This window comes from Microcebus murinus, chromosome 2 (assembly GCF_040939455.1).
Source record: "Microcebus murinus isolate Inina chromosome 2, M.murinus_Inina_mat1.0, whole genome shotgun sequence".
NCBI lineage: Eukaryota > Metazoa > Chordata > Mammalia > Primates > Cheirogaleidae > Microcebus > Microcebus murinus.
In genome coordinates, this window is record NC_134105.1 from 97,793,423 (window position 1) to 97,865,511 (window position 72,089).

A 72,089-nucleotide genomic window follows, 5' to 3' on the forward strand; every position below is an offset into this window, starting at 1 on the left:
AAATCTATCTTAAGGTTTTGAGAATATGCCAAAGTAGGAAAGCTGTTGTAAAAAAAAAAAAAAAATCACTGCAGTCCCATTCCTTGACTCTTTTACTTTTGTTTAAGCATCAATCCTACTTGATTTTTATTCGTTTATTGACTGTCTCCTCCTTTTAAAATATAAGGTCCACATAGTACCATAAAGAGTGTTTGGCACATAGTATGTGGCTCAATCAGTATTTATGGAATGACACAAGACACAAAATTTATTTCAGGGAAAGGTGAGGATGGGGGTGGGTGTGCAATTTTAACATGAGTTTACTGAAGAGGGAACCACCAAGGTTAACCTAAATGAGAGTAGTATTCTGAGGACATTACCCAGACAATAATATAGCTCCTGTTCCAGTTTTGCCAATTACCATTCCAAGATGGCCTGGCCCGGCAGGGGAGACAATTATAGTACCTACTTATAGGGTTGTGAGAGTTAAATGGGAAAATTTATGTCAAGCCCTTAGGGCAGCACCTAGAACTACATAAAAAATGCAGCATTTTGTTGTTATCATGATATTTAGACTAGTGGAATACATAAATCCACTCAAAGCAGATGTTGAGTCATGGCGAACCCTAACTTAACACATTGCTTCCATCTGCTCCCCATAATTCACTCGAGATATTCACTGCAGCAATGACGTCTTCGTGATTTTAATTTACTACCATTCAGAAGTACCTATCTTTGGCCTGCAGCTGATAGGGGACTACAGAGCCTAAACCAATTTATCGCTAGTGTAAACTAAGATAAGCAATCTTTACAATCTTGTTGTGAATCCCTGGAGGGCAGGGAAGAGAAGAAGTCTTAACTGAGTTCTACACCTCCCAGAGCCCCGCGGGGTATCTGATACTTGACAAAGTTGATAAGATAATGAAAGAGCCGCTTGCGGCCCCCTGAAAAACATCTCAGGCAACCAGTTGCCTCCCAGGCGCATAAGCACAGCCAAAGCACGCTGGCGAGGCCAGGGCTGCCCGCCCGGCGCCCTGCACTGCAGCAGGTCGGGAAAGAGCCACCACTAGGGCAACGCCGACCACCCGCGCCGGCCCGGGAACCTGCGCAGGAGCGCCCCCTGGCGGCCGCCGCGCCCGCAGGTCGGCCGGGTGCGTCGCGGGCCCGCCCTGAGCGTCGCTAAGGAAAAGCGCCGGGCCGCGCGGGCGGGGCCTCTCCGGGCCGGATGGAGCGCGATGGGGGAGCGGCCCCTCGGGGCGACATGCCCGGCTTCTTACTGGCCCTGCAGCGCGCGGGCAGCCCCGAGGCGGCGCGGGCGCGGGTGCAGGAGCAGGACCTGCGGCAGTGGGGGCTGACAGGTGCGTGGGCTGCGGGCGAACTTGCGCCCAGGCCGGCCAACTCGCCGGGACGGGCCTCGCCCGTGGGTTGCTTGCCTGCGGCGCGGGGGCCTTCCCTTCCCGCTGAGGGAGAGCGGGCGGAGAGGAGCCCCCGCGCAGGGCGGCGCGGGCCGGCGGACGCGGAACGAGTGGAGTTGCGGGCCTGGCCCGCGGGAGGGGAAACTGAGTTAAGGTCCGCGCAAGTGCGGGCCTGCGGAGGCGCGCTGGGCGTCCTGGCGCCCCGGCGGTGCAGATTAAAAGTTGCTCTTCCGGTGGGTTTGGGTCCTGGCCTGGGGGGGCGGGGGTCATTGGTTCCTTCGGTAAAACTATCAGAACTCATCTCCCAACTTCAGTTTTCTTCTCGGTTTGCTGTGCACGTGCAGGTGTCCGATAGTTCGCCACTGATGAACTCTCCGCCAACGCGGTATTTTGCAGCCAGGCAAAGTCTGTGGGAACTCCACCGCACGCACGGAACTGCCCGTTTTATCTCACCGGCCCTTCCCGAGGGCCTTCCGGGCGCTTCGGCACAACACCTCCCCAGCCTCGTTCTCCTCGTTTGCACTAACACACGGGGGGCGCGGCGCGGGCCTGGGCTGTGGGACGGAGTCGGGCGTCGGCAATGGTCCGTAATGCTGGCGTTTAGTCGTTATTTATTGAACCCTACTGAGAGCGTGCAATCCTAGGCGCAGGCCACTGAGAGGAGCAAGACAAGTATGGGCCCTGCCCACCAGGAGTCCTAGACTAGTCAGTGACAGTGCTTTTTAAAAGTATAAGCAAGTGTTTACTGAGCTGACACTGTGTGCTCCAGACCTCGGAAAGTGTGAGGTTCCTTACGCAACAAAAGAAGGTGAATGGGGAGGATCCCGACGTTAGGGAGAAAGACCGCCCTCTGCTTGAGTCCCTGAGTCTGTGTATCCAATTTAAGCATGAGTTTATGGACCGGCCTTTTTATGTTTGACATATCTTGGCTAAAGTGTGTGTGTTTGTGTGTTTGCATATTTCCTTGCAAGTGCTGTTGGGAACGGTTCTTTGAGAACTTGTGTGAGAGAGGGCTCGGAAATACGTGTACATTGATACTCAGCAGTGCTCCTGGTAGTACTCCAGGAGCAACAGGCGTATGCACAAGTGTTGTTTCACTGAAAATGAGTAAGCAGGAGGTTGCAAATTGGAGTGGGTGGGATGGAGGAAGTGCAGAAGTGTATCGGCAAACGTGGAAAATTGGATAAATTGCTATTGGAGGGAAAGAAGGAAAAATAGAAAATAGTCATAGTCAAAGGTATAGCTATTGAATATTATAACTTGTAATTCCTATTTCTACTTGCAAGAATAAATGAATATTGTAGAAACTATGGTTTTTGAATTGGTTAATAAAGTTCTTAACTGATTTTTTCTTTTGATTACAGAAGTAGTACATATTCTCCATGAAACATTTAGAGAAGAGCCTATACGTAGAGAGAAATTTTAATCTCCATATTCCTATTACTGTTAACATGTCATCTATCCTGCCAATCTTTGATCTGCATGTGTGTATAATTTCCTTTTTCTTCTGGTGAGGGGTGAGGAAGTACAAAACTGGGGTTTCATATGCATACTTTTGGAAATCATAATTTTCCCCATATCAGTTAGTATTCTTCAACATCATTCTTAATGGTTATAGGGCATTTCAGTATATGAATGTAGCATAGTTTAGCCAGTCCCTACAATTAGGTATTTATTTAGGTTTTTTCTTTTTTTGCTATTATAAGTAATGCTGATACTTATGATTATTACTTGTGACCAATTATTTATTATAGTTATGGCTTTTTAATTCCTTAACAATTAAAAGTATGCAAAATTTTTATTCATACTCAGAATAACACTGTCATTTTCTAATTTGAGAAGTTAAAATGCTTTATTGTTTTATGTTTATTTGATTACTAGTATTGATGGATTTTTAGATATTCATCTTTGAATCATGAAGATACTTTAGGACCTTTTCTTTCTAGAATATGCAGACCTAGTCTTGCTATTCTACCAGTCATCTGCCTCCCAGGTGGACAAGAGAATCCACATCCTGGAGGTTAGAAAACAAAAGACTACATTTCCCAGACTGCCCTGTGGTTCTGTTGTGCATGTGACTTGGCTTTGACTAAGCAGATGACTATGGGGGATTTGGAATGGGAAAGTGAGGGAAAGGGCACAGTTTGGGAGGGATTTCAGTTTTCTGCTTCCCTCGTGGCTACTGTCTCATGGATCTTGGGTAGGGTACAGAGCATTCATTTTGTTGGCATGGACTGTGGCTGAGATGTTAGGTTCCTGGAGCTGACAGTTGTTTTAGTGGTTTCCTAGTTGGTTCCTGTCTTCCTGGTCTTGGAGGTAGATGCCTCCTTGGTGGGCCAGTTCTGTGGTGCTGATCCACAGTTGTACCTGGAAGCTTAGCCCGGAGGCTACTACTGCAGCCCTTTCAACAATTTTATGGTGATCTAATTTTCTATATTAAACCCCTTTCTGACAAAACTACCTAGGGTTATTTCTGTTTTTTGCATTTGACTCCTAAGTGTTTAGTACTGTTATCTTTATGGATATAATATCATGTCATTTTTAAAAATTAAACTTTTTATTTTATGGTAATTATAGAATCACATACAGTTGTAAGAAATAATACACAGATCCCACATAACCTTTACCCAGTTTCCCCCAGTGCTAATATCTTGCAAAACTATGATATTATCACAACCGGGATGCTGACATTGATATAGTCAAGATATAGAACATTTCTGTCACCACAAAGATCCCTCAAGTCGCCCTTTGATAGCTACACTCAGTTCCCTCCCACTCATGCCTTAACCCCTAACAACAACTAATCTGTTCTCCATTTCTATAATTTTGTCATTTTTAAAAATTACATTTAAATAGAATTATATAGCACATGACCTTTGGGGATTGGTGTTTTTCATTGAGCATAATTCTCTGGAGATTAATGCAGATGGTTGTGTATATCAGTACTTCACTCCTTTTTATTGTTGAAGGTGTTCATTTTAACCACACACTGAAGGATATCTGAGTTGTTTCTGGTTTTTGGCTGTTGCAAAAAAAAGATGTTATAAACATATGTATACAGATTTTGTGTGAAAATAAATCTTCATTTCTCTGTAATAAATTCCTAAGAGTGCTGTGGCTGGGTCATGTGGTAATTGCATGTTTCATTTTTGAAGAAACTGCCATACCTTTTCCAGAGTGAATGTATGAATGATCCAGTTTCTTTACATCCTTGTCAGCATTTGGTATTGTCACTTTTTATTTTGGCTATTCTAATATAAGTGTAATGATATTTTGTCATTATAATATTAATTTCCTGTTGACTAATAATATCTATAACCCCTTTGATAAAGTCTCTCTTAATGTCTTTTGCCCATTTTTTAATTGGATTGTTTTTTTTTTTTTTTTTTTTTACCCGCCCCCCTAATTGGATTGTTTTGTATTTTCACTATTGTGTTTTGAGAGTTGTTTATTCTAGATACTAGTATTTTCTCAGATATGTGCTTTGCAGAAGTTTTAAATTTTGGCTAAAATTTACCGATTTACCAATTTTTCCTGTTACGGATAGTTTTTTTGATGTCAAGTGTAAGATCTTATTGCCTAGGCCTAGATCCTACAGAGTTTTTTATTGTTTCCTAAAAGTTTTATAGTTTTTACCTTTAAGCCTATGATCTATTTTGAGTTAATTTTTGCCCCCAAAATTCAATATGTTGTATTTTCATTTGTATTCATTTCAGGATATTTGTTTCCCTTGAGATTTAATCTTTGAAGGATTATTTAGAAGTATGTTGTTTAGATTCCAAGTGTTTGGAGATTTCCTCTTAACGTTTCTGTCAGTGATTCTAATTTGGTTGTGTTGTGGTGAGAAAACACACTCTGATTTCAGTTCTTTTAAATTTGTTAAAATTTGTTTTATGGCCCTGAATGTGTTGTGTATGTTCCATGGCATTTGAAAAGAATGTGTATTCTACTGCTGTTGAGTGTGAGCAAGACTGTGCTCCTTTTTGGAGACTCTAGAGGAAAATACATTTCCTAGTTCTTTCCAGCATCCAGAGGCTGCCCACATCCCTTGACTCTTGGCCCCTTTCCTTCATCTTCAAAGCCAGCAACATTGTATCCATTCTTCTATAGTCATCTTTCTCTCCAACTGCAGCTCATTCTAAAGACTCATGTGATCAGAATGGGGTCTGCCTGGGTTGTCCAGGGTAATTCAGGATAATCTCCTCATCTCAAGGCCCTTAACCTTAATTATATCTGCAGAGTCCTTTTTGCCATGTAAAGTAACATACCCACTGGTTCTGAGGTGGGGACTTGGACATTGTCGTGAGGGCCACTATTTTGTCTACGACTCCATCTTTTTGCTTTCACCAATCAATATACTTATATTTGAAATGAATTTCTTGTAGACAATTTATAATTTTGGGTCATGTTTTAAATCTACTTTGGCAATCTTTGCCTTTTAATTGGTGTACTTATACCATTTGTATTTCCATGTAACTTTTGATATGTTAAAGCTTAAGTCTGCTATTTTATTTTTATTCCTTTTATCGCTCTGTTTTCATTTCTGTTTTCTTTTTCTTGCTTTCCTGTGAAGTATTTCTAGAATTTTATTTTTCTTTTTAGTGTTTTTGAGTTTATCTCTTTGTCTAGCTTTTTAAATAGTTGTTATAGGTATTACATCTTATACACATATACATGTGCATATATATGTATATTCACAGACTACTGATATTGTCATTTTACCTATTTGAATAAAGTATAGAAACCTTACCTCCCTTTATATCCCTTTACCTTCCTCTGTTTATAACATAATTATCTTAAATATTTCCACTATATACTTTTAGAACCACATGAGACAATGTTATAATTTTTGCTGTCCAGGCTAGAGTGAGTGCCGTGGCATCAGCCTAGCTCACAGCAACCTCAAACTCCTGGGCTCAAGCAATCCTCCTGCCACAGCCTTCGGAGTAGCTGGGACTACAGGCATGCGCCACCATGCCCAGCTAATTTTTTCTATATATATATTAGTTGGCCAATTAATTTCTTTCTATTTATAGTAGAGATGGGTCTCGCTCTTGCTCAGGCTGGTTTCGAACTCCTGACCTCGAGCAATCCTCCCGCCTTGGCCTCCCAGAGTGCTAGGATTACAGGTGTGAGCCACCGTACCAGGCCTAACCATTTTTTTTAGGTTAAGTTTGTTGGTGACACATTCTCTTAGTTTTCTCCTTCATCTGAGAACATCTTGATTTCTGCTTTTATTCCTGAAGAAAATTTTAGTTGGTTGTAGGCGTCTGGGTTGACAGTTATTTTCTTTCAATATTTGAAAAATGTGCCATGTCTGTCTGGCTTCTAAGTTTCTGATGAGAAGTCTGTCATTCAAATAGTCTTCCCTTATAAGTAAGATATTGTTTTCCTCTGGCTACTTTCAAGCTATTCTTTGTCTTTAGTTTTCAGCAGTTTTAATAATTATGTGTCTTGGTATATGTTTCTTTGATTTTTTTTTCTGTTCGAGGTTCAGTCAGCTTCTTGAATATGTAGGTCTTTTGCCAAATTTGGGGAGTTTTTGGCCATTATTTCTTTTAAGTATTTTTTCAGCCCTGTCTTTCTTTCTCTTTTGTTGTATACCAATGAACAAACATTAGATCTTTTGTTATAGTCCTACAGTTCCCTGAGGAACTTTTTCATTTCTTTTCAGCCTAATTTATCTCTGTTGCTCTGATTATGTAATTTCTACTGTTCTTTCAGTTCATTGATTGTTTCCTCTCTTCCTTCCATTCTGCTACTGGTCTCATCAATTAACCTTTTATTTTGGTTATTGTATTTTTCAGTTTTAAAATTTCCATTCTGTCTTTTTACATCTTTTATTTTTTTGCTGAGGTTTTCTTATTCTTAACTGAGGCTTTCTATTTTTTCAATTGTTCAAGAGTGTTTGTAATTGCTTGTTGAAGCATTTTTCTCATTATTGCTTTAAAATCTTTGTTAATTCTAACATCATGTTATCTGGGTGCTGACATCTATTGATTATCTTTTTTTATTCAATATGAAATCTTCCCAGTTCTCGGTGTGATAAATGCTTTTTAATTGGAACCTGGACATTTTGGGGCTAGAAATCTAGGCTCACCCACTCAGCCTGTGTGGGGTGATTCGAAATCTGGGGTTTGGGAAGGGGCTTCTCTTTCCTGCTGGGTGAGGGTGGGAGTTTTGGCTCCTGGCATGGTCTCCTCTGATACTGCAGGGGAGGGCAAAAGTGGAGGGGGAGGGTCTCGTAACTGGTGGGTGGGGACAAAAATCCCAGCTCCCTACTTGACCTTCTCTTATAGCAACCTTGTTGGGGTGTTTGGGCAATTCCTTATACCTGTGCATAAAAATCTGTGCTCCCCACTTTGCTGGTGTGGGTGGGGCCACAGATTTTTTTTCTGTGGTGTTTGGCAGCTAGAATAGAGCAGTTATTGTCTGAAAGTTTTCTGTCTTGCTAGACTGCCATTTTCTAGCAGGAGCAGGCTTTTGTTGGGTGTTGTTTTTTTCGTTTGTTTGGTCTACACCAATTAGCATTTCTAGTTTGCTGATTTCTTAAAAAGAAATCCCAGGGAATTTACTACTCTGTCATTCCTCAGGTCCTGAGGTTCCTAGCCAGTCTGCTTCTTCACTATACCTTTCAGAGTCTCCTTATGTTTGTGTTATATATCACCTCCAGGGGCTATCAGGAGGAATAAAACATATACTCCATCTTTCTGGAAACAGAAGTCTCCAGATTTCACATGTCAATCTTCTTTGACTATCTGAAGTTTCTAATCTATGAAATAGAAATAGTACCTGCTGCATAGGATTGTTATAAGAATTAAGTGAGATATTATAATTTACATAAAGTGTTCACTACTTTCCCTGATATTTAGTAAGCACCTAAGAAAAATAGCTATTGTTCATTTTGTAATGTTCTACAATTATATATTATATAGATTTTTTAAAATCATGAATTAAATTACACTTATATTTTTGCTAATAGTTCTTACATAAAGTATAGTTAAGGTCTTCCATATTCCCAAGATACAGTTATTCTCTGAAATTGGATTTTTTCCCCAAGGGAAAGAGAAAAGAGAGGCAGCAGAAGCTCCATGTGGATTTCAGACATTTTCTGCCATCCTTGTACATTGTTAAACACCCTTTATAAAGCATCATTTCCATTCTTTTTTTTTTTTTTTTTTTTGTTTTGTTTTGAGACAGAGTCTCGCTTTGTTGCCCAGGCTAGAGTGAGTGCCGTGGCGTCAGCCTAGCTCACAGCAACCTCAAACTCCTGGGCTCGAGTGATCCTTCTGCCTCAGCCTCCCGGGTAGCTGGGACTACAGGCATGCGCCACCATGCCCGGCTAATTTTTTTATATATATATCAGTTGGCCAATTAATTTCTTTCTATTTATAGTAGAGACGGGGTCTCGATCTTGCTCAGGCTGGTTTTGAACTCCTGACCTTGAGCAATCCGCCCGCCTCGGCCTCCCAAGAGCTAGGATTACAGGCGTGAGCCACAGCGCCCGGCCATCATTTCCATTCTTAACACTCCTCTTCTGTTGAAGCATTATGTAGTCTGGTCCTGTCTCACTATTGGTGCTATTGGTGTTTTTCCTTTAGCACCAACAGCAAATTTAAACGGATGCAATTAAGCAGACAGACACACGTACAGTCCATGTGTTGTTTGTTGTTAAGTTCTGTCAGTAATGCCTCATTTCCCAGAATGGATGCTGAGACATGGGCAGTATAGAGGCCAAATCCCAGCATGGCTTTCTCATCTGTCAAGTGGATCAGGTAACAATGACAGGCTGTTTTAGGGCTTTGAATATAATGTTGACTAAGTCTGCTCAAAAAGTAGTTTGGAAGTCAGCAGGTATTTACATATCCATAACTTCCCAGTGAGAGATAAGACCAATAAGGTTTGTAGTTATGGGAATTTAGGCCATGTTCTTCATTCAAAGCCTTAGGACATTTGCCTGTGTATGTGCTGAAATGTCTACCCCTCAGATTTGCTATATGTTTTTATTTCTAGGGATTCATCTACGCTCTTATCAGCTGGAGGGAGTCAACTGGCTAGCCCAGCGCTTCCATTGTCAAAATGGCTGCATCCTGGGAGATGAGATGGGCCTGGGGAAGACCTGCCAGGTATGTTACTGGGGGACAGCCACGGTTCACCTGCACAAAAATGCCTCCTTACAATGCATTCCCGTCTTAGCTGCTAGCTACAGAATGTCATTTTATACTAGGAGGTGAAATGCTTGAAACTTTATTAAGAGATCACAACCTTGGAGTTTATTTTTCTAGTTGAGAGGATAGTTTTGAATTGTGTCACTACCCTTATCTCATCTGGCCTTTGACATATGTCTGTGAAAAGACATGCCTGAGTTACAATTGCAATTAATGGGCTTGGATACAGAGTTTTTCTCTACGTCAAGCAAGTATACCTGCCCAGGGATCAAATTGACTAACCTCGTTAGTGATACTTTATGTAGTTATTAACTGGATCACTACTTATATTAATTACCCTTCCTCAGTGGGGGTGCAGCTCCTTCCCACTTCTCTACTGTGCTAGAGAAGTACGGAGGAAGTACCCTTAGTTTTCAAAGATGACTCGGCCATCTAATTGCCTTAAAAGGAATGGGATAAAGTCGTGAGACCTGGAGAATCCGATGTGGCCTCCTTGGGCGTTTGCAAGCAGGTGGTGTAGATGGTGCTTCTGGCAGGATGATCACCAGCACTGTCCCAGGCTGACAGATGTCAGTGGTCAGTGGTGGGCTTGGAATGATGCGAAGTCCAGTCACAGACACCCCTTGGGTTAATCACACAAGGTTTACATATTTATAGGGAACCAAAGAAGGTCAGTGCAGTAAGGACACACAGCAGAGGCAGCTTGATCAGAAACCATGGAGATATGTTTCCCAATCCCAAAAAGGTTTTGTCAGTGAACACACAGAGTAAGCAAGGGTCTCATTAGTCCATTTGGAAGCTCAACTGCCACCACCAAAGCTAACCTTGTATCCAGAAACATTAAGCTGTAGCAATTCTGCCCGTAGGCCTATATATTGGAGACTATTTAAGCCAGGTGTGCCTTGCCAATCTTGGAATTATTCTGAATGCATTGTGACCTCAGAGTAGAGTGTCCTGGGGTAACTTCATTTATTACCACCCTCAGCTTTCTCAGGCAAACAAATCTGGTACTAGTATAATACATTCCTTATCTGAGACCTATGGTGCTAGAACAACGATGATATCTCTGGGATCCAGTCTAACTGGCTCTTGCACTAGGAAAGGGTGCCCTTTTGCCCTGGTCATTGGAATTGCCCTACTGACTTCATTCAGAGCCAGCAAATTCTGCTTATTTCCCTGGGTTGTTTGCATAGCTCTATGTTAAGCTCCCTAAAAATATACCACCTTTGCTAAACAAATATTAGCAAAATTTTTGTTTTGCTAAAATTTTGTTTGGAATTTTTGCATCTATGTTCATGAAAGAAACCAATCTAATTTCCTTTTCTTGTAATGTCTTTGTCTAGTTTTAGTATTAGGGTAAAGCTGGCCTTGTAGAATGAATTGAGAAGTGTTCCTTCCTCTTCAATTTTCTGTAAGACTTTATGTAGATTGGTGTCATTTCTTTTTTAAATGTTTGGTAGAATTCACTAGTGACTCCAAATCTATTTTGTAGACATATCTGGCTTATGGTAATAAAAGAAAAACTTTCTCTAAATTGTATCCTCAGGAAAAACTAAACAGAATGGTTTTAATCTAGTAAGTCATTTATTAAAGGATTGTTCTGGGCATGGTTTGGGCTGCAAAGCCATAGATAATTTAAAAAGAAGACTATTTTCATTATAAAAATTAACTACCGCCCTATAGTCACAGTGTTCTAACCACAAACATTAGTAGAAATGTTAATGTTTTGCATGTTTGAAATTATAGTGCACATATGGTTTGTATTTTGTTAATCTGGCACCATCATTGTTGTTTTCCATTTTATTATATTCTTCTCATTCTTATCAACTGGCCGCATAATATTCCATCAAGAGAATTTATCATAATTTACTTGTGGTAAATGATGATTTCCCCCCTTTTTTGTTCAATTTAAATTAATCTTGATGTGAACATCTTTGGGCTTATAGCTTTTTCAGGATTTTCAATTATATCCTTAGAATAGATTTATCTCAGAAATAACTCAGCATTTGGGGATGGAAGCTCCTAACACATTTTGTTTGAAATAAGAGTGTTTTTTTCTCTGTATATCACAGCAAGTTTCAAGTCAAAAGCGTGTGCCGGAATCTCCTGCAGTATGCCCATCTGCCTTTACAAAGATTTTTCATTTTATACCCTTACTTAAGCTTCGGAGGATTGTTTATTGTCTGTTTTCCCTGTTAGAATGTGTGCTCCAAGAGAGCTAGCAGTTTCATCTATTTTGTTCACTGTTGTGTAACTGGAGCTTAGAACAGTTCTAGCAAATAGAGGACGCTCTGTAGATATACATAGGATGAAGGAAAACAGTAGGGAAAGGAGGGAGAAAGTTAGGAGGGAAGAAAAATATCCTCAGGAGAGCCTGGCGGACAGCAGAGGGCCTCCATGCAATTGGTCATTTTTACAGTCTTGGCCCTTCTTGCTTTGTATTTTCAGAGTATTCCTGATCTTGTCCATCAGTTGCAGTATTTTCATTGATTTCTGTTTTCTTTCCTGACTTTTTTCTTTGCAGTAGAGGTTCAGTTACCTAAATATTGAGCTTCATTGCTTGTTAACTCAAAGTAATTGAGTACTGTAAATTTTTGTGGCAAGTATATTGAGGCTTACATGATTTCACTCTCGGAAGAGATTACTCTTCTAATGTGTGGAAGATTGGACATTATTTCTTTGTAAAGCAAGCCATACGTAAGAGTTTGTATTCCCTACAGGGTTGTGGGAACTTTGCGGTTGTTTCTTATGAGGAAATGTAATCAAAACTGCCTTCTTTTTCTATGTTCCAGGCTATTGCTCTCTTCATTTACTTGGCGGGAAGATTAAATGATGAAGGACCGTTTCTGATTCTTTGTCCCTTATCTGTTTTGAGCAACTGGAAAGAAGAGATGGCAAGGTACAAAGTGGATCTAACTGAAATTGTATTGCTTACATTGAAGTTTTTTTTTCTTGGATGATATGTAAAATATGACAAAAACAACACATTGTCATATTCAGTGAGTTTATTCCAGAAAACTCTAAACTGATGCACTGTAGGTAGACCTTCAGGATATGATAGGGGGAGGGTCGAATGGATGTTATGATTACTATTTGACAGTTTATATTAAGGTCAGCACTCATTTTTAGTAAATTTTGATGATCTAACGGAGAAACCACCTTTTCCCTAGTAACATAGGAAGTAAATAACATGGAAAAAAAAATTTTATTTTTAGAGTCAGCACAAGACTTTTTAGAGCTCTTCTACCTATTTACATAGGAACTTGCCCTGAGGTTTAACACATTTAACAGCCATGTGAGTTGCATTTAACTCACACTAGTTTTGAGCCTGGGGCTTCATGCAGCATATGTAACTCACATGTCTCTTTACCTTGGGAGTCATGACAACTGTTTTTCAAGTTGCATATAACTCACGCTCTGAAAACAATTAAAAATGACAGATTTTTTCATTAAATTAGAAAGGATCATTTTGTTTTTGAAATTTTTATTCTATGTTTGTAATGAAACACTGTGGCCCGAAGGAAAAAATTTTCTAGTGTGGCAGTCAATGTGTTAATTGTACTTTAGAAAAAATGCAAAGCCCCCAGGATTCCTTCTGGTTGCTGGAGCTCATGAGGTCTGCACATTGCAATCCTTCCCTGAAATGTAATTTTCCCTATGTGCATATAACCCTGTCCCGTGACTCTAGCATTTGTGTTTGTTCATCTGCCTCTTTTCTTGGATTCAGGTTTGCTCCAGGCCTTTCCTGTGTAACATATGCAGGCGACAAGGAGGAAAGAGCTCACATTCAGCAAGATCTGCAGCAACAGTCACATTTTCATGTGCTGCTGACTACCTATGAAGTATCCATTTGTTTCTCTGTGGCAAGAACTCCTGACCTGGGACCTCAGAAGTTGTAGAATCCAGTGAAATGATATTTGATTATTTTTTTTTTTTCTTGAGACAGAGTCTTGCTTTGTTGCCCAGGCTAGAGTGAGTACCATGGCGTCAGCCTAGCTCACAGCAACCTCAAACTCCTGGGCTCAAGCAATCCTCCTGCCTCAGCCTCCCGAGTAGCTGGGACTACAGGCATGCGCCACCATGCCCAGCTAATTTTTTCTACATATATTAGTTGGCCAATGAATTTCTTTCTATTTTTAGTAGAGACGGGGGTCTCGCTCTTGCTCAGGCTGGTTTCGAACTCCTGACCTCGAGCAATCCTCCCGCCTCGGCCTCCCAGAGTGCTAGGATTCTAGGATTATAGGCGTGAGCCACTGCGCCCAGCCTAAATTTTTTTTTTGAGAGCGCCTATTTTTCTGGTAAGAGAGTCTGCCTTCATCAGATTCTCAAAGAGAGGGTATGACTAAGAGAAATGAAGATCGTTATGCTTCACATTAGTTAGATCTCTCTCTCTCTTTCCTGGTGGATCAAGGGGGAAGGCTTCTCAGGGAGGTGGCATTTAAGCTACCTCTTGGTTGATAACAGTCCGGCAGGCAGGGGAAAGGGTTTTGTGGATCAAGGCAACATATTTCTTACTGGAGGATAGGAACGGAGGATACTTAGTTCCAGTCTCCTTGTAAATCCTTGTTCTTCGTGCTAAGACTATCTGGGTCACTATAGGTTATACCTTCTACTTAATCATACCTCCCTTGTTGTTCATAAGACTTAGAAATTATGCTTAGGACTTTTTTTTTTTTACTTAGAGAACAAATAAGAGTTAGATAAATTCTGTACTTACAGAAAAACTAGCTATTAATATCAGAGTTTATCAATACTGGCCTTTGTAACTTGTCTTCCTTGATTTTTCAGATATGCTTGAAAGATGCATCTTTTCTAAAATCGTGAGTAGGTTGTACTACTTCACAAAACTGTGTTGAATGCATTATGAAAGTCATGGTTTTCCTTCACATTTTAGTACTTTGTCTCTTTTCTGGTGTCTGGTGTGTCTTCTATGAGTCCCATTCATGGATTGGCAGCATGGCAGAAGTCCTATGTTCTTTCCGTGTGTCCTTTGGTTATTTAATCTCTATGAACTTCAGCTTCATCTGTAAAATTGTAATAGTTGTTTCTTACTTTGGATGGCTATTGTGAGAATTAAATGAGATTCAGTATAAACGGTGTGGTTAACAGATATTAGATTGTTTATGCTACAACTTGCATAGATACTTTTCAGGACTACTGTTTAGAGATTGTAATATAATGTAGGATGTGATTCATTTGAGCCTTTTCCTGGGAGTAACCTAAAGTAGCAATCAGTGCTCTAGAGTTAACTTAAGAAAGGGAGTTTTAAGTATACTTCTAATCAGTTAACTTTTAGGCCTCATATTGGTGCATGAAGTGTAGGAAACTTAGATTTAACTCTTAGTGCCACCTGATAATAGGAACGACATGTTGCAGTATATGGTCAGGTCAAGATAACGGTTATAATGTAAATTAAACAAAAGCTAGATTTTAGGTAAGTAAGAGAGAAAGCCATGTTGACAGCATTTCATTCTCTGTAACCTGTGTAGTTATGACATGGTTAGGTGGGGATTCTGCATCTTTAATATTCAGAAATTTTTGTTTTCAAAGCACTTAATCAATATTTTAAATGTTATTTTTCATGTGTGTTTTTGTGAGTTGGAGTTCTATTTTCATCTTATTTTGAAATACTAAAGGCTAGGTCATAGATTTTATGACTTCTATCTAGTATTTCATCTAAGTGAGCACATTTATCTTAGGAAGAGGATATGGTTTCCCTTTTTCTTTTTATTATAATATTAAAGTCCAACTTAATTTTTGTTGAAAGTCTTAATATTTGTTGAAAGTCTCACTAGAAAGGCACCGTTTGGAGAGTTATCATCAATACCAGAAAAGTAAATTGTAGAGCTACCCTAAGAGGACATAAACTCCAGCACAGGGATAAGAAGTGTACAAATATTCATAATACATGACAATATATAGGAAGTCTCAAAAGATAATACAATTGGGACATAAATGTTGTTGGGTACTTTACATACATTATCCCATTTAATGTTCATGAAAACCCTAGTAGGAAGGTATGATCATCCATTTTAAATATGAAGAAAGTGAGAGATTAGGTAACCCATCAAAGGTACATTGCTGATTAATGACAAAGCAGACCGTTAAACCCAGCACTCAGTGCTATAGATAGAGCCTCCTTTTAAGGAAGCTTCAGAAAGTAGCTCAGTGCACTGGAGTTTTCACATTATTCAGTACAAATGTAATCTATCTCAGGTAATCTATTTTGAATGCATTTCCAGGTGGATTTAAGGACCTATGTAAGAGAGGGACATTTATAATGTTGTCTTATAGTATGAATCCCAAAACATTGATGTATTCTTTCAGTATATTTGGTAAGGTTATATTGCATATTACAGTATTACACACTGAGAATAGCAGAGAAGTATAATATAATCTCTGCCCTAAAGACGTTAATTATGGATAGTTAGGACTATGCATGTTAATGTGAAAACATTGAAATTTTTTTGGACAATAGACAAAACTCTTTGGATCAGAAGATTAGATTAGAAAAGGATTAGAAGTTACTTCATCAGACTCTCCATTCAGTTTTCCTTCCACCTCCTCCTCTTCAGGGAGCATCCTTTAGAATGCACTTTGATGAGTGATTTAATCCACTTCCTGTTGCTGAGCCCAAATCCACCTCCCTGTGTCCTCTTTCACTGAACAAACATTTATTGGATGCCTATGTGTATAAAAACCTAAGTGTCTAGTTTTTCATGAGGGAATAGGACCTAATCAGTTTAAGGCTAATTCAAATAGAACTATGCACTGTACTGTCGACACTTTATCTCATGGCCGTTGTCTAACTCCATCTGGACCCTTGATCCTTGTAATCCTTAAATGTGTTCTCTGCTCATGCTACCCAGCCCTCTCCTTGGACTTTCTGCACTCTCTTTGGACCCTCTGTAACTTACTACACTACAAAACATGCTCTGGCAGCAGCCACCAGTGACCTCCATATTCACAAATCCTGGATGTATCTTCCTGGGCATTTCTGTAACATTGGATTCTGTTTGCCACTTCTGTATTTAAAAGTCATACTTCTTTAGCTACTGTGGTATCACTGTCTCTTGATTTTTCTTCTGTGTTTGAACATCAGCTCTACTTTTGTGACCTTGACCAAATCAACCACCTTTCTGAGCTTCAATCTCCTCATTGGTAAAATGAGCACAATTATGTTTACTTGCCATATTCTTTTGGACTAAATAGCACATAAAGTCCAAGGTCAGTGTCTGGCACATAGTAGGAGGTCGTAAATGTTTCCTTTTCCTTTCTGTCTCTGGCTCCTCCCTTTCTGCATGGATTTCCTCATCTAAGAAGGAAAATTCCCTTAACCTTACTACCTTATCCAGATGTTGTCTTATGTACGTGGTAGCTTCTCAGATAGGAAGGTAATTTGGTTGTGCTTCTAATATAGTGGGCTTACTATTAGGCTTTTTAACAACAGTCACGGTTTTGTAGTAAGACTTTTGATTGCGAGATTCATGTTTAAGTTACACAAAACTGAAAGCTTGACTTTTTTTTCACAGATTCCCTTGGAGTGTTCTTGTTGTGGATGAAGCTCACAGGTTGAAAAACCAAAGCTCCCTGCTGCATAAGACTCTGTCAGAGGTAAACTCACAGGCTAGTTTTTATATACCCCACCCTTTCTTTAATAGGCTTTATTTTTAGAGCAGTTTTAGGGTTGCAGCAAAATTGAGCAGAAAATGCAGAAATTTCTTGTATATTCCTGCCCTCACAAATACACAGCTTTCCCTACCATCAATGTCCTGCACCAGAGTGGTACATTTGTTACAACTGCTAAATCTACATTGACACATCATTATCACCGAAAGTCCATAGTTTACATTAGGGTTCACCTTGGTGTTGTGCCTTCTGTGGGATTGGACAAGTATATAATGACATGCATTCACTATTATAATATCATATAGAGCAGTTTCACTACCCTAAAAGTCCTCTGTGCTCCACCTATTATTCCCTCCTTCCCCTTCTTAACTCCCTTTTAAAAATATTATTAGTTTAGGCCTGTATAGAGTCAGTTAAATTGAAACCTTTTTTTTCTGTCAGATTTCTATAGGGTTACATGAACATTTTGTGGGTGACAGAGGTAGCACTTAATATGGCCTAACTTTTCCTTCTTCATCTTTTATATAGGAGATAATGTTTACTGAAATCTGGTTATCACATGAATAAGACCCTACCCCAATAAAATACATTGTATTTTTGGAAATGTTTCAGTTCTCTTTGGATCATATTCAAAGGGGCAATTTCTTTAAAAAAATAATCTTCCGGTCCTTTTTCTGCCATAGTAGATATAATATATTGGACATATTGTACCCCTCCCCCAATTTACCTGTTTAAAATATTTGACAATTCATATGGAGTCATGAAGAGAACAGTTTTGTGCTATTGGATATGACCTCCTGTCTCTCCTGTCTTTGTCTTTCATTCTCTTCTCTTGATCTCTTGCATCGTTCTGGCAAAACAGATGAGAAATACCACAGTAGCTTAAACTTGCCCTTTTTTCTGAGGAGCCAGTGGAATGTAGCTCTTTCTTTTTATTATTGACCCGATAAGGGCTTGTTCCTTCATGAGCCTACATATGTTAATTTTTGTGATGATAATTGAAGTTTGGTCCCTTCGTAGGTGGTAACACAGTTTGAATTCCCACATAGATTAACCATGTTGAGTGCTTGTATAGTACTTCAGAGTCCACAAAAGGTTATCACTTATATCCTAGTAATAGTATCTTCTTCACAGGATTATTGTCCCCTTCTTGTAGTTGACACTGAAGAGGTATTTATTTCCTATGTGAAACAGCTAGTATACAACTTGAACCTGAGCCTTCTGGTGCCATGTCCTTTTGGTGATTGGTCATTCCATTAAGTCATGCCTCTCTTTGTGTGAGTAAAGGTAATGATGGGTAACTCAGCCTTCCAATGTTATGGGTTTTTAATTTTATTTATTTATATATTTGAGTTCTCAGTAGTCTTCAATCTCCTGTTGACCGGAACTCCCATCCAGAATAGCCTCCAAGAACTGTACTCCCTCCTCAGTTTTGTGGAGCCTGAACATTTTCCCAAGGAGCAGGTGGAAGATTTTGTTCAACGTTACCAGGATATTGAGAAAGAGTCCGAGTCAGGCAAGTTCCTTCCCTACAAATCATCCCCAAGAGGTATTGGTACAGGAAGTATGATTACAGGTAGAAAAGAAAGAGAATTGATAACCAGAGGATACCTTCCAGGGAGATAAAGAGCCACACATATAAGGTAGATATTAGCTCCTTAATGCTGTTTCCAGTTGTCTGGCTATTCATGACTCTCTCTCATTTGTTATGTGATTCTGCAAGAGAGCTTATTTGGTTTATTTTTGGAAGAAGTAGAAAGTGCCTACTGATTTGCAGAGTTTTTTTTTTTTCCGACTTTTACTTTCTATAAAGGCTTTGTTGACTTTACATGCCACTTCTTGAGAAATAAAAGTATGTGGGTGCTGCAGTCCCAAAGTACTGTTCAGCATTGCAACACTCGTGTTTCTTTCAGCACTGCTCCAAAACCAAAAGTCTGGCATGGATGGGAGGTGGAAGGGAAGAAACCTTCCTCATTCATATAGCCAGCAGTTATAGTCATCTTCCTCTCATACCTTTGCCCTTCTTCTGCCTTGGAGAATTATCTGTCTATCCCTATAATATTAATCCTGGGATGATTTTTCAAAACATGCCAACTAGTCAGTATTTATGTACAGGGTAAGTGTGAGTTCAAGGGGCTTCTCATAGCAAAATTCTCATACCACAGGCTGAAGATTACTTGGGGAACCTGTTCTGATTACTCCCATATTTAGGGTTCCCAGATAAAATATAGGACACATATAGTTAAATATTACATGGGACATACTTGTATTCAAGTTATTCATTGTTTATAAGAATAAATTTTGAAATTTTGAAGACACCTGGGGAAGGGGCAAAGGATTCAAAGTCAAAAGAACCAAATATGAATGTTGGAGAAATTCACATTCCAGCTGTGTGAGTTTAAATAAGTTACTTAATTTTCCTGAGCCTCACTTAACTCTGCTATAAAAATGGAAACAGTATTGCCCTAGATTTCTAAACTGTTGTGCTGATCAATAAGATTAAATGTAAAAATACTGTGAAAACAAAAGTTTCATGCAAATGATATTAGTAAGAATCGAGTTCTTTGAGTGTTATGTTATTAGTTCTTGGGTTAAGAGCCAGTAATGATTCCAGAAGGGGTTGGAAAGAAGATCCCAGTGAAGGAAGAAACACTATGAAAAATTACCATACTGGCCTAGAAAGCAGGATTAACATGAAAATGAGAAACGAAAATAAATTGCTGTGTGCTCTGTAGTAGTTCAATGCCTTGTCCCACACTTCTTGTATTTTTTTCTTACACAGCCAGCGAGTTGCACAGACTCCTGCAGCCATTTCTGCTGAGGCGAGTGAAAGCTGAGGTAGCTGCAGAACTTCCCAAGAAGACAGAAGTAGTGATATACCACAGCATGTCAGCATTGCAGAAAAAGTACTACAAGGCCATTTTGATGAAAGACCTAGGTAATCAGAGGGGCACCTGTTAATTTAGAAACTAAATGAGGATGTGATTTTCATGCAGGGAAATATTTTGTAATCATACTCACTTTGTACACCCAAAATTCAGAATTTTGTATTTTGAATAATTCAGGTCAGCTACAGTGAGACTGTGACAGTACCTTAAATGTAACACAGACTTGTTACCGTTGTGAAAGTTCCTTTTTTTTTTTTTTTTTTGAGACAGAGTCTTAGTCTGTTGCCAGGGCTAGAGTGCTGTGGCGTCAGCCTAGCTCACAGCAACCTCAAACTCCTGGGCTCAGGCAATCATCCTGCCTCAGCCTCCTGAGTAGCTGGGACTACAGGCATGCGCCACCATGCCCGGCTAATTTTTTCTGTATATTTTTAGTTGGCCAATGAATTTCTTTCTATTTTTAGTAGAGACGGGGGTCTCGCTCTTGCTCAGGCTAGCTTCGAACTCCTGACCTTGAGCGATCCTCCTGCCTCGGCCTCCCAGAGTGCTAGGATTACAGGCGTGAGCCACCACGCCTGGCCTAAAAGTTCCTTTTTCCCCCCTCCCAGTTTTCCTTACTGCCTGTGATTGAGTAAACACTTCTAGGTGCCCCAGTCATGCCTTTTATCCTTCTACTCTATCAGATACAGGAACCCCCTTAGCCACAGTTTCACTTTCCACCATTTCAGTTACCCACAGTGAACTGTGGTCTGAAAATATAAATGAAAAATTCCAGAAATAAACAATTTGTAAGTTTTAAATTGCATGCACCATTCTGAGTAGCATAGTGAAATCTCATGCCGTCCCACCTGGACAGTGACTCCTCCCTTTGTCCGGCATCTCCAAGCTGTCAGCGTTGCCTGCCTTAGTCACTTAGTACCTGGCCCGTTATGAGACCTACTGTTGCGGTATCAGTATCTCAGTGCTTCTGTTCTAGTAACCCTTATTTTACTTAATAATGGCCCTAAAGCACAAGAATAATGATGCTGATGTTTTGAATAAAGCCAAAGAGAAGCTGTAAAGTGCTTCTTTTAAGTGAAAAAGTGAAAGATCTTCAATCGATAAGGAAAGAAAACAATTTGAATGCTGAAGTTGCTAAGAATGAATCTTCTGCTAAATTATATTGTTATAATTGTTCTATTTTATTAGTGTTGTTAATCTCTTACTGTGCCTAATTTACAAACTAAACTTTATCATACTTATGTATGTATAGGAAAGAAACAGTATATTTAGGGCTTGGTGCTATCTAATGTTTCAGGAACCCACGGGAGGTCTTAGAACGTATCCCCCACAGATTAAGCAGGGACTATTGTATTTAACAGATTAAAAACTTTTTTTATTGAATTAAATTTATTGGGAGGATACTGGGAATGACAAGGGAGAGATAGTAGTGGAATAATCTCTCAGTTTGCATGTTTTTGGCTCTTGACTGCACAGCAGCAGTTAAAGAAGGAAATTTAGAATTTTGCAAAACAATAACAAAGTATTTCTGAGTTCAATTTATAGTTTAGGTTTCTTTCTTGAAACAAAATGGTGGTTAAGAGAATTTCATATGGACATGCTGTTAATTCTCAATCCAATTCAGTGAAACTTGGGAGGTTGATATAGTTTTGAAGATGGAAACAAGTAATGTAATTTATGGAAACTTAAGAATTTTTTGTTGTTGTTGTTCAGTAGTGTCCATCTCTCTCTCTCTTTTTTTTTGGTAAATTTCAGATGTGTTTGAAAATGAGATGGCAAAGAAAGTTAAACTTCAGAACATCTTGTCCCAGCTCCGAAAGTGTGTAGATCACCCATATTTGTTTGATGGTAAGGCAGTGCCCTTTTTTCCCTACATTATTTTTTGTTAACATTTCTGAGGCCAAAATTGTGCAAAATTCTTCAAAAGAATTGCCTATATTTACTGTGTCTGTGTTTATTCTCAGTTTCTTTGTATTGGTGTTATATATTGTTCATATTCAAGTTTCTTCAGTTGTCCCATAATATACCTTATTGGAATATTTTTTTTTCCTTTCTCCTTTACTCTCCTTTACTTCCTTTGCTTTTCTCTTTCTTTTGTTCTTTTCCAAGATCCAGTCATAGGTCCTACACTGCATTTGTCATGTCTCTTTATTGTCCTATAATCTAGAAACATTCTTCAGATTTGTTTGTACATCTTTTTTTTTTTTAATCTTTCCTGACATGAAGAATCAAGGCCAGTGGTTTTATGGAATGTGTCGTAGTCTAGATTTATCTCATCATTTCTTCATGATTAGATTTCCATTGTCTTGAACCCACTTGGTCAGCCTTCCATTACCATTATTCCAAGGTCTCTGGTGATCTCCATGTTGCCCAACCAATGGTTATCTGTCAGCTCATGTTTTAGTTGCTCTCTCAGAAGCCTTTGGCATGCTTGAACACTTCTTTTTGAAATGCTTCCTCCCTCGGCTTCTGGGATAACAGGCTGTCTTCTCCACGTACCTTACAACTATTCTTCGTAGTCTCCTTTCCTGTTTCCTCTTCTTACAGGCTTATGTAAATTTCCCTCTAAGCACTGCTTTGGCTGCATCCTACAAATTCTGATGGTGCAGTGTTTTCATTTTTATCCACACTGGGACTTTTTTGATTCATTGTGATTGGTAGCTTTTGGAGCAGTTTCAGGACCTCTGTGCCCATGGAGGCGCTAGGATAGATAGGATCAAAGCCAAATGACTGTTTGCTGCAGTCATTTTAAGGGAGTCTTTACCAAGTAGTGCTAGAAACTGTTCAAAAATTTCAATTTCATAGAATCTCAATTAGGTGCGTATCAGAATTTTTTTAAGGGGTTGGAGATGTTGGGAACATGAAGATTTTGAAAGAAGCCCTCTGGATTATTCTGACTGCCTCCCCATTCCTTGAGAATCACTAGTTTATACACGGAAGCCTGTTTCTTGATTCACTTCTAGAGTGAGAGCCCCAGGATTCTAATTTTGAGTCTCCTTGATGTTTAGCATCTTGTAGTGTGTCAGTTTCCTCAAGAGTGGGTTTATTATGCAGATCAATGTTTCTTAGGCTTGTTGGGTGTTGCAGGCTCTGTGATAGGTGTTAAGCAGCACTGAGATCATCATGCAAACAACTAATTATAAAATGCCTCAAGGAGAGATGAGGCTTGGGCCCACTCTCAATTAGAAGGAGCATGGCCTGTCTTGCTACCGCCTAGCTATTGGTTTCTTTACTCAAGAAGTCTGCCCTGATGGAGGGCAGGTTACTGGGAGTGGGTTCTTTGTTTTCCAGGTGTGGAGCCAGAGCCTTTTGAAGTCGGAGACCACCTAATTGAGGCTAGTGGGAAACTTCACCTACTGGATAAGCTGCTGGCATTCCTGTATTCCAGGTAGGTGATAGGTTCACATTTGTTGCTCTGAGCTAATGCCTGTTAAGACCTGAATAATGAGGGGCTCACTGATTTGTTGAAGCTGATTCCAGTTTTTCTTTTTTCAAGACCCTGATTCAGGTTCTACCTTCCCTGTGACTACACTCCCACCCCCTTCCACCCCATCCTACCTCTCTCCCTCCCCAATTATTCTTTCCTTTCCTGAATTCCTACGAAGATCCTAATCCAGCACTTGGCAATGCACCACCTTAATCTGCAATCTGGTTAATGGTGTATGTTAACCATATCGCTCCAGCTATATCATTTGGTTCCATAGGACAGCAACAACGTTGAACATTTCATTTATAATTGCCTGTTAGTACCTTGTATTGAATTAGCACATAATAAGGACTTAGTAAACTTTCTTTTTGTTAATCTGCGGGGTTTGATTTGAACTCAAAGGGAATTTGAGGGTCTCTTTACATGAGTTGGGCATTAGAAGACCAGGTTCATTTGGTGTTCAGTGGACCTGTGTCCAGCTTCTACTCCATCCCCCAAGGCACCAGAGGGAAGGAGGAGTCTAGGAAAAGCCCAGACTCCCAAGGATTTCAGAGTTGTCCTTTTGGGATGACTGCCCCAGATATTACCTGAACTAACCTAAAACTTCATATTCGACAAAATTGCCCAACCTTAGGAATGTACAAGTTAAATAATTGCATGTCTTACTATATTTTATTGGCTCTGATATATCTACCATGAGTGTGTTAGAGTTGGAAAAGGACCCATAAATATTTTCTGCTCAACTTTTTCATTTCATAGATTCAAAAAGGTTATGTGACTTGTTCAGGGTGACAAAGCCAGCAAATGGCAGAGATGAGATTAGAATTGAGGCCCTCAACTTCAAATTCAATGCTTTTAGTGCTTTCCCACCTATTTGGGGCTAGAGATTTAAGAGTGCTCCATAATTGTTCCTCTTACACTTGTTGAAAGCTCATATTAAATTAGTTTTCATAATGAAAATACTGTTTTGACAGTATTGTGCTTCTTTGTGCAAATTAAAAATAATGGCTGGTAACAAGAGGCTGTAAGCTTGACTTTGTTCTTAATCCACCACTTTGCCCCCTCCTTTCCTCTCTACTCTTTCTATACATCCATTTGTCATATATCATGGGAGATGAGATGTCACCTGTGCCTTGCTTCCCTAAAGTGAGACTTCTCAGACTTTTCAAGCAATATAAATAACCGTAGATAAGAGGATAGTGACTTTACACCCCCACATCGAGAATAGCTATATGTGGCTGACCACAAGGTACTCAGGGTCTCCAGTTTCCGTGGGGTTTTTGTGTTTGAATGTTTACATTTTACTCTTAACATATCTTACTTATTTTGCTGTTAAAATGAAGGCTTGTATTTCTTTCCATTGAGCAAATTGACACTCCAGAAAGAGGCACATTGGTTATTCTAGGGCTTCTTATACATACCCCAGTGCATCGACACATGCCCCTGGGAATATCTCCACTGCAGTGTGAGAACAACTGCTCTGAAGGACACAGCTATATGTGGAGGTATATTCTTAGATAAGGCATGTAGGGTGGTTTCTGAAGTCTCTGTAAATTATGTGACATTTATATTTCTACTTCAGTGTTTCATTTATTTATAAACTTGTATTATTTGGAAAGATTTGCCTGAGGGAAACTCACTTTAAATACTAGAGTTGGCAGTTTTTCCTTTTTTTTTTTTTCTTACCAGGGGCCATCGGGTTTTACTTTTCTCTCAAATGACCCAGATGTTGGATATTCTCCAAGACTATATGGATTACAGAGGTGACACCCTTGGCCACTACATTACTTAAGGCTTTTTTAGACTTAACGGTCCAGACAGGTCCATGAAGAGTAATACAGGGTGTGGGAATGTCACAAAGGAAAGCAGTACAAGGACATTATTCAGAAGCAAAAGAAGATCTAAAAGTGCGGAGAGTGCAGAGCGGGGCATGAAGGCACAGGTTGAGAGTAGGGGGAGGCATGCGGGCAGAACACCCACATTCCCATCACTTATGTGATTTAAAATTATGAGCACTGGACTGGAGCAAATGTGGAAATGTTGAATGTTTTTGAAAACGTATGATACACTGTTTAGGTGACTAGAGCTCTCAGTGTCTCCTAACATTCACCTCAACAATCGAGCACTTACTCAGGATCAGTAAAAAAGATGAATATTAAAAGAGATCCCACAAACCAGAGGAAAGGTAAGATCAGTTTTTCTATATAGATAATAGAGAATGTAGGTGAGGTTACCTGGGCACTCTATTTAATATATAATAAGATTGATGTTGGATGATGGGAAAAGACTGTAACATTGGTTGGTCTTGAGCCCAGTGGTGAAGAAGTATCAGCTCCAGACCTTACAGTTTAAAAAGTTAGTCCAGGGTGCATCTCTCAGATCCACTTGATGCCCCTTAAGTACCACAGTACACTCGGTTCAGTGGACGCTTGCAGAAATGCTGTTGGCACACTGGGCAATCCCAGATGCGCAAACGTGGCCCCAGCTTACAGCTCCACTTCCTGCCGTGGGTGTCTGGTGCCCAGCGGAAAACCCTGATGCCTCACCAAAAGGCAGACCTGCACCATCAGGCAGGCTCACTGACCTGCTCTGAGTGCTTGTCTTACTGCTTGCACAAATAGGGATCATGTCTCAGCAAAATTAGAAACTACCACACAGTGTGGACATTTGGGACTGGTTGGGAATAGTTAAAATTGAGTCTTAACTCCATAAATGCCAAAGACATCAACTGGATGTATTTGAAAACCCCAGAGGAGTATGTGAGTTATTTTATGAAATGATACATCATCCCCCTACATTTAAATTCTTCCCATGGGATTTGCTTCAAGTAGGGCCCTGGCTATATATGGATAGGGACAACATTGGCCTTTGGTTTTGGGCTGACGTAATTTTTTTTTCCTCCCAGAGAGCACTTGAAAAGGATTACAATTTCTCTGTTTTCTTCCTCTGTGTAAAGGCTACAGCTATGAGCGTGTGGATGGTTCCGTGAGAGGAGAAGAGAGACATTTGGCCATTAAGAACTTTGGACAGCAGCCCATTTTCATTTTCCTTCTGAGTACCAGGGCAGGTAGGCCACATAGGCATTGAAGAAAACAGACACACAAGGGGCGATGGAGTCCTTTTACATCCCTGCTGTCAGTACATTTTTCCTTAATTCTCTGAAAAGTGAAGTTATTACTGAGGAGTGTAGAACAAGAGGAATTGAGGTAGTTGGCACAGTTTATCAAGGTGCTGAACTTCTAGCATGATGCTTTTTTCTATCTAACCCATCCAAGCTATCATCTCATCAAAGAACAAAGGCTGAAACCTGGTGTTGTTTGGAAGGTAATTCTAATCTGCTCTGACCACTGACTTGGAAGTATCCTGAATGATTGCTGTGATTTTGTGGAAAGTTTTATTTATATTCAATGGAGGCAGTTCTCCTTCCTAACCATGAATTTGGGAAATAAAATAACTGTCTGCTACTTGCCCTTCCTCCTTAAGCACCTCTGGAATAGTGTTGTCAAAGCTTAGCAAAAATCTAGTTGTTTAAAAAATGTGATCGTATTGAAACTGCCAGCTTTTTAGAATTATTTATGACATTGTCTACATATGACTTAAATCATAAATATTGCATATAAAATTTGTAGTGCTTTACCAGTTACATAGAGCTTTCATAGATGATTAATTTGAAATCAGTTCTTGGAGGTGAAGTTACTCACATGAACTAGAGCAAGCAGACCTTAAATTAGTTTTGAACACATAAAATCTTAGTTTCATTATCTTATTTTTCATAGACTTAAATCCTGATGGAGGTGGCATGTGAATTGATGGAATACATGCAGGAACAATACATGTAGGAACATGAAGGGGATGTATGTCCTCTACACTAAAGACAGATCAATATTTTTATAAAAAGAGAGTTCAGTCTTTCTTAAAAAGTTTTATAAGTGTCTAGTACTAAAAGAGTATATAAAAGAAGTATGAGACATAATCCTTTATAAGGAGATTATTTCACCTGTGTGTGTTGTATCTAATAAAATTAATAAATAATTAATTTTAATAAAATAAATAAAATTTAATTTTATTTAATAAAATTAATAATATAAGATATAATCAGATTCATTTGGCCTCCTCACTCTCTTCCCAGGATCACAGACCACACCCTGAGTCTCAGCCATTTACTCTCGCGATCAGTCGTCTCTGGGGTAGTCTTAGGAGAAACTGGAAGAATCAGGGCAAACACATCATCAGTGTTGGGAAAACAGTTCCATTTATGCTTCAGTGATTTCGACAATCTTCATATTCAGAGAGCAACAGCATGTTTGAAGTATCTAAAATTAGAAAGAAGGACAACTCTGCTTTTTAGTTAATCTCCTTGAAGGACTCAGAGTAGCTCTTTTAGAAGTGGAAACAGTCCTGGATATCAGCTGTTTCCATACTCTGTCATATTTGCTATCATGGTCTGGCTGCAGTTTTGCAGCATTTTCATTTATTTAAATTGCCACCAGATGGCAGTGTTAGCTCATGAATATGTCCCAAACAAATATGGATATAGCTTATATATAAAAATATTACCCCTCAGTAAAGAAGAGCTGAACCTCAGACATTAATTCAATAAGAAGATAATTTTTGTGGAGCACATTTTTAAATGAAATAAGTGCCTGGGAGGTATTATAGTATAGTGGATAAAAGCATAGACTCTGGACCCAGACCATGTGGTAAGGAATCCTGGCCCTCTCATCTTCTAGCTGTGCAACCTCAGCTTAAGTCCCTTAACCTCTCTGTGCTTCTATTTGAACATCTGTAAAATGGGGATAATCATAGTAACTACTCATAGGGTTGTTGTGAGGGTTAAAGGAGTTGATACATGTAAAGTGCTTAGAACAATGCCTGGCAAGCAGTACGCATAGCATAAGTGTAGCTATCATTATTATTATTAGGTATAATTTAGCACCTCTCAGTAATCAGTTGTTATTATCTCTTTGTACTGACTTTAATTTTACATGAAGGCTTTAATTAGAATATTCCTGCCTGACTTGTCTTGGGATCCAGCTTAGATTCAGTAGTCCTTCTCAAAAGTCTATCCTTAACTCAGGCTCTTGGAACAAGCCCTTTCAGGCTTGCTTGTTTCAGCAACAAGCCCTGATGCCCCTGGCCAGAGGGAGTCTATTTTGTACTTGTTTTCACATTAATCAAAGAGAAGGCTGCAATTTACCTTCATGGTTCTCTTAATTAATTCCTGGGACCCAGTGTACCTCCTCAGCCCTTTTCCTGGAGCACTCAAAGACCAGAAAGTTGTTCCCATGAAGTGTTCTTGTCTCGCCTTTGGTTTTGTTACTTTCTCTTTTGATTAATGAGGAAACAAGTACAGAAAAGACTCATGAAAGTTTTCTCCAACGGGAGGGAGGTGGTTTCCCACTCTGCTTCGGAGTGTGATGTCATCCCCTCTTCTGAGTAACTTATATCAGGGATCTTAGTATCTAGTTGTAACTTGCAGTGTATGGAAACACTCTTGTCTTAACAGTGTCCACAGCAGACCTCTCTAATATTGAAAGCTGTTTTCTGAAAGACCATGTGGATTTTTTCCACAGACTGTTCTGATCAAGGTTTTTCAGTAGAAGGGGTTTAAAACGCCTTCACAGCACTAACTTGGTTATCGACTTCTGCCACTTATCCCTGCTCCCCTCGTTCTGTTACATTCCATAATTACGTTTTCCCAAGTCAGGCAATAGGAGGTCAGGTAGCACTTTCAACCACTGCAAAGTTCTGGAGTTGGGTGTTCGTTGGAAGGGTGAAGCCAGTTTTGACTATTTCAGTTTATTGATCTGATCCACTCTAGTCTTCTGTCTTTATTTTCTACTCCTCATGTGCTTCCACTCACATTCCTTTCTGCTTTGTTCCAGGTGGAGTTGGCATGAACTTAACGGCAGCAGATACTGTGATTTTTGTCGACAGTGATTTTAATCCTCAGAATGACTTGCAAGCCGCTGCTAGGGCTCACCGGATTGGCCAGAACAAGTGAGTGATGTAGGCATCAGCATTTTTGCACTTCCTTGGCTTGCTCATCAGTGGTTCTGGGTTGGGAAGGAGGTGAAGAATGTAGTCCTGGTGACAGTCCCAAACTGGGAGTCAAGAGACCACAAGGTTTTAGTTGTGTCTGTGCTGTTGACTCCTAGGAGTAGTATTGGGTGGGTCACATTATCAGTCCAGACTTATTTTTTGTTTTTGTTTTTGAGACGAGGTGTCTTGCTCTGTATCCTGGGCTAGAGTGCTGTGGCATCAGCCTAGCTTACAGCAACCTTAAACTCCTGGGCTCAAGTGAGCCACCTGCCTCAGCCTCCCAAGTAGCTGGGACTATGGGTGTGCACCACCACACCTAGCTAATTTTTCTATTTTTTGTAGAAATTGGGTTTTACTCTTGCTCAGGCTGGTCTCAACTCCTGGCCTCAAGCAATCCTCCTGCCTTGTCCTTCCAAAGTGCTAGGATTATAAGTGTGAGCCACTGAGCCTGGCCAGACTTACTTTTAAAGACCAAAATTAAATAGTGAAATAATTAGAAGGAACCGTTAGAAATTAACTCATCCTTCTTGAGTTAGGGTCTAACTCAGTTAAAAAATGGGGTTATGAGGCCATGGAGCTAGACTAACAAGGTAGGTGCTACTCTTTGACCTGAGGATAATTTAGTTCTACCAGAGGTGTTTTTGGCCACAGATAAGGAATCCTGGTTATGATCATGTCATCATCCTTATTAACTCCTTTGGAAAGGTTCAGAGAGAATTCGAATCCAGTTCTTTCTAAGAAATGCCCAGGTCCAAATTAAACAATATCCTTTTAATTGTACCTTAAATATGGTATTTGGCCTTGTTTCCTTTTAGGTGTATTTACCTTGCATGCTTTTGCCCAGCTTTGCAGACTCTTACAGCACACTGCTCTAATTTCACTGATGTACAGGTCTGTTAAGGTTATCCGGCTGATTGGCCGGGACACCGTGGAAGAAATAGTTTATAGGAGAGCAGCCTCCAAACTGCAGCTCACCAACGTGATCATAGAAGGGGGCCATTTTACTCTGGGAGCCCAGAAACCTTCAGCCGATACTGACCTCCAGGTATAATAATGTTGTTCTTCACTTCAGAATGTGTCAGTGCTCTCTTGGGAGGAGAATATAAATGAAAAGAACTGCAACTAACCACCCACTTTCCCCACCTACATATTTGTGCCCTGGCCTAACTCTCACTTGCCCTAGTACCTGCCGTGTGCAAGAGTGAGTATGATCCATAAAGGCAGGAGAACATGGACTAAGGAAGGATGGGCTCTAGGCCATCTAACTCGAATTCAGATCCAAGCCTCATCAGGTATTGGCTGTGTGGGGTTGAATAGACATCTTAACCTCTTTGATATACTCTCTTTACTTTTCTAAAAAGGAGCATCGCACCAGTTACTTCCAAAGGCTGTTAAGAGAATCAGTTAAAATAAAGAACTTAGCATAATCGATAACAATTCTGTACCTCCTTCTTAATTCCAGACCCTTTGATCAGTGGCTTACATTACTTACTTCATACTCAAAGGAGAGCAAATGAGACCAGGAATTCAAAGTTATGCCATAGAAAAAATGGATGAAAGGACTAGAGTTAATTTGCTTGAAGAAGGGACTATTGGATGGGAGTCAGATGCTGGCTTGGAAGAGTTGAGAGAGAGCTCTCTTTTGGAAGAGGACTTAAAGTTATTCTATAGAGGCCCTTGGGTTAAAATTAGAACCCATATTATCTTTTTTTTTTTTTTTTTTTTTTTTGAGACAGAGTCTCGCTTTGTTGCCCAGGCTAGAGTGAGTGCCGTGGCGTCAGCCTAGCTCACAGCAACCTCACACTCCTGGGCTCGAGCGATCCTTCTGCCTCAGTCTCCCGAGTAGCTGGGACTACAGGCATGTGCCACCATGCCCGGCTAATTTTTTATATACATATCAGTTGGCCAATTAATTTTTTTTTTTTTCTATTTATAGTAGAGACGGGGTCTCGCTCTTGCTTAGGCTGGTTTTGAACTCCTGACCTTGAGCAATCCGCCCGCCTCGGCCTCCCAGAGAGCTAGGATTACAGGCGTGAGCCACCGCGCCCGGCCCATATTATCTTAATAATATACCCCAGGTCCTTTGGTCCTGTCCCAGGTATGAGGGGCTGGATGCATAGAGACCAACTCCTCAGGTACTAGAAAGATCCACGCATGAAGAGAGTAATCGATGTCTGCCGAGGGCAGTGGCTGCAGGAGGGTCTGGTGTGAGAAACATTGCAAAAGGCAGTGTGAGGGGTTGGCTGCTGTTGAGAGGCAGGGCGTTAGGAGAGAGAAAATTCAAAGATGGCTGTGAGGTTTTAAGCTTGGATATGAGGAGAATAGAAATTAGGAAGTTAGGAGGCAGGGCAGAGTTTTAGAAAGATAAAGATAATTTAGGTTTTGGTCTACAAGGTTTGCCGTAAAAGTACAATATAACAAACTATTGTTAGAGGAAGACTCAGAAAAAAGAATTTCATTTGCAGAAGTTTGTAAGAGAGACTAGGCTTTCAGGGGGCTAGTTTATCAAATGAAAAATACAGTAAGTATTTAAAAGGGAAAAAATCACACAGTATTGTTAATACAAGCAGAGTTACCGAGTTTATAATTAGTCTGAGCATGGATTAAAAAGAGCAGTTTTCTCATATGGTTATCATATCCACAAAGGCCAACGCTCATCTTTACGTGTCGGCATTTTTGTTAGGAAGTCAGCGACTTATAGGGAAGGCTCAAGATTTCATTTGTGCCGGGTGCGGTGGCTCACGCCTGTAATCCTAGCCCTGTGGAGGCTGAGGCGGGCGGATTGCTGAAGGTCAGAAGTTCAAAACCAGCCTGAGTGAGACTCCGTCTCTACTATAAAAAAAAATAGAAAGACATTAATTGGCCAACTACAATATATATAGAAAAAATTAGCCGGGCATGGTGGTGCATACCTGTAGTCCCAGCTACTTGGGAGGCTGAGGCAGGAGGATTGCTTGAGCCCAGGAGTTTGAGGTTGCTGTGAGCTAGGCTGACACCATGGCACTCACTCTAGCCTGGGCAACAAAGTGAGACTCTGTCTCAAAAAAAAAAATTAAAAAAAAATTTTCATTTGTGTGGGACTAGAACTAGAAAGAATAATGCTGGGTTTTGTTTGGTTTTTGTTTATCTTAGGGTCTTAGGTGGGTAGGTGTGGTTTCTTTTATTTTTCTGTTTTTTTATTTTGTTTCTGACTCTGATGCATGTGCCTAACCATAATGGTGGTAGGGCAGGCTGTCCGTTTTGAGGCAATTACCAATGTAAGATAAAAGCTTGAGAAGAGAGGTAGGAGTATACTGTAGTTACTCTTAAATACAGTTCTCATGGAATAGTTCCCCTTAGAGCCTTGAGAGAGACAAGTTCACCCTTGGGTGTGGTGAAGGGGTAAATGACAGAGCCTCGGAAAGCCCACATTCTGGGTGTCAGAGGAGGAAGAGTTGTCAGTAAGGTGCTTGAACTCTCTTCCAGTGGAGGGAGCTCACTTGGGGTTATCCCTGTGCGTGGGATGCTGGGCACATCACTGTGAATCATGTAGACATACCTCTGTGCCATGGGGCCAAGCACTAGTGGGAACATGGACTCCTGGCTGTTTGAGGGGCTCTGTCGGACTTCTCGCCCAGCTCATGGTTGTTGGAAAGTTACGTTCTGTTCTGGCTCTGATGTCTGATTTCTCTCTTCCCTATCCAGACTATGAGTTATTGTGGTTGCCAAAAGCAAAGGTAATAACCCAGTGCCTTTGTCTCAAAGCAGGGGACTTTTTTAAATGCCAAAAAAATCAATAGGAAAAAATGTGGTTCTGGTTTGGTAAATCTAATCAGTAGAGAGTTCCAAATCATGCAAGAGGGAAGCAGGTTTATTTTCATGCACACAGGGAGAACACAGTAGAAACACAGAAAGGCAGATATAGATATAGTGAACAGTTATTAAATGCTTACTGTGTGCTAAGTATTGTGTTAGGTGCTCTTTTCTGGTTTTCAGTGAAGAAGAACAACAACATAATGAGATATAGGTACTATCTTTATTCCCATCTTAAGTAATTTGCTCAAGGTCATTCAGATTTAGGACTCTAAGCATTCTCTAACTTCCAAGCACATGCTGTTAATTACTATAAAATATTGCTCCTCATAAAAACGCATGTCATTCCTTAATGATTGAGACACATAACAAGTGAGCAATAACTAGGGAAAGCCAGGAGGCAAGCCTAAATACACAGGGATTGAGGGGAGGGTCCCAGTATGGACTAATTCTCATCATAAATAGTTGGCTTTCTTCTATTTTTGGTACCAGCTGCCAAAGCCAGTTATCTTGGTTATGTATACCAAGGTTAACTATAAATGTATACAGGTGTGTTCATGCACAGGTGGGCCAGCTAACTTTTTTCCAAGCTATCACAGAATACCTGAAGATTTCTAAGCTACTCACAAAATAGATGATCTAGAGATAATTCACCCACTCTCAAAGGGGAAGGTGTGAACAGGGGCTCAAGGTGTGACTCCAACTTGGTTCAGGATCTTGGAGTTAGGGCTCAGGTAGGTACAAAGTTGGAAATAGCAAGTGAAATCCAGGAAAAATCATCTAAGCTTTCTGGGTGGTTCCTGCAGCCATAGGGAATAGGCCAAGGGTACCCTGGAAGGAATAATGGGAGAGAAGCAGGATAATGCAGTGCCAGAGGCACATTCAGGAAGAGTCAGATTGGGAAATGGCCTTCATTTGGGCCTCATGATCAGGAGTGGTTGCTGGTCTTCACCAGGGTGGTTTCCATAGAGCACTGAGATAGGAAAATAAATTGCCAAAGGAAAGCAGTCAGTTTATGGTAGATGTGAAGTACCCAGTGTAGCCTTCTCTTTCTAAGATGTTGGCAGTGGAGACACAGGAAAATAGCTAACAGGGCCTCTGACTTGTCATGTTGTTGCTGGGAATGCCTGTGAAAAAGAGTCAGTGAGACGTGCTATAGAAAATGCAGAAAATTAAGGTTATTCTTAAAAAAAAATGGAGGTGTATAGAATTTTTTGTTGTTGTTATGGAGAGTTATCAAAGTCAACAGCTCTGATCATCATTTATCACCTGTTTACCCATCATCCAACTGGTAAACAGCCCTGGTTGGTATCATCTGTGATGGGAAGAGAAGAAAGCCTGCCTGTCCATCAGGGAAGGAATGTGCCTGGTGGTGTTAGGCCACTTAGCAAATCTCCAATATCCTGATGTTTGTTTTCATGAGAACTAACCGGACTTTTTTTGTTTTCTGCTTTCAAGTTGAGTGAGATACTCAAATTTGGTTTGGATAAACTACTGTCCTCTGAGGGGAGCACCATGGATGAAATAGACCTGGAGTCCATCCTGGGGGAAACGAAAGATGGCCAGTGGATCTCGGATGCCTTGCCTGCTGCAGAAGGAGGGAGCAGAGAGCAGGAGGAAGGAAGTGAGTTGGGAGTTAGAGCAGAGCAAATGGCACAGCCACCCCAAGCTGGAACACGGGTGAGCTGAGCCCATGGAAAGGCCTGGATACTGCTCTTCCTGGGACATCTTTTTCCCACCCAGTCCTGTTGTCATCTTTGGCCCACTGATTAAGACTTGCTGGGTCCAAGAACTCTTCCCAGCCTAACTGGAAATGTGTCTGGCTATTTACTTGGAGCTGAACTTTGAACCAGAATCATATTAATGATTGTGATAGCATCAATCTCAAGGATTTGAATTTGTACCTTTCCTCCCTTGGTTATAAGTATCTTCTCCTTTGTTTATTAGTAAAGCCTACTGTCCTAAGTATGGTGCTCTGCACACAGTGATTCCTCTTCTCAGCAAGGAATGATTTGTTTTTTAAATTACAGCTAACATTGAGAATTTACTGTGTGCTCATCAACAGTGTGGACTGTGTCGTGTGCCTAGTTATTTATTTATTTTTTCTGAATGTGATCAACGTTTGTCTTTTTTGTTCCTTTCTATTCTGAGTATTTCAACTTATGTTGAAACGACTTTATTTTCCTGAACCAGCTGTAGCAGAGATTCCATATGGACTGGGGTGAGAGGTTTAGGAATCTTAATAGGCTTATTAATTCCAAGAGTACCTCCTTTCATTGATACAGAAAAGGCAGTTTCTTTGCTAAATAGTGCCTTCTTTTTTTTGGTGGGGAATGGGGTTGGCATGATTTCTGGTTTTGTGATTCTCTTTTGTTTCTGTAGGAATGTGAATTGCCATCACTTGCTTCCTTCCCTTTGCCACAGAGCTGTCAAGGGATGTGTCCCCCTTCTGAGTTGTCTGTCCCCCAAGAGCAGTGCCCTCCCGATTTCCTGGCTGCATGTGTTTCCAAGTCCCCTCCTTTCACTTCCCGAGTAGCCTCTGCTCTGATCCACCAAGTCTAAGACCTGTCTTCGTTGTTTCCCCCTTTGAGGCGTGAGCCTCTTTTGGGGGGTACATTTGATCTGTCTGGCACTGCTAGAGCCCTGCTGCCCTTCGTGCTTTCTGCACAATTTCTGCCGGACTCTAGTGTGAGCTTTGGAGCTGCCTTAGCTGGTTTGGGATGTTCGTCTCTCTACTCATGTGCAAATTGAAGTGTATAGTATTTTCTGACTCCTAATTTTGTAGTAGGCCTGGATTTGGGGTGGTTTTGTAATGCTTGTTGGTCTTACGTCTCAAGAATACAATATATCATTAACTATAGTCAACCATGGTTCCTCTTATTTTTAAACTTCTTTTGGGATCTCTTGTTCTTGTTGGTAGTTTTCCTGAACGGTCTGGTGTTCCCTGGCTGTCTGAGCACACATGCCAGGGAAGTGCCACAAAGCTGATGGCAACTCTGGCACATGCAGGTGCATGGGCTCTCAGGCCTTACGCCAGCGTTACTGGCTGGGAGCCAGCTTTCACATCAAGGGAGCCTCCACTGATGTCTGTAGAAGTTGAAGTTTTTTTTTTACTGGGCAACTCACTTTCTCCAGAGACAGATCCTCTAATGTTTTCCTTTGAAGAAGTGTGGATGGAGTTAACCTGGTTGCTCAAATTGAAAATACAGTGTGAGTCAAGGGCTCATGGCCTGCCAGTTATTTGGTGTGCAGGTCTTCTCTCAGTCCCCCCCACCTTGCCATACCCTGTACTTGTAAATCTAAGGCTCTTGGAGGATTGAGAGGGTCTCTGGTCTCATAATTACCCTCATGTCTGGACACCTTTGTTTTGCTTCCATGGCTCTTCTTGGCCTGTTACTATCCCTGCAGCCACTTCCCATTTTTCAAAGTGTTACTGAACTTCTCATGCACCATTTTCTCATATATCTTTTCTTAAATTCCCTTACTGTCATTTAGTGGTTCCAGGTGAGAGAAGAAATAGATGCTCATGGTCATTTTTAAGTTATGTATTGATTATATTAAATATCAAAGCTTATATCCAGTTCTGCACGTACTTAGATTAATTTTCCTAACATTTACTTATTTTCCTAATGTTTACTAGAACAAAATAAAATTGCACCTGTTTTCCAGAAAGGTATTTAATATATTTCTCAGTCAATCCAACTACTAAAAAAAATATCATACTTTTTCAGACAGTCCAAGTGCCAGAAAAAAATCCCCCAGTTGTATTAAAATTTGGAATTTTCTCTTTGGTTAATGGGTATAGGTTTGCTCTATGGTAGATGGTTCCTCTTGATAGAACAGAGTTGAGAGTCTAGGCCTATGGTCTCCAACCTCCTCTCGGCTGTAGAGTGAAGATGGGGAGCATGATTAAAAATAATATGAAAGACTAGTAATTAAAGCAGCCCATCAAAATTAAATAAAAAAACAGTATTGGTTTATCTTGAATGCCAGGATTTTTTAAAACGTATGTTTGGAAATTGAAAATTGCATGCAGTATGAAGCTACATGTGTTGATCATATTTGACACTTCTCAGCACTTTATTTTTTTCCACTTGTTGATAGAGTGCCTCATTCAAAGCCCCCTGCTGATTTAATTAGCAAATGCCAATTAGAATTACAGCTGGTTAGATTTGGCTACAAGTGTGAAGCAATTGATCTCTTGAGAATGAAAATGTTTTGCTTTCATAGTCTCTAGGGAAAACATACTTATAGCTGATTTCATAATGCTGTGAAAATACATTATTTAGTAACATGTACTATTAAATATGCTTCACTTCATTATCTTACCTATCTGGTTGCTAGTCTTATCTGGTCATGACTTCTGTTTATCATTTGATTCATGATCATGGCAGATCACCCAATCTCATAGAGCCTTTGTGTGCTCATCTATAAAATCGTGCTACTTTCTACTTGACTATTTTACACAGTTGCAAAAATGAAATGTGATAACCGATGTGAAAATGCTCTCTCTGATAGTATAAAGTGGTATTCAGGATTACACTATTGTCCTTATTGTTGTTACTATAATTATTTGCTAGCCTGATATCTCTCCACCAAGAATACTCTTAGGTATTCTATAGATACACTAATATACTTGAAAGAGCACCCTGGCCTTAGAGTCAGAAAATTCTGCCTTTATTTATTACCAGTGAGAATTGGGATGTCCCTTAATACTTGTCTGAACCTTGGTTTCCCCTTCCCTAAGTGGGGCTAGTTATACCAGGATTGTCGTGAGGATCATGAATATGCTTCATGAGAACTGTAAAGGATGTTGTAAATCCCAGGGATTATTTTTGTGGTTCTTCATTTTGTCATAGATTTGCAACTTAAGAGTTGAGTCTTCAAAGTGTGTTTGGAATAAAAAATTACAGATTTTATTAGGTGATCTTAATGTCCTTGGGATTTGTGTTGAGGAAAAGTTGGGACTAAATGAACAATGAACAATCCAAGATAGCAGGGTGGAGGGACCTAGCTGAGACTCACAGAGCTTCTAGGGATAGACCAGAAGGGTTTCAAGCCATGCTCTCTACTTTGTAAATACATGGGACCTCCATGTAGAACCTAAACACTTCAGTGTCAGTGGGAGGGGAAGTGAAATGCCTTCATCACAAGCTGGTGTTAGCCCATTTGGAATGCAGGCAGTTCTCTTCACCTTAGTTGGTGCTTTGAATAGCATTAATCCATTTTTTTAGTATCTGAATTTCTTTGTGTTTTATGTTTCTAGAAAACCACATGTATTTATTTGAAGGTAAAGATTATTCTAAAGAACCTAGTAAGGAAGACAGAAAATCATTTGAACAACTGGTGAATCTTCAGAAAACCCTTTTGGAGAAAACTAGTCAAGAGGGCCGGTCACTCCGAAAGAAAGGCAGTGTAAGAACTATTAATTTCTGTAAAATAATAAATTCTTACCAACTATCATCCTAAGAAAACAAAAAATCATGCTGGAACCATTTGTCTCTCTTAGGATGATTTGGTAAAAAAATAAATATGTGTTTGTTGAAATGTTAGTATAGTTAAAACGTATAAAAACGGTGTAAAAAGTTGGCATAAAAAACATTAACAAGGAGAGTATATTGTATGATTTAATGCAGGTGAAAGCAGCCCTGTCCATCTAAGCCACCCCTAAAGGGATCGTTGTGTTATACCAAATACCATAATACCATGTCCTGCTGTTGATGATTGTGACTGTGTGTCATTAAGAGAGGACGGCAGTCATAAACTGTGTAATGTTCAGTGTTTGGCACTTAATATGTGCTAATTAAATAATAGTTATTAAGATAGTCATGATGTTGAAATATTCTGTTTTAAAAAGGTTTATACAATACCTTGCAGAAAGATTTCCATTAAAAATGGTTAAAGTTAAAATGGCATCCTGCAGGGTATGCTTTCAAGGCAAGGATAAAAAGGTGCTTTTCTGTGAAGTACCTTATTCCTAATGAAATGAATCAGAATGATTGTACCAACCATGTCGACCGTGCTTTGGTTGAGGTTTGAGCGCGCTATCCTGGTCACCGTGCCTGTGAGATGTGTGATGTGAACAGTAAATGGACGTGTCTTGCCACCAGCTCCCAGCACACATGGCGTGGAATATTCAGCACGTTGCTTCTGTACTGAGTGCGCTTTAGGGGTGTTGAAACTTGAGGAGGAACGGGAGCTCCTGCCCTTCCCGGTGATGGATCTTGTTCTTCCTGCAGGTTCTTATCCCAGGCCTAGGGGAGGGGTCTACTAAAAGGAAGCGGATTCTGAGCCCAGAAGAGCTGGAGGACAGACGCAAGAAAAGACAAGAAGCGGCAGCGAAGAGAAAGAGACTACTAGAGGAGAAGAAGAGGGAAAAGGAAGAAGCCGAACATAAGAAAAAGTACGTCTGTATCATAGACCAAGCTTAAGGTCACAGTTGGTAAAGGAGTCTCTGTTACATAGTGAGACCACAGTTGAATGTCACTTTCAAAATGCAGAAAACTTTTATAAGGCTGATTGTTCCTAGTGCTAACAGAATACTTTTTTTAAAGATTAAACTTTAATCTTAATATTTACTCAATGTAAGTGAAAAGCCCCTTAAGGCAGAGAAGATGCATTCTGTGAAACCAGAAAAGTTTAAGCTTTTTTGTAGCTGACAAAGAGTAGTTTCATTGAATGATCCCTTTCAGTCATGTTCTTAAAAACTGGGAGCCTTCGGTGGATGCTCATTATTGTATCGTAGTCAGGAGGCAGTTAGGCTAATCAGTGAGACTTGTTCATTTATAAATAAGCAGAAAACTTCAATCAGGGTGAGTTTCTAATTAATTGCACTTCCACTTGGCAGTTATTGTTTGTGAACAGCAGTACAAAATGTGCTCTGAGGGAGATTGTGATAGGCCGGGTTCATTTCCTTTTCTCCCTGGCCTGCTGCAGGATGGCCTGGTGGGAGGCCAACAATTACCGGTCCTTCGGCCTGCCCTCCGAGGACAGCGAGTCAGAGGACCTTGAGGATGGGGAAGATGAGAGCCCTGCCGAGCTGGATTACGGAGATCCAGACTCGACCTCCATCAAGTACGTCAGTGGTGACGTCACCCACCCTCAGACAGGGGCCGAGGACGCTGTCATCGTGCACTGCGTAGGTACGAGAAGTGGGGGTGGGTGCCTCAGTCTCACGGTGCCAAGAATGGGGGAGGATGAGGCAGAACCCTGACCGAGGGCATGACGGCCTCAGTGCGGTGGTCCAAAAAGCGTGAAGTTTAGAATCAGGAGACATGAATTTGACTCTTGGCGCCAGAGTCAAATCCATTTTGCCTGGTCAAGTTACCCAGACTCCCTGAGCTTCAAGCTCCTTACCTGTATAAATGGGATAATACCTGTCTTACCTCTGTACAAGGCTTTTTTTTTAAGTTAGTGAAATGAGGCAACATTTATAAGACAAACGAATACCTTGAGAAAAAGCCAAACTTCAGGCTTGTTCCCCCTTGTGACCTTGCACTTTTTATTTCCCCAAATAGCCACATTCAAATGTCTGCTTCTCAGAGAGGTCTTCTCTGATCACCTCATATGAAACAGACCCCATCCCTACCTCTGTTACTCTCTTTCTCTCATTTTCCTTTATTATGCCTGCCCCACCTGCCATATTATGTACATACTCGTTTATTCGACTGCTCATCGCATTAGGAAATGAGCTTCATGGAAGCAGGGGGTTTTTTGGTCCCCTGTGATGCCTCTGGTGCCTAAAACAAGGCCTGACGTGTAATGCAGCTGACAGATGTTTAGTGTGAATGAGTGAATGACCGTAAAGACGAGGTACTAACCAGCAGTGACAGTTCCAGCTTGAGTAAGTCCTTTCACCTTTCCTCTTCCTCACCTGCAAAATGGGGATTCTGTGCTGGTGCGTTGGCCATGCTTCAGCTCACCCTGCGTTACGGTCCCCCTCCTCTCCATCCTTCCTGTCATCTCCCAGGAATCACAGATGTACCACAGAGATTCTGCTCATTCAGAACACTAATTTTTGAGGTGCTTTCCTGTTATAATGGTCAGGTTTATCTTCCAGAAAACCTAGTAAACACATTTGGGAAGTCCAACCTGTGGCATTCCCAGGAGATCAGATTGTTTTCTTCCTTCCCTTTGAAAAATCATTCTTCCACAAGCCGATTACATGTGCCTTTGTTTTTCTAAATTGTGGATTGGACTTTACCTCCTATATTTGAAAATTTTCTCTTTCTTCCATCAGATGATTCTGGCCGCTGGGGCAGAGGTGGTTTATTCACAGCTCTGGAAACACGATCAGCTGAGCCAAGAAAAATATATGAGCTGGCTGGGAAAATGAAAGGTAAGCAGCAAAGTAGAGGGAAGGGTTAGGCATGGAACGAGACAGGAGAGGACACTTAAGACAGTGTCGTGGGGCTGACAAAGCACTAGATAAGGAGTCAGAAGAACTGGTGCAGAGAATGGCGAGAGGGTCTCTGATGGTCTCACTCTTTTTGGTATTGCCACAGCACCGACTGTTCCCAGTCTGTGGGTATTGAGGGATCCAGGCAGGCACCCAGATCATGTGTTTGGAGGGTGGTACGTGGGCCAGGCAGGCAGCATAGAGGGTTAAGGCAGAGGAATAGAGGAGAGTTTTAGATTTCAAAAGGAGCCTTAGGCAACATCATAGAAAACTATATGTGGCTTGTCCAGGGAGATGCCATTCTAAGCATGACCTTACCCAGTGGGTAATGGCTAGTTATTTGGCAGATTTGATCAAAAGAATGTCATAGCACAACCAGTATTTTAGAATGACTTAAAAGATTGGAGGGTGCAGGGTATCCATCATTTTTCTTTGAACAAAAAGTTCAAATTGATGTCAACCTAAATAACAGATGGAGAGGCTCTCAAAGAAAATGATTTTTTCAGGAATGGGCATTGAAATGGCAATGCTTGTGCTGTAGTAAACTATGTATGTATTCAGGGAGGTAAAGGAAGACGAAGGTTTTTTTTTGTTTTGTTTTGTTTTTTTGAGACAGAGTCTCGCTTTATTGCCCAGGCTAGAGTGAGTGCCGTGGCGTCAGCCTAGCTCACAGCAACCACAAACTCCTGGGCTCAAGCAATCCTACTGCCTCAGTCTCCCGAGTAGCTGTGACTACAGGCATGCACCACCATGCCCGGCTAATTTTTTCTCTATATATTAGTTGGCCAATTAATTTCTTTCTATTTATAGTAGAGACAGGGTCTTGCTCTTGCTCAGGCTGGTTTCGAACTCCTGACTTGGAGCAATCTGCCCACCTGGGCCTCCCAGAGTGTTAAGACTACAGGCATGAGCCACTGCGCCCGGCCTGAAGACGAAGGTTTTTAGAAGAAAAATGAGGAGGATTACATAATTTTCAAGATAATTCTTGGCTACAAGGATCAGTAACAAGGGTGGTGCCAATCAGAGGTTAGACAGGCGATTGCTGGCACATGTCCTCATTCTCAGGCATTTGTGCATGGGAACTCGCTCTTCCTGGCCTTCCCCAGCTCTATTTGCCATGTTTTTTTTTTTTTTAACACAAGTGATTCTATTATGATTCTGACAACTTTCATGCTGGGTTATGTAAAGCCATAGAATTAGCATATTTGCATAAACTATCTGTGTTATTTGATTTGGATGGGGTAGGAAGATACACAAAGAGATATAGAGTAGAATGCTTGTCTTAAATCATTCAAATAAACATTGCAGACTCCCAGAGTATTTTCAAGCTCAGTGCTCCTTCCCCCAGATACCTCTGTAACATTGAGGATCACTGAATTAGATGATGATGAAAGTTTGGGAGTGAATCTGGCTGAGTTGTTTGAGGCCAGGAGAGTAAGAAAAGATATGAAGGATTCTGAAGGAAGGTGGGGTTTGAAACCTAATTGGATTTGGAAAAGGGAAGGAATGAAGAGAACTTAGTATAGTCTTTCAGTAGTCTCAGTCCTTAGTGAACTTAATGTTCTTTCTGTTGCTTTTTGAAATTTTACCTCAGACTTGAGTTTAGGAGGTGTCCTTTTATTTCCTATTGATGATAAAGAGTCAAGAAAACAAGGACAAGATTTGGTAAGTTAAAACAAAAAAACCCACATCTCTTACCAGAACTAAAATTCAGCTCATATCAATCTCTCTTAAGCCTTTCCTACCCACACTGGCCTTCTAGTAGTGTACACATTTGCTAGGGCCGCCCCAACATAGTACCACAGATTGGGCAGCTTAAACAGAAACTTACTTCCTCACAGTTCTGGAGGCTGGAAGTCCAAGATCGAGGTGTCAGTAGGTTTGGTTTCTCCTGAGGCCTCTCCCCTTGGCTTGCAGATGGCCGTCTTCTTGCTGTGCATGTGCCTGCCTGGTGTCTGTGCCTCCAGGTTTCCTCTTCTTATAAGGACATCAGATTGGATTAGGCCCCACCCTAAAAGTCTCTTTTTAACTTCATCATCTCTTTAATGACCCTGTCTCCAAACAGTCACATTCTGAGATACTGGGGTTAGGGCTTTAGCACATGAATTTTGGGGGACACAGTTCAGTTGCTGACAAACAGGTTGGGCACACCCTCCCCTGGCCATCCATTAGTCCCTGCAGCTCTGTCCTTGGCCGCCTTCCTCCACTGGCCTAAAGAGCAGCCCCTCCTGAGTATGGGACTCCTGTTCATCTTTACCTCCTCAGTGCCCCACATATCCTCACAGGAGATGCTTCATAAACGTTTACTGAATCAGTAAGAAAACAGGACTCAAAACTCTGAAGGTTTTGTCACTTATTACATGAAAATTTCTATGAAAGAGCATGTTTTCTAGTGAGCTGTAAGCAAAGGAGAGGAACCAGTCTATGTTTCTTATGCCCCCGTCAAAATCCTTTTGTATCTGAGGTATCTCCACTTGCCTGTTGTTTGAAATACCTGTGTTGAGTTTTCTTTGCCACACTTACGCAGCTTTTTCTGAGGCCCAGATTTATATTCAGATTTAGAGCCAAATCTGACTGACTTAGAAAAGAAATTTAGAAACTAGGCTGAAAGAGAGGTTTCTTCTCTTGAGGTTGGTGGTCTATGTGGCTAATAACAAAGTGGTTTTTGTTTGTTTAGTCATTGCTTCAGTAGTTTCTAGAATGCTAAAAAAGGAGAATGACAGTATATGTGCATCAGAAAATTAGAGTCCAATGACCCTAGAAAATTGTCTACAGTGAGTAGAGCACCACGTCTGTAGTCCCAGAAGCTCCCTGGACACTCTCTGGCTCTACTCCACTTAGGTTAGCGTGAGACAGGAGAAGCCAGGCATTTTGTCCTCCCAGGAATTGTTTGAGCAGAGGTGGAATGACTCCTCCTGGGCATTGTGGAGCTGACCCGAGCATCAGTTAAAGGCCTGGAATACAAGAACCTCAAATTCTTTCTGTGCCTATGATTCTGAAAAATTCCTTCTTTACCCTTGAGAGCATTTACAAAGCAAATGTCTTAGACTCTGATTTTAACATATCCTAAAAAAAGGAAGAAAAGCCTCTATAAATTTACCACAAAATAAGAGAAATTTGATGGGGCAGACGTCTACATTTAGTAGGGCATTGCTGTTCAGGCAGCACATCCAAAAGGATGGAGCCGAAGCCCAAGAGACCCATAAAGGGCTGGGTCCCCTCCACAGACAGGTCACTCAGTTGCCAGTGTGGTGTCTCCTGTCATGTGAGTCATTTAATGGCTGTTCTTCCTAGTTGGCCTTGATTGTGGCTCAGCACCGTGATCGCTCCAATGTCCTGTCTGGCATTAAGATGGCAGCCCTAGAAGAGGGCCTGAAGAAGATATTTTTAGCAGCAAAGAAAAAGAAAGGTAAGCTCTTTCATCTGTGCTCAGGAGTAGATACATTTTTGTTTCTAGGCACCTGGTATGACTTGCAGGGAGGTGAGAAATGTCAAGGCCCCATTCAATATGCATGGTACAGGCAAACCACAGGAGTGATCGCCACATCATCGTGTATTCATATAGCTTTTTTCCCTTTCCAAACACTCCTTATCCATTATCTACGTGGACCTTTTCCATCCACTTGGTGTTTTATCATGTTTTACAGGTGAGGAAGCTCCACAGTAACAGTTCTTTGCCAAAAACAGTTAAATTTTGTTTCCAAACCTGGTGTGTCCAGGTTTGAATTGAATGGCTTGCAGAGAATCTCTGCTTATCTAGACTCCACCAATCATATTCTATGTCCATTGGACCTACTTATTTCCAGAGCCTGTGGGTCCTTGTGCTCAAGAGAATAATTTAATTTTTCGTTATTACAGTCCCTCCCTAGAATATTTCTGACATTGTAATTGTATGCTTTGAGTGGGACAGTCAGTTATTTTCTCCTGTGTATATTTTATACTCAGTTTTTGATGAGTAAAGACATCATGATCTATTCTTTTTAATAGCAAGTGTTCATCTTCCACGCATCGGACACTCTACAAAAGGTTTTAACTGGTATGGTACTGAGCGACTTATTCGGAAACATTTGGCTGCAAGAGGCATCCCAACTTACATGTATCCTTTTGTGGTCTTAATAATGTGTTCTCCCAACTCCAGAGGGAAAATGTGTTGCATTTTCTGGTATCACTGTGTAATACAAGGCCGAGTCTTCTCCTACTGCATTCTTCACTCTGCCCTTCCTTCAATGAGACAAGAACTAAAGTATTTACAACTTGTATGTGTCCAACATACACAGCTAAGGAGATAAATACACCTAAGCGTTTCTGGGTGACAACAGATAGATTAAAAGATACAAAGGGGAGAATTAATTGAACGTTTGGCATTCGGTAACTTATTGAATCTTTTCCACATCACTACTCTAGAGATCTTTTGGATCTGTGGACCAAGGCCGAATTCTGAGAACTTCACTCTGTTAACTAAAATAAACAAGTGAACTATTGTTTTTCCAGTTCTTAGTTCACAAGTTTATTAGGAAAAACACTGCAGTGCTCTTGTGCAGTATCATCACCTTACAGGAGGGGGAAAAACAGTTCTGTTCAAAACAACTCACCAAGTTCTGACAATAACAAAGAACAACATGGAGCTGAGATTTGAGAAGGGCATAAACTCAGTGCAGACAAATCATAATTAAACGGTATCCCTGAAAATAAACAAAACTATTTCAAAACTCACAAGTAGAGGGGAGGCCTTGGTACTTACTTTAAAAATGTTCGTTAAGCTCCAATGATTGTTTGCTGCTATCCTTATCTACAGTCATGCTAAGTAAAGCTACAGCTAAATAGCTAAATTGTTAGTGAAATTGCTAATAGTTAAATTGCTAAATAAATTGTATTCATGAGGTATTAATGTTTACATCTTATCTGCAGTCTCTCAGAGAAAGCAAAAGTAACTACAAATAGCGCTATGCCAGAAACTGGTTTCTTGACCGACAGTGTCACTTCAGCAGGCAGTGAACTGGTTCACTCTAAAATGGTCACGGCTGTTGATGACAAGAGGCTTTGTATTTTTATGTAGCACATCTTTTGGCCTGTGTGAAAACAAGTTTTTTGAATGTTTACTATTTTCTGACACTTTGGAGTTACAGCTGCTCTTCCCATTTCCATTAGGTCAATATATGGTTCATTGCAGTACTGTACAAGTTTGAATTTTCATTACATGAAGTAGTCTGGAGTATGACGAGTGACATGTGGCTCGCCTCTACGGGGTGCTGGGTCAAACTGCAAGAAAGAGTATTGTCAAGTTCCATGATTGCAGCTTGGTGACCACAATGATAATAGTTTGGAGCACTGAAAATCGTTACTACATTCCGGTCATGGCACCAGTTATATCCCTCCATCACCAACTGTGAGCACTAGACACCAATGTGAGGCCATTGGTATGATTAAATGTCTCAGAAGTATCTTGCCCAAAGGTGTAACTGGCTCCTCGAGGGGATATACCCAACCACCATAGTCATCTGGATCTGACCACAGCAAGTCACACATTGGACCCTCAGGGGGAACTTTTTGTAGGCGATCGAGTGCTCTGATGGGATCCAGTGTATCTGTGGACAGAGGCCACCATGTAAACAGAAAATCTGCCCATCCACCAAGGCAGTGAGAGGAAGATAGTCAAAGAGTTCTGCAAAATGTTTCAAAACATTTGCATTTCCATATTTTCTTAAACACTCTGATAGCATAGAAACCATGAACTTGTGTGATCTGTCTTCTCTCATGATTCCCTTGAAGGATGGCGACACGTTCACGGTAACAAACCTTAAGAGCTACGAGCAGTGTAACTGTTTCAACTAAATAATATCCTCTGTCAGCATAATCTCCCATAAACAAGTAATTTGTATCTGGCGATTTGCCACCAGTTCTAAACAGTTCCATGAGATCATGAAATGCCCGTGCACATCTCCACAGACAGGGACTGGGCATCGAACCTCCTGCACATTGGATTCTTTTGTCAGGATTTCTGTACCCTTCTTGCAGAGGCTCTTGACCTAGGAGTTGGATAGCTGCGTGCACTCATTCAGCTGCTGAATCCACTGGTCCAGCTCCTCGGTGAGCACCTTCTCGTCCATGATGCCACTTGCCTGAACCGGCTACCGCTCCTCACTACTCCTCCCGGACCGCTGCCAGCTCTTGGGGGACTTCTGAGGCCACTTGCGGTTGCTCGGCACTGGCCCGCTGGCCCCATATGCAGTGCTTGGCCGCTGCACCTCCTCCACTCGCCCTAGCTCCGGAGCGTGGCTCTCTGCCTGAACCTTTTGATATACTCTTAAAAGTCAATGTGAAATTCATTCCAACCATTAAGTCATGATTTCCTTCCACTAGACTAGTATTCTAATGACTTCCTTACTGTATAAGTTAGCATTGTTTGTACTACTATACTGAGTCCAAAATTACTATAAGAAGCTGAATTGACCTTCAAGGGCAATAATCATAACAGAAACTCTATTTTCTTACCTAGGTATTTTTACTTAGGTACTTACTGGAATTAATTCACTCAGTGATAGTCTTCAGGATATTTAAGTCATTATAAAAACTTATATAGTTCAAGCAGTATTCCAAGAGTTTTAGTACTCAATAATAGCAGTACTAACAATACTGGAAGTATTTATGATATGGTAAAAGGGAATTAAAGTACACTATTTCTGAACAGTTAGTTTAATAATAACTAGAGAACTAGTAGTTTTGGTAAAGTTGTTTTTAAAGTGATGAAATGTATCTTCCTTGACCATCCTTATCAGATACTACTTTCCTAGAAGCAGGGCTGCGGTCCTTCAGTCACAGTCCTCGTCTTCCTTCTCAAGACAGCTGGTGCCTTAATGACTGGCCTAGGGTCAGATCCAGTCTTCAGCGACCAGCTAAGAAGATATTTTCCCAGAGCTACTGTAATAGAGTATTTCAAAAAGGAATCAGGATCTGGTGGGCATCTGAGATTGTGTCACTCTGATCAGGTACCTGTAATACAGGGAAGCACAACTTATTTGGGAAAGCCCTTTGTCCCCAGTTGGCATAGCTATTGGCATAATAAATTTTCTATCTTTAATAGTTTCATTGTTTTCTTTCCCCTGTATCTGGTTTTCTTCCCCTCTAGACTGATTTCTTGACAGAGGAAAAGGCTGTGTGGATTAAGGAGATATGAAAGGTGGTAGAACAGGGTGGCTCTGGGAGAAGGAAGCGCCTTCAGCCGATGACAGGCCTTGGGGTAGAGACTGTGGTGTGCTTCCTGCCCTTTTTGTACAGCTCAGCATCCAGATCTGGAAGAAAACACATTGGCCTTGATGCCTGTCAAATGTGATTTCAGAAAAACCAGAGGATCTTTTTTTCTCTACTCTCCAAATCCAGTTCAGCTGCAAGAAATGAAGGAATTGTGAAATTGGCACAGCGCTGGCACAGAATGATCAGTGGTATTGGGGAGGAAAGGGGACTGAGAACCACCTGAAATGGAGTCACGGGGAGACGGCTTGTAAGTTGTGGTTTTTCACACTTTTGTGTTGAAGTCCCAGTCTTGGGGGACTATTCCCAACCAGCCTAATTTGTGCTGCTCTGAGGCCCTCAATACCCGGAGTGCTGCAGGGGCCTCTTGAGAAGCCTCAGTTCTGGGCCCTTGATGCAGGGATCCCTGGTATTGGGTTCAGAGCCAGAACCAAGGAAGGTGGTAGCTTTAGCACCTGTGTTTTACTGTTCTATTTGACTTCTTCTGGACACCCTCACCATTCAACAATTTAGCATCTATGCTGAAGATCTATTAACACCCCTAAATTTATGATTCCCTATTTTTTTTTCTCCTAAAACTTCTTGCGTTGATTTTTAATTACGCTTCCTACCAGCTCTTTATGTGTAGGTTATTATAATAACTTTAACCTTTGGACTTGCATCTTAAGTCTCCCCTACAACTAGAAGCAGAATCGGAACTCCAGAAAAGGAGAATGTAATGAAACCTAACCAACACACAGGTAGGTTGACATGCCTTTCAGAAGCAGCCAAAATTCAAAAGCAAAGAAAACTTGACTGGGCACTGTGCAAAAGCTGTAGACCTTTCTGAAAAGCTGTACTCATTTCTGAGAGCAGAGTGCACTGGGCTAGCTAGGGATGATTCTGGACATCTGAGGGCAGCATTACAGCAGGGAACTCACTCCCAAAGGGAGCATAGCTGACCAATCAGGGGCACAGTTGTTTTTTGGGGACAGAGGGGCTTCTTCCCCCTATTCTTCCAGTGTCCATCATGCTTCAGCCTTATGGGCTTTTTCTCTGGATGGAGCCCCTGGCCAGAACTTCTGTCTTCTGGTAAGTTGGGCAAAAACAACACACATGGAGAACAGAAAACCCATGTAGCAGATTCTCCCTTAACCATGGGGTCACCACTCAGTGGCACCCTCTGTTTTGCCTGCTACCACTTCACTCTTTAGAGTCAAGAACATTACCCTACTACATCTCTAGAAATCTGTCCTGCCTTTTATAATCCCTTCATTTTTCCCACCAAAGAGGTGGCATGCTCTGGGAAGGAAGAATGAAAGAACCTACTCTATGTACCCCAAGAGTTTGTTCTGTTTCTTCCATACCATATCTTTGATGCCATCCATCCCCACCTTCTGAGGATACGGCCAAAAGGACAAAACATGATTTTACTCACTTATGAGCTTTTGTGGATTACTGTGTGCCCTAAACGTTGGTTTAAAAACTCTGCTTGAGACAGTGGGGAACTTAAGTCTATTGAAATTTATATATATATATATACACATATATATATATACATAGTTTCATATTTTCTTGATTTTTAAGAAACTTCCGTTTACCTTGTAACAAGCCTATAACTTTTTACTTTTTTTGCCTCATCAATCCAAACTGTATCAAGTTAATTAACCTTTATATCTTGAATCAGCCATTTCAAAGCCCCAAATTTTCTCTAGGCTATATGTTTTCTGCATTTTGCCATTAACTCACTGAAGTACCGTTGTGCCCTCATACTCATGGGGGATGGCTTCTAGACCTCTCATGGATACCAAAATCCAGGGATGCTCAAGTCCCTGATATAAAATGCCATAGTATTTGCATACAGCGTACACACATCCTCTGGTATCCTTTATCATCTCTAAATTACTTAAACGGTACCTAATAACCACGTAAGTGTTATGTAAATAGTTGTTATACTGTATTGTTTAGAAAATAATGACAAGAACAAAAAAGTCTATACATGTTGAGTACAGATGCAGTTTTTTCCACATATTTTGGATCCATAGTTGTTGAATCCACAGATGTGGAACCCACAGATAGGAGGGCTGACTGTATAAACTCACTCTAGCATTACTTCCACCATCATCTACCGTCTTATGTCCCAGAGGCGGCTGCAGTCTCTCACTTGGGTCTTTACTCATACTGGTGCCTCTCCCTAAACAGCCTCACTCCTACAAACCCCTTCCCTAGCCCCCATCATCCCCTTTAACCAGTTTGGTACGTCGCTCACCAGCTGTGAAACCTTGCCCACAGCCGGCACTCACAGTCCGCACGATAGTTTGTGCTGTGCATTGACGACGAATCCGTTTTGCTCTTGTGTGATGAGGAAAGCTTTAAAGCACTGAAAGCTTGTTTTACTTTACAGGCAGCTTTAGGAAAATAACTATAATAACTCCTACTAAGGACTTGTTAAAAGGTCACAGATTCGTAGTAACTTGTTAGCTGAACGTACACACTGCAACTGCAGAGATAAAAGTTGTAAAAGTAGAAGCTTTTGGCTGTCGACTAAAGTTGATGCTCAGCTGTGCGCCTTCATATCATGGCTGTTGGCTAAAGTCTACGCTCAGCTGTGCTCCTTTGTATCACTGCTGTTTGTGGCTGTCAACTATAGTCGACGCTCATACCGAAGTGGTTAAATCCAATCTTTAAGAATCAAGAAAAAGGCTCTTTCTACATCCCCACAAAAATGTAATCTCTCAGTGCTGCCAGTGACGATTAATTTGTTGCACCTTTTTTAATACTCATTGGCATATGTAACCCTTACCTAGATATTAAGGTCTTTGAGAATCATATCATAGAAAGCAATTAGTAGACATTCATATTTACTGAGATGGTATGGGAATAACTGGCTATCGATTTGGGAAAACTATTAGACTTACATCTTATAAACTTTAGATGGCTTAAATATTTAAAGATGAAACAAAAACACAGAAAGACACTTGTCATTTTTACGGTATCTGACTAGCAATTGCCCTTTGAAGCTTCTCCACCTTCTCACTAAAACGCCAATGGCATTAAGGTGAAGCCTCACAACAACAGTGAAAATAGCCAACCAACCAAATGCCAGGACATGACAAGAATGAACTAGTTACAAGGCAAAGTCGAATTGAGATTTCATTTTAGGAAGCAAAGATTGCTTAAAAACTAAGTATCTTCATCAGCCAGAAATTAAGCAGCCATTCCTTTATCCCCTGAAATTCTACTTTGAAGAGTGTCCCATACCTGGATCAAGTCTCTCCTGTTAAAAAAACAACAGAAAAACCTCATTTCCCTTGTCACACTGAAACCTCAAAAGAGTTGTTCATATTAACTTTTCATTTCTTCACCTCCCACTTTTTAACCTGCACCATTTTAACTTTCTATATTATCACCCCACCAAGAGAGTCCATGTTAAGCATATCAGTGACCAGTTCACTAAATCCAGACATTTTCAGTTCTCATCTTTACCTGTCAGCAGAGTTCAGCACTATTGACTACTTCCCACTTGTGGAAACACTCTTACCTTGGCTTCTGTGACAAGATATTCTTCTGTGACAAAATAATCTCCAGGAGCTTATCTTCTGTCATCTTTACATAGTTTTTTCCCCACAATCTTCTTTTTACCCAGTGTATTAGTTTGTTGGGGCAGCCATAGACAAACAAAAGAACAGAATAGGTAGCTTAAACAACAGAAATTTGTTTCCTCACAATTCTGTAAGCTAGAAGTCCAAGGTATCTGCAAGGTTTGGTTTCCTCTGAGGCCTCTCTCCTTGGCCGCCCCTCTTGTTGCCTCTTCATATGGTCTGTCCTCTGCTTGCATGCCCCTCATGTACCCCTGTGTGTCCAAATTTCCTCTTACAACAACACCAGCATTGAATTAGGGCCTACCCTAAGGACTTCATTTACCTTAATCATCACTTTAAAGCTCCTGTCTCCAAATACAGTCACATTCTGAGGTGCGGTGTTTGGGGCTTCCGTGTATGAGGGATATAATTCAGTCCACCACACCCAGCCATTCAGTGTTGGAGTTCCTGAAAGCTCATTCCCAGGTTCCCTCTTCTCACGTGCGGAACTCTCAAGGCCATTTCATTTATAAATATGTGGATTTTCATCTTGTATTTCTGGCTCAGATGTCTCCTCTGAACTCTGAGCTTATACAGATGCCTACTTGACATCTCTTCTGGATATTTCAAAGGCACCTCAAATTTACATGCCCCAAATTGATAGATCCCTTCCCATTCTTCCAAAGAAAATAAATATATGTACTGAGTTATACAAGCCCACGATGTTAGAGTTATCTTTGATATTTTCTCATCTCCCATAAATACAATCCATCATCACAACCCAGCAAAATAACTTCCCAAGTACCTCTTGAATTTGTTTGCTTTTCTCCATCTATAGCATCACGATAGGTTAGACCACCATTATATTTCACCTGAACAACCACAAGAGCCTTCTAAATATTTCCTTGTATCGACTGTAGCTTTATTCCAATCTGATTGCCAAACAGTGGCCAGGGTAGTCTTCTGAAAATAAAGACTGATCATGTCATCACTCATCTTGAAACCATCAATGGCTTCTCATTGTTCGTAGGGTAAAGACCAATTCCTCCACTTGACTTATTTTCTGCATCCATGGACTGCATGTTCCAAACAATTTGGATGAAAAAGAAGACATTCTAGTCCTGCCAAGATGTCAAATGAATATGGTGCCTTCTTCCAGAATCAACCCTGGAGGTACTAAAAATAGAAGCATGGAATCTAAGAAGTAACAAACATGAAAAATTCCTGGGGAGATTGAAAGTATTTTGATTTGGTGTGTTGGGGTAGTTGGTAGCTAGTAAGCAGTGGGAGGCTATTCAAGAAGCTGTTTTAATCATGCCTCCTCCTACTTTCCCCTGGATCCATTATTGCCTGACATCTCCCTGTAGAAATTGGAGGCAAGAGCTCATAGGGGTAAAATCAGGGCAGGATAAGACCTCTTGGGGCCAACAGATGGGGAATGAGAAGGCCGCTTAGGTATCTGCTCCTCTACCCCTTTCCCTTTAAATCCCTAGGGCTGGTAGATGACCATCTAGGGCAGGTGTCCTCAAACTATGGCCCGTGGGCCACATGCAGGTGTTTTTGCCCATTTGTGTTTTTACTTCAAAATAAGATACGTGCAGTGTGCATAGGAATTTGTTCATAGTTTTTTTTTAAACTATAGTCGGGCCCTCCAACAGTCTGAGGGACAGTGAACTGGACCCCTGTTTAAAAAGTTTGAGGACCCCTGAGGGGGTGCTCAAACCCAATAGTTTTTCTACTTGAAAGGTCAAAGGTAAAGCTCGGCTCTAAGGAATTCCAGGTAGGGAAATTTTTAAAAGGGAGAATGCCTGTGAATCTGTAATTTCTGAGGCCCTGCCCTAGGGCTCACCTGTCTCTGTTTTTAAGCTCACCATGAGTGAGGATCTGGCCTTCTATCCCTTCCAATGCACATCACCAGGCAGAGTAGTCAAATGTCCCCAGGGGCATATAGTTTTTTAAAAAGACACCTGAGAATTAAAGCTACCTTAATAGAAAAAGTTAACATAAAAAAAGAAAAATCTAGAACTTTACAGTAAGTAAATGTACTAAAAGGCCTAAGGGAAGATACCAGCAATATGAAACCAATTATTTTTTAAAAAGCAAAATGGAGCAACATTTGGAGGATGGTCATGCTTGGGGAGGGGTGGCATGGGCAATATATGTAACCTTAACAATTGTACCTCCATAATACGCTAAAATAAAAAAAAAAGCAAAATGGAAGTAATATGAAAAACAGGTAAACAATTGAAGGGTTTAGTGAAATATAGCAGAAGGATGAATTAGAGAGTTGAAGAATTCAGAATAAGGCACTCTCTCAAAGAAGTGGAAGAATAAAGAAATAGAAATGATAAATGGAGGAGAGTAACATCAACAATATGGTGAAATAGGAGGTCTCCAAATACCCCAGAATGTGGGAATGAGGGTGAGACACCCCCTTGGACTAGAGAACTGAAAAAAATCTCTGATTGAATGTTAAGAGGAATGGTTCTCTTTCACTGTGCCATCTGTTTCCCAAGCTGGCACAGCACCACACACAGAATACTGGACCCAGTTTCTATAGCGGGAAAAATGAATTAGAGGTGGATATTCTGCATCCCCACCATTCTGGGGCCACTTGGAGAATGCTCACTCCTTTCTTTTCCCATGGGAAGCATTAGAGTACTCTGAGAAAGGTCACCTGGGTTAATTAGAAAGGACACTGGTTAGGATCATAGTGACCAGTGCTCAGAGCATGGTAGCTGCTGTGCATTCCAGCTAACAGGTGCCACATGAGAGGAACTAGCCAACAGCAATTCCAGCCTGGACTGTGCCAACTGCAGTAGTCCTGGACCTAGGCGTAGGGTACCTGATTTTCCATTTGTAAGGTCAAAGATGAAGCTCAACACTACAATAACTGTAGCAATCATGGTCTTAGGGATCACACTAGAAAAGCTGCCCAGAATATTGGACAAGCTTACTATTGAAGGATGTTCCTCAACAAAGCTAGAGTATAAGAACCAGAGTAAGTACCTATTTCTTCAGTGTGCAGACATCAACACATGACAAGGACCAAGAATAATTAGTAAAATATGACCTCATTAAATGGACAAAATACAGTGCCAATGATTCAGCCTAAAGAGATGAAGATGTACGAAGTGTCTTACAAAGAATTCAAAATAGCTGTTTTAAGGAAGTTCAGAAAATTTCAATATAATACAGAGAATCAATTTAGAAATTATCAGAGAAATTTAACTTATTAAAATTTAAAAATCAGCCGGGCGTGGTGGCTCACGCCTGTAATCCTAGCACTTTGGGAGGCCGAGGCGGGCGGATTGCTCAAGGTCAGGAGTTCGAAACCAGCCTGAGCGAGACCCCGTCTCTACCAAAAATAGAAATAAATTAATTGGCCAACTAAAAATATATATACAAAAAATTAGCCAGGCATGGTGGCGCATGCCTGTAGTCCCAGCTACTCGGGAGGCTGAGGCAGTAGGATCGCTGAGCCCCGGAGATTGAGGTTGCTGTGAGCCAGGCTGACGCCACGGCACTCACTCTAGCCTGGGCAACAAAGTGAGACTCTGTCTCAAAAAAAAAAAAAAATTTAAAAATCAAACATAAATATTAGACCTGAAAAATACAATGAGGCAATCACAGCAACAACAAAAATAAATAAATGGGACCTGATCAAGTTGAAAAGCTTCTGCACAGCCAAGGAAACTATCACAAGAGCAAATGGACAACCTACAGAATGGGAGAAAATATTAGCATGTTACATATCCGATAAAGGGCTGATAACTAGAATCTCTATAGAACTCAGGAAAATCAGCAAGAAAAAAAAATCAAACAACCCTATCAAAAAGTAGCCAAAGGACATGAACAGAAACTTTTTGAAAGAAGATAGACTAATAGCCAACAAACATGGAAAAATTCTCAAGATTTCTAATAAGGGAAATGCAAATCAAAACCACAGTGAGATGTCACTTATCTCCAGTGAGAATGGCCTTTATCACAAAGTCCCAAAACAATAAATGTTGGCGTGGATTTGTAGAGATAGGAACATTGGAACACTGCTGGAGGGACTGCAAACTATTTCAACCTCTGTGAAAAGTAATATGGAGATACCTCAAAGAGCTACAAGGAGAACTACCATTTGATCCAGCAATCCCATTACTGGGCATCTACCTGAAAGAACAAAAGACATTTTATAAAAAAGATATCTGCACTTGAATATTTATAGCAGCATAATTCACAATTGCAAAGACGTGGAAATAACACAAGTGCCCATTAGTACATGAGTGGACTAATAAAGTGTGTGTGTGTGTGTGTGTGTGTGTGTGTGTGTGTGTATACCGTGGAGTTCTACTCAGCCACAAAAAACAATGGTGATCTAAATAGAACTGGAACCCATTCTACTAAGTGAAGTATCCCAAGAATGGAAAACTAAGCTCCACGTGTACTCACCATCAAGTTGGTATTAACTGAGTTGATATTAACACTTAAGAGCATGTATAGTAATAACATTCATGAGGTGTCAGGCAGATGGGAAGGAGGAGAAGGGGAGGGGTATATACACAGCTAATGGGTGCGGTGTGCACTGTCTGGGGGATCGACACGCTTGAAGCTCTGACTTGGGTGGGACAAATGCAATATATGTAACCCAAACATTTGTAGCCCTATATTATGCTGAAATAAAAAACAAAAAAATATGTAAACACACTCAATATCACTAATCATCAGGGAAATGCAAATTAAAACTACAGTGAGATACCACCTTACCCCTTTCAGAATGGCTACTATTAAAAAGTAAAAAACAATAGATTCTGGTATGAATGCAGAGAGAAAGGAATGCTTATACACTGTTGGTGGGACTGCAAATTAGTACAAATTCTGTGGAAAAAGGTATGGAGATTCCTCAAGAAACTAAATGTAGACTTACCATTAGATCCAGCAATCTCACTACTGGATATCTACTCAAAGGAAAAAAGTCATTTTTATTAAAAAGACACCTGCACTTGAATGTTTATTACAGCACAATTCACAATTGCAAAGATCTGGAATCAAACTAAATGCCCATTAATTCATGAATGGATTAATAAAAATGTATGTATGTATGTGTGTATACCCATATATATGTATGTGTATACATATGTGTGTGTGTGTATATATATACACACACAGTGTATACACACATACACACACACACACACACACACACACACCATGGAGTACTACTCAGCCATAAAAAGAAATTAATGTCTTTGCAGCAATTTGGGTGGAACTGGGACCATTATCTTAAGTGAAGTATCTCAAGAATAATAAACAAATACCACATATACTCTCTAATAATTTGGAACTAATCAATGGGCACACGTAGGCACACAGAGAAGTAAAAGTCATTGGAAATCAAGAAGGGGAAGAGGAGAGGTAGGACGGCTTGGAAACCTACCCAACAGGTACAATGAATGCTATTCGGGTGATCAGAACACTAATAGTCCTGACTTCAGCATTATGAAAGCTATCCATGTAACAAAAACATTTCTACTGCCTTAATGTTTTGAAATAAAAAAAAAAAAAAGAAATACAAGAAAAAGAAACCACAGTAAGATATCCTCTCACTTTAGTTATGATGGCTATCACCAAAAAGACAAAAAATAACAAGTGTTGGTGAGGATGTGGAGTAGAGGGAACCCTTGCGCAGTGTTGCTGAGTATGTAAAGTAGCACAGCCATTATGGAAAGAGGTATGGAGTTTCTTCAACAAGTTAAAAATAGAACTACCATGTAATCCAGCAATCCCACTACTGAATCTATAGCCAAAGGAAATGAAATCAGTATGTCAAAAAGGCATCTGTACTCTATTGCAACATTATTCACAACAGTGAAGATATGGTGTCAACCTAAGTGTTCATCTGTGGATGAATGGATTAAGAAATCATGGTATCTATACATAATTGAATACTATTTGGCCACAAAAAGAAGGAAATCTTGTCCTTTGTGACAATATAGATGACCCCAGGGTATGTTATGTTAAGCAAAATAAGCCAGGCACAGAAAGACAAAGACCATGTCTGTATCATTCCTTCCCTAAAATGTTTCAGTAACTCTCTTCATCAATAGGGTTCATAGCATCACATACAGTTTACTCTAATTCAGAGTCTACCAATCTCTCCAGCCTCATTTTCTTTCACCTCCCTTTTTTCATTTGTTCTGATAACACCAAACTGCTCCTAGTTCACTGCATTCACCACTGTTTCAGGGCTCTGTGCCCTTTGTTTACACTGTTTTCTCTTGACACACTTAAACCCTGCTTCAGAGTATTAACTCATCTTACAAAACTTATTTTAATTATCATTACTTCTAGGAATTGTCTCCTGACCTTCAAGAATATACCAAATGCCCTTTCTTTTATGTTTCCCAAAGCGCCTTGTGCATTCCCCCATTATTATCCTGACCTTGAAAGATCAGGAGTAACAAATAGCGGAATTAGACCCTAAAGGCTTCAGATTGGAAGAAGTATATTTACAATTTTGTAGAAATAAGAGGGTATTGAAAACATGAACAAGGAATGAGAGATTATAATAAATGACTGGGAAAACGTAAATAAGAGCCAAATAAACTTTTAGATGTGAGATATCAAGCCATTGAAATTAAAAGCTCAGAGAATGGATAGGTAGAATAATGGTCTCCAAAGATGTCTATGTCCTAACTCCCAGAATCCGTGAATGTGTTATATGACAAGAAGAATTAAGAGTGAAGATGGAATCAGGTTTGCTAATCAGCTGACCTTGATAGAGGGAGATTAGCCTGGATTATCTGAGTAGGCCCAGTGCAATCACAAGGGTACTGGAAGATGGGAGAGGGAGAGCAAAACAGTCGGTGTCAGAGTGACGGACATGAGAAGGACTCTGCCTGCTATTGCTGGCTTCGAAGGTGGAGGAAGTGGGCTATGACCAAGGAATGCAAGTAGTTCCTAAAACCCGGAAAGGGTATAGAAACAGATTCTTCTGTAGGGCCTTCAGAAAAGAATGCAACCATTGATTTTGATTTTAGCCAAGTGAGACCAATTTAGAAATTCTGAACTACAGAACTGTAAGATCATAAGTATGTGTTTTAAGCCATTAAATTTGTGGTAATTTGTTATAGCAGCACTAAGAAATTAACACGATGGGTTAATCAGATTAGACACAATGAAAAGATAATTAGTAGAATAGAATATAGGTCTAAAGAATGTAGTAAAAGACAAAGACGGAAAATAGGAAAGAAGAGAATAGGGAGAATGGGTAAGGTATAATATTCAATGCACTGAAAATCCAATGGCTGAAAATTTTCTAAAATTTATGATAAGATATGAAAAGTTTTAGTGTTAGGGACAGGCGTAGGTGGGCAGCCTTAACCACAGGAAAAGAGGAGGGTGCAAAAATGAGAAGACAAATGAGCATTAGAACCTAACCCACAATGGCAGGAACTTGAGATTACAGAGTTTTCCTGGCCAGGAGCATGCGCAGAAACTAGGAGCTCATGTCCAGAGGTAACCAACCTTTTCCTCATTAACATACATTAACATAATAAAATCACACCTACTAGCTCCATGACAGTTTACAAATACCATGGAAATCCCTAGAAGTTACTTTATAAGGATAAAATTGCAGAGGGCCCTTATTTCTAAGAATTCTCCACTCTTCTTCCCAGAAATAATGAATATTCCACCCCCTATTTAGCATATCATAAGACAGACATAAAAGCAAAAGTGTGGTAAAACCTCAGTGTCTTCTCCACTCATGGAGGTCGACCTATTTCCCCTCAGGAAACTTCCTCTTGCTTTCTATTTCTGTGCAAAAATAACTTGCAGTAAAAGCTGCTTGTGTGGAAATGTTAAGTGTCTATCATCACTCTGTTGGCCTGGCCTGTGACTCCTCCAAGCCAGGAGACAACTGGAGCAAACACCTCTAGAAAAAAAAAAAAAAAATCAACCCTGACATTAGGAAGCAATGATTCCCAAACAGGTGAAATAAAAAGAAATCTTCACCTAAACGTATCATAGTAAAATTTCAGAGCACCAAAGACCAAAAGAAAATTTTTGACATCCAGAAAATAAATAAACAAGACCAAATAAACAAGACCAAAAACCGGATAACCCACAAGGAATAACATTTATACTGAGAGCTGATTTCTCAACAGCAAATGGAAGGCTGAAAATAAAAGAATATCTTTATATTGCTATGATAAAACAACCTAGAATTGTATGCTTGGTTAAAGTATCATTTAAGAATTAGAACAAAAGAGGCATTTTCAGGCAAATGAATACTGAAACACCAGGCTCAAAGTAATTTACCAAAAATTTCTAACAAATAACCAAGAAACAAATAATTCCCTTTAGGTGTGATTGTATGTGTATACATATTTATATACATATACCACACACATGTGCACACATACATTTTTTTTCTTCCAGAGGATAAAGAGGTAGTGCCCCTGATTCATTTTAGAAGGCTAATACAACTTTAATAAAGCAAAGCCAAAATAGGCCAGGAAAATGATATGTTCATGAATAAGAATGGCCGAAGTACAAAAAATCCTAAACAACATAATAAATGAAATTCAACAATGTATTGACCAATTTGGGTTAAATTAACTTTGCATTTAACAGATTAATATTAGTAAATCTATTCTCATAATTTATCAACTAACATTTTCCTATATTTTTAAAAATGATTTCCCCCCAACTTTTTACAAGTGTCTTGTCCCTATGTAATTTGATGGCAGTTTTTTTGCACCTCATCTGTAGTAAATCTTTCCTAAGATACCAACTTTTTTGACACATTTTATCAGTTTACTAATATATCTGGTATATAATGGGTGGGAGCAGAAGTGCCTATTCTTAGCTGGTACTCACTATGAGACAGTACCAGTTGCTAACATTAAAAAACTTCCATACCAGTTAATAAAGCCTGAAACGGAGCCACTCTAGACTCCTTGGACACTCGTGAGGGAAATAAATGATTATTGTTATATGCACTTAAGAGTTTTTGGTTGTTTGATATGAAGCAAAAGCTACAAATACAGACAATGAGAAAACAGCCATCTTATTTTAACACTTGCAGATACTAGGTAGAATGAAAATAGAATATCTGGCTCTCCCATAGATTTGATCCCAGAAGCATAATATGGTTCACATACACTTGGAAGAAAGCCAACTAGCATTTGGGTTGCCACCAAGGAAGAATTGCATAGGTGCCAAACAACACTGTATTACATGGCAAACCACTGGTCTTACTATAACAAAAGAACACTGTATGGAAAATACGTGCCCATGCTAACAGCGAGATTTCAGGATTGGTAAATGCTAACTTTAGACAAAATAAAATTCAAGACAAAGCATCAAAGAAAGTTACCTCATCCTGATAAAAGGTATAAGACAAATATAACTCTAACTTTTTTGTACCAACAACTATAGCTTTAAATATATATATACATCATGCGCTAAGGTAATTTTCTCTATATTAATATATCTAAGAGGAAAAAATCATATCACTGTGGATGCTAAAAAAGATTTTAATAAACTTCAATAATCTTTCCTGATTTTTAAAAATACTCAAAATAGGAATTGATGGGCACAGCCTAAACATTTTATATCTCTATCTCTATCTCTATCTCTATCTCTATCTCACTCCTGTAGTCAATGCTTTACTAAGTGGGAAAACATTATAGCCATTTCCACTATGGTCAAGAACAAAGTGAAGATACCTACTATCTCCTCTGCTATTTAATATTGTTGTGAAGGTTTTAGTGATATAAATAGAAAAACAATTAGAGACAAAAATTGGAAAAGACATAAAATTATCTGTTTGTAGATGAAATAATTATATACCTGAAAAATCCTAAACAATCAATGAGAAAAGAACTCAATAAAAAAAAAACTTGGCAGAGTAGCAGGATATGAAATTTAACATACAAAGATCAATAGTCTTCATATATACAAACTATAACTGACTAGAAGACATCAAGGAAGAACACGTTTAAAATGACAACAAAACAAAAAAATATCCAGAATTAGCATGAAATAAGCAAAACCCATGAGGAAACTTTAATATACCTCTCACAGATACAAAAGTATATTTGAACCAGTGGAAACGCATTTCTTGTATTTGAACAGGAAGAGTCAATATTATAATGATGTTAGTTCTCCCTAAATTAATTTATAAATTTAATGTGATTCGAATTAAAATACCAAAAAGTTTTTTTCTAGAGTTACATACTAAATTTTATATAGAAAAAAACAAGTATGCAAGAATAGTTAGGAAAATCTTAAATAGAAAAGCCATAGGGAGGACAAGCCCTACTAGATTTAAAAATGCATGATAAAGTCTTTGTAAGTAAAACAGTGTCATACTGTTACATTGACAGACACTTGGAAAGTAATTGAAAGTCCAAATAGAGGCCCCCAAATATAATTACAGTGGAATCTCAACTTACTGGAAATGACAGGCTTTATAATAAATGATGTTTGAACAACTGGATAACCGTTTGGGAAAAGATAAAATTGGAACCATACCTTATACCACACACAAGAATGACAAATGGATGAGAGATCTAAACATAAAAAATGAAAATACATAAAAATGCAGGAGAATTCCTCTATAAGCTGGGTCTGGAGAAAGGGTTTCTAACTATAACTAAATATCCAAATACAATTAAGTCAAATATTGATAAACTCAAATACTTTAAAAATCCTCATGGAAAACAAAAACACCATAAGCAAAATCAAACAACAAGTGACAAAGTGGAAGAAAAATATTTACAATGTGTCTTAGAGGGCTAATATCATTAATTTACAAAGAAATCTTAAAAATTGGGGTAGAAATGATAAAAAGAATCATAGAAAAAGGTGACTAAAAGACATGAGCAGACAATTCACCAAAATTTTATTAAAATGACCCGAAAAGATATCCAACTCCACTCATGATTAGTGAAACTCAAAACTACTCTTAAAAGCCATTTCTCACATATCAGATTGGCAAATATTCAAAAGTTTGACAACAAATTTTTTAGTGAGATGTGAGTAGTCACTCTCGTTATATTGTTCATGGGAATACACATTCTCATGTAGGGGACTATCTAATAAAACTGCATATTCATTTACCCTTTGACCCATCAATCCACTTCTAGGCACTTATCCTAAAGAAAATACCTCTAATAAAGTATAACCATGCAAGATTATTTATTTTAGTATTATTTGTAAGTACAAAGTATTGAAATACTCACGCATAGAATTTTAGCTGAAAAACCTAAACTATGGCACATCCATACAGTGAAGTACTATGTAGCTGTTTAAAAAAAAAGAATGAGAAAAATCACTGTGATTGATATGGAGTGATTTCCAGCATATATTGTTAAGTAAAAACAGCAACGTGTGAAAGATCTGCAGTCCCCAATCTCCAGGCTGTGGACCCTCAGTACTGGTCTGAGGCCTGTTAGGAACCGGGCCACACAGCAGGAGGTGAGCAGCAAGGAAGTGAGCAAAGCTGCATCTGTATTTATAGCCACTCCCCATTGCTCTCATCACTGTATAAGCTCTGCCTCCTGTCAGATCAGTGGCAGCCTTAGAGTCTCATAGTAGTCCAAACCCTACTGTAAATTGTGCACGAGGGATGTAGGTTACATGCTCCTTATGAAAATTTAATGCCTGATGATCTGAGGTGGAGCTGAGGCGGTGATGCTAGTGCTGGGGAGCAGCTGCAAATACAGATTATCATTTGCAGAGAGGTTTGACTGCACAATAAATGTAATGCGCTTGAATCATCCTGAAACCATCCCCCACCCCTCCTGCCCCTGTCCATGGAAAAATTCCATGAAACTAGTCCCTGGTGCCAAAAAGGTTGGGGACTGCTGCAAAAGAGTGTGTGTGTGTGTGTGTAATAGTATGCTACCTTTTATATGAGAAAGAAGGGAAAATCATTTAAAATATATATATCCCTTTTATTTTATATGAAGAGGTGCAGGAAGAATAAACTGGAAACTAATGAAACTGGTTACCTACATAAAATGAGTGAAAGCAAGGTGAAAGACAGGAGGAAATGATACTTCTCCAATTACATCTTTTAATATAGATTTTACTTTACCAAGTTAATGTTTTATGTATTCAAAAAATTAAGAATTAGGAGAGAAAATCCTAAAATTTAATACAAACAGACACAAATGAACTTAACCATATTTAAAATAAATAATAACCATTCTGAAGGGAAAAAATGATTAATCTGAGTAACTTGTGAATACAGTTCTTAGTCTGAAATAAAAATAAGTAAATGGGCCTGGTGTGGTGGTTCATACCTATAATCCCAGCACTTTGGGAGTCCGAGGTGGGAGGATCACTTGGGGCCAAGAGTTTGAGACCAGCCCAGGCAACACAGAGACCTCATCTCTAAAAAATTATCCAGCCACGGTGGTATGTGCCTACAGTTCCAGTTACTTGGGAGGCTGAGGTGAGAGAATCACTTGAACCCAGGAGTTGGAGGCTATAGTGAGCTATGACGGTGTCACTGCACTCCAGCCTGGGTGACAGAGTGAGACCTTCTGTCTCTTAAAAAAAATTTTAATAAGTGACTCTTGAATCCTACTTGGTGGGTTTACTTATTATAGTGGTAGGAATGCAGCAATCCCAAAACATTTTTGTGTGTATTGTAGGAGCAAAGGAGAAATATTTGATATTGTTAGAAAGCAGGGCTCCCACTAGGAGAAGAAAGACACAAGCATGGATTGGGGACGGCAAGAAAGAAGCCTGCAGCATTGGAACAGAATTAGAGGCATTAGTATGAACTCAAAAATTTTAAATATATGATTATATAATATATATTAACGTTATTTTAAGTCATATACAAATGGTCTGCAACTGGCAATGTTTCAAATTAATGATTTTTTTGACTTTACAGTGGTGTAAGTATGATATTAATTCAGTACATGCTGCTAGACTTACATGAGTTATGTCCAGCTAAACCCAGATGGGTTGAAAACATCACAAGTTGCTTTTGATCTAAGATGCAGGAGCCAACTTGAAAGGGCTCCCACTGGCCAAATCTGGGACAATTTGAATGTCAAAATAAGTAATGGTATTAGTAAATTATAATTCATTAAGTGAAACAAAAATATTAAGTTTATACCAGTGATAATAAATAGAAAAATTTTCAGTAAAAATTCAAAAATAGTAGAAAGTCACCATATTGCAAAAATCATAGAAATAAATCAAGTAAAACTCATCAATGGATGCTAAAACTAATGATTGGAAGTCTTTAAAGGAGTAGGATATGTACTAGTCACCAAGTGTGTTAGCAAAAATACTTGTTAATTACAAAGGTGGAAATGGTAACTTTATAGTGAAGGAATCTGGCAGATGTGATTAGGTTCAAACAGAAAAGCAGAGTAAGCTGAGATGTTGCTGAACTGGATGGAGGGCTGAATCCTCTTCACAGCTAGGACTGAGAAAGCTTAAGGAAGGCAGGAATAGAGGCTTCAGAAAGAGAGGAGAATGAACATTCAGGATGTGCCCTTTACAGATAATAACTCGAACACAAAAATAGAATATGCCCAAAATATTTCCTGAAACGAAAAACATGCTTTTTTTTTTTAACTAAAAATTTGTAATAAATGAATTTTGGGATAGGATGAGACTACAGGATAGTAGAAGATTGAATGGAAGAAATATTCCAAAACTCGGAGGAAAAATATTGAAAGATGGCATTATGAGAGAAAGAAAATAAATAAATAAGAAATAAGAAAATAAACAAATCAAGGATAACTCCAGGAAACCCAATGTGCAAAAAACATGAGTTCCAGAAAGAGAAATAGGAACAGATGGAGGCAATGTATCACTAACTAGTAATAGGATAAAAATGCCTTGGGTTGAAACAAATGTTGAGTCTGTGAACTTAAATTACTTTCTAAGTGCAAGTCAGGATTGATTTAAAAAATATAATTTTGGCATATTCTAGTAAAATTTCTGAATTTAAGGGGTAGAAATAAAACTTATAAACTCCCAAAGAGAAAGTCAAGTTATTCTTGAAGGGGAAAAAATGAGACTTGCATCAGACTTCTCAGCTGTAACACTGGAAGCTAAAGGGCAGTGTAATAGCACTGCCAGACAACTAAGAGAGGATTGTGACTTAGGAATCTTAAACCAGCCAAAGTATCATTTATAGACATACTTCATATATATATATATATATATATATATTTTTTTTTTTTTTTACAAGTTAAAGGTTTGTGGCAACCCTGTGTCAAGCAAGTCTAACAATACACTTTTCCTAACACAATGTGCTCACTTCGCATCTCTGCATCACATTTTGGTAATTCTTACAATATTTCAAACTTGCTCATTCTTTTTCTTCTTTTATGGGAATGTGTGATCTTTGATTTTACTATTGTAATTGGGGGTGCTACAAACCACACCCATATAAGACATGAACTTAATAAAAATTGTGTGTGTTCTGACTGCTTCACTAACTGACCATTTCCCCATCTTTCCTTAGGGCTCCCTATTGCATGAGACAAATTAATATTGAAATTAGGCCAATTAATAATCCTGCAATGGCCCCTAAGTGTTCAAGTGAAAGGGTTGTATATCTCTCACTTTAAATCAAAAGCTAGAAATGATTAAGCTAAGTGAGGAAGGCGTGTCAAAAGCTGAGATAGACTGAAAGCTAGGACTCTTGCACGAGTTAGCCAAATAGTGAATGCGAAGGAAAAGCTCTTGAGTGAAACTAAAAGTGCTACTCCAGTGACCACAATAACGATCAGAAAGCAAAACAGACTCATTGCTGACATAGGGAAAGTTTTAGTGGTCTGGATAGAAGATCAAACCAGCGACAACATTCCCTTAGGCCAAAGCCTAATCCAGAGGAAGGTCTTAACTCTCTTCCATTCTGTGAAGGCTGAGAAGGGTAAGAAAGCTGCAGAAGTAAAGTTGGAAGCTAGCAGAGCTTAGTTCATGAGGTTGAAGGAAAGAAGACATCTTTGTAACATTAAAGTTCAAAGTGAAGCAGCAAGTGCTGTTGTAGAAGCAAGTTATCCAGAAGATCTAGCTAAGATCACTGAAGATCCAGAAAGTTTAGCTAAAATGAAGGTGGTGACATTAAACAGATTTTTAATGTAGACAAACAGCCTTATATTGGAAGAAGATGCCATCTAGGACTCTCATAGCTAGAGATAAGTCAATGCCTGGCGTCAAAGTTTCAAACAACAGGCTGACTCTCTTGTTAGGGGCTAATGCAGCTAGTGACTTTAAGTTGAAGCCCAATGCTTATTTACCATTCTGAAAATCCTAGGGCCCTTAAGAATTATGCTAAATCTGCTCTGCCTGTGCTCTATCAATGGAACAAAAAAAGCCTGGATGACATCCCATCTGTTTATAGCATGCTTGCTTTACTGAATACTGAATAAGCCCACTGTTGAGAACTACTGCTCAAAAATATACATACATTTCTTTCAAATTATTACTCATTGATGATGCATCTGGTTACTCAAGAGTTCTGATGGAGATGTACAATGAGATTTGCAAACTAACGCAACATCCATTCTGCAGCCCATGGATCAAGGAGTAATTTTGACTTTCAAGTCTTATTATTTAAGAAATATATTTCATAAGGCTGTAGCTGCCATAGAGAGTGATTTCTCTGATGGATCTGGGCAAAGTGAGTTGAAAACTTTCTGGAAAGGATTTGCCATTCTAGATGCCATTAAGAACATTTGTGATTCATAGGAGGTGGTCAAAATATCAACATTAACAGGAGTTTGGAAGAAGCTGGTTCCAATCCTCATGGATGACTTTGAGGGGTTTAAGACTTCAGTGGAGGAAGTAAGTGAAGATGTGGTAGAAATAGCAAGAGAACTAGGGTTAGGAGAAAAAGCATGAAGATGTGACTGAATTGCTGCAATCTCATGACAAAACTTGAACAGATGAGGATTTGCTTCTTATGGATGAGCAAAGAAGGTGGTTTCTTGAGATAGAATCTACTTCTGTTGAAGATGCTGTGGACATTGTTGAAATGACAACAAAGGATTTAGAATATTACATCAATTTAGTTGAGAAAGCAGTGACAGGGTTTGAGAGGATTGATTTCAGTTTTGAAAGAAGTTGTGTGGGTAAAATGCTATCAAGTATACACATTGCATGCTACAGAAACATCTTCCATGCAAGGAAGAGTCAATCAGTGTAGCAAACTTCATCACTCTCTTGTTTGAAGAAATCACCTCAGCCACCCCTAACCTTTAGCAACCACAATCCTATCAGCCAGCAGCCATCCACATCAAGGCAAGACCCTCCACCAGCAAAAAGATTATGACTCACTGAAGACTTATATGGTCATTAAAAAATATTTTATTGCTTAAAAAATGCTAAAGTATTTTAATTAAGGTATATAATTCCCCCCCCCCCACACACACATAATGCTATTGCACCCTGTGGAATGGGAGAAAATATTTACAAAATATTTGGTTGACAAGAGACTAATATCCAGAATATATAAAGGTCTCGAACAACTCAATAGCAAACAAATAATCTCATTAAAATATGGGCAAAGGACATGAACAAACATTTCTCAAAAGAGGAAGTGCAAATGGCTAACAGTTATATGAAAAAATACTTGACATCACTAATCATTTATCCCAGTTAGAATGGCTATTAATAAAAAGACAAAAAAATAGCAAATGCTGGTGAGGATGTGAAGAAAAGGAACTCTTACACGGTGCTGGTAGGATGTATAATACATTAGTACAGCCATTATGGAAGACAGTATGAAGATTTCTCAAAAGAACTAAAAATAGAACTACCATATGATCCAGCAATCTCACTACTGAGTATTTATCCAAAGAAAAAGAAATCAATATGTTGAAGGGATAACTGCATTCCCATGTTTATTGCAGCACAATTCATAATAGCAAAGATAATGGAATCAATGTAAGTATTCATCAGTGGAAGAATGGATAAAGAAAATGTGGTATATATATACCATGGAATCCTATTTGACCATAAGAAAGAATTAAATCCTATCATTTGCAGGGATGGAACTGGAGGTCATTAGAATAAGTGAAATAAGCCAGGCACAGAAATACAAATACTCCATGTTCTCACTCATATGTGGAAGCTAAAAAAGTTGATCTCATGGAGCTAGAGAGTAGAATGATAGAGAGTCTGGGAAGGGTGTGTGAGTGGGAGGTGGGGACTTCAAAAGTTTTGTCAATGGTTACAAACATACAGTTAGATAGAAAGTATAAGTTCTGATGTTCAATAGCAGAGCGTGGTGACTATAGTTAGCAACAATGTATAGTATATTTCAATATATATCTATATATAGATATATATAGATAGAAGAGATATATCTATACATATATATAGATAGAAGAAAGAACTTGAATGTTCCCAACATATAGAAATGATAAATACTCAAGGTGATGGAAAACCCAAATAACCTGAATAATTACATTTTATACATGCAAAATATCATATGTATCCCATAAATATATAAAAAATAATGTATCAATAAAAATATGTTGAAGATTAAGTAGAAGGAAAAAAGTACACAACAAATTTTGCTCTATCTCTCATTTTTCTCTCCCTTCCCTCCCTCCACATCCCCCCATCACATACATGTATATTTAAATCTAAATGGATTGTGATAGTCTCTGGGAACATGCAATATAAGTGCTAAATGAGAGCACTTGAAATAAGAGACAGTTTGCAAGGAAAATTCTAAAATTAGTCTAGCACAAAAAATCCTAAACTATCTTAGCAGGTCAGAGTAGGGAGTTGGGAGTGGTGGTAAAAATGATGACAATAGAAGTATCATTTTCTTTGGGGATGGCATCAGGGAACAATGGAGGAATAGAACATTTTAGTGATGTGTCAAAGAAAATTTCAACAAATTGAGTTTTAAAGATCTAATTGGCTTTTGTTAATAATACATGAATTGGGCTACATCTTGTCTATAAAATAGAAGCAGCTTCAATAAGGTGAACAGAAGGGATGGGCTTTATAGGCAGAAAGGTCTGAAGAAGAAACAATAAACAAAACCAGACTGGTCCTTTCAAAGTTACTTTCCTTATAGGTAATCTTGTTGGTTTAATGGGATTTGGCTATCATCTCTCTCCCAATTTCTCAGAAAGTAAACAAGTTAGGTTTTGGTTTGGTAACATGGAGACAGCATGAGCAACTCTACTTTGGGCCTGCTGTCTTTTCTTTAACAGGGGAAATTCGTTTTTTTCTTATTCGCATGTAAGATAGAACAGTATGTTTTGATTATTGGTGCTGGAAACAAGAAGATAACCATTAAGTGAACTAAAAAAAAAAAAATCCAAATTAACATGGGACAAAAGAGAATAAGTATCAATTTGATAAAACTAGCTAACCTTGGGAAGAGGAAAAGAAGATAAACCAAAGTACACTTAATAGTTAAGTATATAAAAAAGAAGATAATGAAATATATCAGTCACATTAAATGAAGATAGATTAAATTCCTCCATTAAAGATATGCTTACTGATTACTTGACAATAAAAGATCTAATATACTGTGTTAAAAAATAAAAAAAAATATAGTCCATCAGATAGGGTTTTAAAATGCCTACCTACATTCATCTATAGGAATCATTCTAAAAACATCATTATAAGAAAGGTTGAAATTAAAAGAATGCACAAAGAAATGTGTGATATAGTAAAAATATATATCTAGTCTTTGTTCCCAGTTTCTGGCACACAGCTTCAAAAACGCTTCAGATTTCCTGAGTAATAGCCGTGTCTTTGTTATTGGGGCCCTTAGAGAGCTTCAAGATGGGGACTCATTGTCAGAACAGCCAACCACATGATTAGAGGGCTGGAACTTTCAGCTGCCCTGACCTCTGAAAAAGGGAGGATTTCAATCATGTGGGCAATGATTTAATCATTCATGCCTATATAATGAAACCCCAAGTAAAAAAATCCAAGATACTTGGATCCAAGAGGCTTAGGGGGGCTTCCTGGTTGTTGAACATGTTGTCAGGAGGGTTACATGCCCTGACTCCATGGGAGAGGCCATAGGAGTGTTTGTGACCTTCCCTCCCAAATCTGGCCCTACGTGTGTCTTATTTGGCTGTTCCTGAGTTGTATTTTCTATATTAACAAGAAACTGTAATTGTAAGTCTAGTGCTTTTGGTGAGTTCTGTGAGTCATTCTAGTGAGTTATTGAATCTGAAGTGGGTTTGGGGGTAGCCAAGTTGAACAGAAGTGCGGGTCATCTGGGGACCTCACTTATAGTTGGCACCTGAAGAACTCTGGGTAGTTAGTGCCAGAACTGAATTAAATTGTAGGACATCCAGTTGGTGTCAGACAATTGGTGTCAGAACACAAAATGTATAGAAGAAATAGTACTAAATTTAGACAAAATGGAATCTAAGGTTAAAATCACCAAACAAGATAAAAATAAAATGTACACTTTATGAAAAAAAAGACATAAGCCAGTTTGTACCAAAAAACACAGAAGCTAAGTATGCAAAGGAAAAACTGGTAGAAAGTCATGGAAATGGGATAAATATACAATTGCTAAGAGAAA

At 39.6% G+C, this 72,089-nt stretch overlaps 1 protein-coding gene and 1 pseudogene across 2 annotated transcripts; one reads left to right on the plus strand and one right to left on the minus strand.

Annotated features, from left to right (window-relative positions):
* The first annotated feature begins 1,179 nt into the window (after positions 1 to 1,179).
* CHD1L (chromodomain helicase DNA binding protein 1 like) lies at positions 1,180 to 48,813 on the plus strand. 2 transcript variants are annotated; one of them, XM_076000044.1, is made up of 23 exons: positions 1,180 to 1,337; positions 9,408 to 9,520; positions 12,355 to 12,461; positions 13,290 to 13,404; positions 14,351 to 14,382; positions 17,095 to 17,176; positions 18,545 to 18,711; positions 19,978 to 20,129; positions 21,832 to 21,924; positions 23,368 to 23,464; positions 25,193 to 25,266; positions 26,460 to 26,570; positions 29,389 to 29,503; positions 30,437 to 30,590; positions 34,796 to 34,961; positions 38,604 to 38,752; positions 39,577 to 39,740; positions 40,274 to 40,479; positions 41,577 to 41,675; positions 43,330 to 43,400; positions 45,030 to 45,144; positions 45,723 to 45,831; positions 48,512 to 48,813. In XM_076000044.1, the coding sequence occupies exons 1-23, from the start codon at positions 1,205 to 1,207 to the stop codon at positions 48,588 to 48,590; spliced, it is 2,703 nt and encodes a 900-aa protein (XP_075856159.1). In that variant the 5' UTR covers positions 1,180 to 1,204; the 3' UTR covers positions 48,591 to 48,813. The 2 variants fall into 2 exon arrangements, with proteins under 2 accessions (XP_075856159.1, XP_075856160.1); XM_076000045.1 differs by lacking the exons at positions 1,180 to 1,337; positions 9,408 to 9,520; positions 12,355 to 12,461; positions 13,290 to 13,404 and adding an exon at positions 13,516 to 13,534.
* On the minus strand, positions 46,927 to 47,977 carry LOC105869806 (serine/threonine-protein phosphatase 2A catalytic subunit alpha isoform pseudogene; annotated as a pseudogene).
* Positions 48,814 to 72,089: the final 23,276 nt, after the last annotated feature.

What these genes read in the sequence shown, in the direction of transcription:
- CHD1L (XM_076000044.1), top strand. Translation starts at nt 1,205, where the DNA reads ATGGAGCGCGATGGGGGAGCGGCCCCTCGGGGCGACATGCCCGGCTTC. An exon ending in TGCTGCTGACTACCTATGAA is followed by an intron (nt 13,405 to 14,350) that starts GTATCCATTTGT and finishes TTGATTTTTCAG; the next exon opens with ATATGCTTGAAAGATGCATC. An exon ending in TCACCCATATTTGTTTGATG is followed by an intron (nt 21,925 to 23,367) that starts GTAAGGCAGTGC and finishes TTTGTTTTCCAG; the next exon opens with GTGTGGAGCCAGAGCCTTTT.